The sequence below is a fragment of the Mus musculus genome, chromosome 14, assembly GCF_000001635.26.
Source record: "Mus musculus strain C57BL/6J chromosome 14, GRCm38.p6 C57BL/6J".
Classification (NCBI taxonomy): Eukaryota; Metazoa; Chordata; class Mammalia; order Rodentia; family Muridae; genus Mus; species Mus musculus.
Genome location: NC_000080.6, coordinates 8,285,361 through 8,356,758, shown reverse-complemented (window position 1 = coordinate 8,356,758; position 71,398 = coordinate 8,285,361). Strand labels below are relative to the sequence as shown.

The window sequence follows — 71,398 nt, the reverse complement described above, 5'->3', positions numbered from 1 at the left end:
GGGGGCTGAGATGTGATAGGCAGGACAGGAGGTTCCAGTGTGGTGATGGCTAGCTACAGCTAAAACCCAGCAGGGAAAAAAGATCAGGAAAAAGTTCTCCTTCCAGGCAGCAGGGAAGGAAAGAGGAAAGGAAGGTCCCAGAACGAGACTTCCTGTCTGATCTCTACAAAGCCAAAGTGATTAATAAAATTAATAACAACAACAATAATAATAGTAATCAGTGACAATAAAAGTTAACATGTTGAGCATACACTGTGTAGAGACTGGAACCCAGATCAGGCCGTCCCCAGGAGACAGACTTCTTATACTACCGTGTCTCCAGCATGTGTCTAGGGTGGCGCATCAGGCTCCTCATAGATAATAATTAGCCAGAGCAGTAAAGCTAAACATGGCTGGCTCCTAACCTTGTGCTGTGCAGAGAGCTTCCTTTGAGAAACAGTTCAGACCATGCTAGTCTCCTCTACCCTGGTTAGAAAATCCCACAAATGAGCAATGCCTCACAGAGACACACAACCCCTTCCAAAGTCCCTGGGTAAAGCTCCATATGGCTCTGAGATTCTGGGAGGGCTTCGCCAAGGTAAGCCTGTTCCATTTACTGGGAGAACTGCCACTGGCCATGATGGCTTCAAGAAGCCACAGCACAGCCATACCCTCTGCAATACTGCCATCTAGTGGTGAAGGCTGACACCTGCGGCTTTCCTCCAGAATGCCAAGGGGTTTTGCCCCAATGCCACAAACGCCATTCAGACCCTGAAAATCCAAGGACCCTGAAAATCACTGAAAATTCCATATCTCCCAAAAGTTAGAAGATTTGGCTTGCAGATTTCCCACTTATGTGGGAATAGTGATAACCATGCCCTTATAATAGTTTTTGCAGATAACATATCTACTATACTTACTGTTTCAGATGCATTTCATTTCAAACCAATAACCCGTTGAATTTGTGCAAAGATTGAGGATGAAATGCTGAGTTCTGTGTGAGCAGCTGTCATGACAGATCGCAGATCTTGAGTGGTTAGATTCTGTTGTATTCTGGATGTTCAGCCAGGATGTTCTGCCTCTCAAATAAGCCTCGGCCTAGGAATCCTTAGGCCCCTATTGTGGCCCTGTGTGATGCTCACAGGACCTAGTTTCACTCAGCTCTCAATCTGATTTGAAGCTTTACACTACACATGAGCCAGACTCAGCAAAATGACAAGCGGGGTGGCTCACATTATGGGAAGTAATAACTCTCTTTTCACTAGGATCAACTGGCCAGGTGATGAAAAAGGACAGCTTTGACATGTACTCTGGAGGTAGGCACTGCTGTTGGCACTGATGTCATGGGGGCTGAGCCCCTTAATAGGGCAGGGAAGTTGTTTACACAGGATGGGAACGTTGAGGGCCATCCTACTGCTTTAAACGCCATCCTGGGGTCTGAGGCATAGATCCTTAGATCACTGTTTGAATATTATGGTTTATTTAGAAGCTGATCTCAAGATATGTCCATGGTAGTCAAAGGGGCGGGACAGGAGGAAAAAAAGATAAAGAAAGCCACTCTGTGGAATTAGAGAACTGCCACACACCATGTCAGGCACGGCCAAGGGGGTATGCTCGAAGCTCTGGTGCCTCATCACTTCCTAGCAATTCTGGCTAGCCCTCAGGGGCAGGAGGGCTCTGAGAGGCCAGGCAAACCTCCAGGCCAAGAAACACCATGGTTGACATTGGTTCCAAACATGCGCGCACCAACTGTTGTGCTGAGGTTGAGGGTATAAGGCCCTGGTACCTACTCAAGCCCTGACAAGGAGAACGATCTATAAAAGTCGAGGCTGTAGTGATCCCTAATGGACCCAAGCATAGGACGTAATCTCCAAAGGTATGGACAGGACTCCAAGAGGCGCCTCCCTCCCCATCTCTCTGCAGATATTGCTTCTCCACATAGTGTGTTTTGTTCTTTTTAGCCCTGTGCACGTGGCTGACTCTTAGGATGTGACTGCTCTCTTCCTTCTTTACCACAATAGTCAGAAAAGGCCTCCTTGGGCTGGAATCCAGGCATCTGAGTCCCATGAACAGTTTGGCTGCCAGTTTGAGGCTCTATAGAGCATCTATAGTCCTGACATTCTTAATCTTTTTTGATCGGTGGTCCTACATCTTTATTTTGCACTAAACTCCACAAATTATGTAGCCAGTTCTGCTAACAATTTGTAATCCCATTTACAGGCATGTATTGCATGCCCCAAATTATCACATGTAAACTTCACAAAGATGCCATCCACAGGGCCATTGCTCGTCTTTGTATATATGTCACAAGATCCCAGAGAGCTGTTCTGTTTTGAGACAGAGACTCGTGAATCCTAGGCTTCAAACTTCGTGCGTTACCAAGGATTACCAACAGTCTAGGCAATCTGTGGTAATTTAGAAGATGCCATGTGGTCTTGGACAGTGGAGATCTACAAATTCTGACCCTCTTGCCTCTACCTCCCAAGTGCTGGGACTACAGGCATGTGCTATCACACTAGGTCTATATGGTACCAGGGATCCAACTCAGGCCTTTGTGCATGCTAGGCAAGAATGGTCTAGATACCCAGGGGACTTTAAAATGCCAGCATCTAGTCACCACTCCAAGTCACATGAATGAAATCCCCTCTTTATGTTCTCTCACTTTCCTACCCTAGGACAACGCAATGGGAGGGAACCCCCACCACCATCATACTGCCTCCACCTGGATTCTGGGCTCCCGTCAGCTTGGCCCAGGTCCTCCCTGGGTCACTAGAGTAGTAGAAAAGAATAAGGATGACCAGCAGTCATTTCTCCTAAAGTCCAGTGCCTCTTTTCTTCCTCCCCAGACCCCCAACTCCTGCTGAACTTCCTTACGGAAATTCCAGATAGCACCCTGGTGCTGGTAGCCTCCTATGATGACCCAGGGACCAAGTAAGTGGAACACTCCACCTGCTAGGCTACATGAGGATACAAACCTAATACTTCCACACCTACATCCACTTCCCCACTTTCCTGAAAGTCCACCTTCCTCAAAATATCCTGACAAAGGAGTCAGGGAAGCATGGAAAATGTTTTGATAGTATGACTTACCCTTCACTACAATGGTGGCAGACATTCCCCATCCAGTAGCAACTAGCTGGTTACAGAAATTATAGCACAGTGACATATATCATTATATGTGCACACAAAAAGACACATTGCAAATGATGGTGTGAAAAACATTGAGGACTTGCAAGGATGCTCACTGTCTTAGTCAGTGTTCTATTGCTGTAAAGAGACACCATAACCAAAGCTACTCTTATAATAGAAAGCATTTCATTGGGGTTCAGCTTGCCTGTTTCAGTAGCTTAGTCCATTATCATCAGGGCAGAAAGCATGGCAGCAGACAGGCAGGCATGACATTGGAGAAGTAGCTGAGAGCTACATCCTAATCTATGGGTAGAAAAAGAGAAAGAACAAGATGAGCCTAGCCTGGACTTTATCCCCAGTGACACACTTCCTCCAACCAGCTCATACCTTCTAATCCTTTCAAACAGTTCCACTACCTAATGACAAAGCATTCAAGTCTATGAGCCTACGGGGACGATCCTTAGTCAAACCGCCACACTCACCCCTCTAGGCCTGAGTAAGATGTGTGTGTGTGTGTGTGTGTGTGTGTGTGTATTCCTTAGGCTGGTGAGATGGCTTAATAGATAATGAGCTTGCTGAAAAAGGGTGGAGAGTGAGTTCGAATACACAGAACCGACATCCGTGATAGGTAGACACTGTAGCCAGCCTGTAATTCTAGCCTCTGAAGGCCAAACCAATGGATGATCAGAGCAAGAAGGTTAGCCAAACTAGCCATATCAGTGAGTTCTGTATTTGACTGAGAAACCCTGACTTAAAAGAATAACTTGAAAGAATGATTGAGAAATATTCTTGACATCAGCCTTGGGCTAACACACATACACATGCATACGCATATATATATATATATATATATATATATATATATATATATATATATATATATACACACACATACACACACATTCTGTGCACACAATTACAATTGTACATGTACATGTGTGTACATACATATTTAAGAAGAAGAAGAAATTCACTTGTGCTACATACTAACTGCACACTGTATAGCCCCATTAAAATCAGATCATTTAATGAACGTTGTAGCCAACTTGGCGTGTGTAAATACACTCTCAATGTTCATACCTAACTCACCTAACAACACGTCTCTTAGAATGGATCCCATCATTAAACAACTCATGACCATGTTAAAATGTTTATGACGGTTCTGCCAGGCAAGAAGGGTAAGCTCCACCTTTCAGTTAGATCTTTACGATGCCCCATGCTTTCTAGAAAAGCATGCAGTGCCTCTAACAGAGCAGTGCTGCTCACTCTCCCAGCCACCCAAAGCTCTGTGGGAAAGTCTCAGACCCCAAGCCCAATCCCAGGGAATTTTGAAGTCAGGTGCTACAGGTGCAGTGGAGAGTGGGGCCGGTCATTGGGAACCTCACCCTGGTCCCACCTCCCACCAATGTCTGCAGCCTCACCTGAACTGTTTTCTCTCGCAGAATGAACGACAAAATCAAGACGCTTTTCTCCAACCTGGGAAGTTCCTACGCCAAGCAGCTGGGCTTCCGGGACAGCTGGGTCTTTGTAGGTGCTAAAGACCTCAAGAGTAAAAGCCCATATGAGCAGGTGGGTTCCTGGCTGCCTCCCCGTCTGAGTGAGGGGGAGGTGGACCCTGCAGGAGCTTCAGGGGATGGAAAGACAGTAACTCACGTAGGCTGTATTGTTGGTCAGAGACTCTCTACAGAACCAGCGTGCAACACTGCCCAACTGCTCAAAATTCACCTCAGTTTTGGGTGGTCCAACTGACCAAATCCCAACAGGAAGCTACCTTGCAAGAGGTGGCTCATATATGAATTTATAAGTGCCCAAAAAAGAGAGGACAAGGGGTGGGGGAGAAGGAAGATGACATTAAATTGAAGTGGAAGAAAGAAAGAAATCTAGAGGAAAAAAAAGCCATGTTGGGGTAGGGAAAGGTGGGGAGCTAAATAGCTGGCTTCTGGTCCCAGCTGTGACCTTGACAAGCCCGTGTTCCCCGGGCCTTCCGTCTCACCAGTAAAGGGAAGAGTTTTGGAGCTGTGAGGCTTTGTTTTGAGTGCCCCTGGGAGCTCCCGATGGAGATTATGGCCCTGTACCAGGAAGGGAACAACAGCAGCCCAGCACATGGAAAGAAGTACTGAACTCTGTGGCCATGGCCTAGGGGGGCCCTGAGCACGGGGGTCTAGGAAACTCCAGTGCGGAGTTTGAGAATACTCGGAGAATGGAGGGGGGATAATCAGAGCTTGAAGGCTCCAGAGACAGTTAGCCCTTTTCCCCTGTTCTGTACACTGCAGCCTGGAGCAATCGGAGAAACCTAGAACTGACCTGTCCTTCCCAGCACCACCCAGATCCCAAGATGGGAGCTAAGAGTTAATGATGCTACACCAAAGACTTTGTAGACTCAAAAGGAAAGTGCTGGGGACCCATGAGGGGCACATGCAAGACAGTGGCAGGATCCAGCCCACAATAAGCACTCATTCTGCATATGCCAAGCAAGCTGCTGGCTGGGACCCATCTATCATGCAGTCAAGCACATACAGTTATCATCTTCGCACATGTGTGAGATACCACAGGCATGGAGAGCTCAGGCCTCAGAACAACTCTGAGAGGCAGCACACTTCTCACAGGGGTTTGCCCAGCTTCACAAAGATGTCCTTGTCTCTCAGGAAGCCTCGCCAGAAGCACAAAGAGCACCAGGGAAGAGCCGGGAGGCAGAGAGGGTGCCTATGTGATGATGAGACGGCACAGCAGCCCAGATGTGTAGAGACTGAAATGCAGGCAGCGCTGAGAAGACAGTGCAGAAGCAGGGCTCAACTCTAGGAGGAGGGCCCTGCTGTGTCCTTGACTGGACAGTGCTGGCTCATATATTTGTGATTCTATGAGGACATATTCACATTAGAAATTGAGATATGTTCTTACATCTGTGCTGTGATGCAGATTTGAGAGAACAATGTAAAGGGCAAATTTGCTTTGGTTCCCGCTCTCAGAGGCTTCAGCCCAACTTGGCAGGGCAAAGCAGCCCACCTTGTGGAGGCCGGGAAGCAGAGAGCAGATGCCTGGGCTAGCGGCTCTCGCTTTTCTTTCTTTCTTTTTTTTTTTAAGATTTATTTTTTATTTTATGTATGTGAGTACACTGTAGCTGTACAGATAGTTGTGAACCTTCATGTGGTTGTTGGGAATTGAATTTTTAGGACCTCTGCTCGCTCTTGTCCAAAGATCTATTTATTATTATACATAAGTACACTGTAGCTGTCTTCAGACACACCAGAAAAGGGCATCAGATCTCATTACAGATGGTTGTGAGCCACCCTGTGGTTGCTGGGAATTGAACTCAGGAGCTCTGGAAGAGCAGTCAGTGCTCTTACCCACTGGGCCATCTCTCCAGCTCACGGCTCTCACTCCCCCACCCTCCTTATCCAGGTTCCCAGTCTATGAATGGAGTGGCTTGAATTAATAACTTCCTCCTTCACTAATCCTTTCTTGAAACACTCGCACAGATATACCCAAAGGAGTATTTTACACTCCTAGACACTTGTCAGTCCAGCTAATGGGCAATCAAAATTAGCCATCACCCAAATTTAGAAATCAGGCCTAGTTCAAGATGACCTAAGCTTGGAGAAGATAGGGAAGAATGTTCACAGCCTCTGGGTGAGAATGCAGGGCCTGGACTGGGCTCCAGCGCACAGGACAGTGGGCGGAGCTCAGGCTGCACTGGCCAAGCAGGTCCTCTTTCTTCCTCCTTGTAGGGAAGGGTCCATATCCATCAAGAGCAGATGACCATGAAGCAAGCCCCCAGTGATGTCCTATGTCCCCATACTGGAAACATGTTAGAGAAATCACATGGAGAATTTCCCACACAAAGTGACACTACCTCTCCATGCCTCAGTTTCCCCCACAGAATGGAACAGTATGCACTTCCCAGGACTGTTGTGCAGATTAAGTACATAAAGCAGCTTGGGACCGTGCTAAGCATGCAGCAAATGCGCACTGTTACGATCCCCCTTCTCCATGCTGTTTCGGTCATGATTTGGGATTCTATGGGAGGTTAGTGGGGGCTTTGGAGGAGAACGGCAGCTCCCATGCTTTCCCAGTCCTTGATGAGCCTGTGGGGTGTAGTAGGCTCTGACCCCATTGCTGAGACCCAGAGCAAGTTGTGGTCCTGCCCTGAGCTTCTGGCCCCATCTGTAAAATGGGGCTATGGCAGAGTAAGTGAGCCCTCTGAGACTCAAAGTGCAAATGCTTTCTCCATGAGTCCTAGACAGCCTTGACCACTCAGTGTCTGAAACATCTCTCTTCTCTCCCTAGTTCTTAAAGAACAACCCAGAAACAAACAAATATGACGGATGGCCGGAGTTGCTAGAGCTCGAGGGCTGTGTGCCACGGAAAGTAATGTAGGGTGGCCTAGGGAGCCAAAGAAATGCCCAACGGACTTGAGAGCAGAACCCAGGAGTGCTGGGTCTATGCTGGCAGGAGCTGACTGGGAGGAAGAAAGAAGCCATATGGTACGCTCTGATCATCCCCTGCACACAGTGACTCACTTCCCGTCTAAGGAAGCAACAGCCTCCCACTGCCCCATAGTGGCCATCTTGAGGATGGGCGGCCATGGGGCCTGTGGAACCGGCTGTTGGTAGAGAGAACAAGACCTTCCAAGACTGCCATGGTTGTCTCCAGAAGGACTGGCTGCCTACACTTACTTGAGCAGAATTAAATTCTATTTTTGCTGATTTTGAACGTTTCCCATCTCTCCCATTGCTGTGATTCTCCCTGGGAACATACTGGTCTAGTCTCAGTTAACAAGGGGCCTGGTCTGGACAGGTAGGAGACAGCTCATTTGGCAGCTGGGATGGAGCCTGAAGCCTAGTTTCCTGGAATTTTGGGCAGGCAGGAATGAACTTGGTTCCCAAGATGGACAGGAGCAGGGGAGCCTAGAAAACAGGGCACACAGACCGTCATCTTGATGTGCCCTTTTAAGGCAAGCCAGAGCTGGAGCAAAAGAGGAAGGGAAAATGTCTGCAGTACTAAACAGGTCTCTAAACATCTGCCTGGCTTTGGGGTCCCGAGAGGCAGAATCTAAAGGAAGCATGCAAGGACAGGCATTGTGTTTGGGGTAGGGGGCGGCCAATCAGGGGTGTTATTAACCCTACTGCTGGAGACTAGAGTGAGCTTCCACCGTGAACTTTGGGACTCTGTAGAGCACACCGCACAGAGATGGCATCCTTCAGACTTGGTGGGGGGGTGCTGGTGGTGTGCATCCCTGGACACTTCTTATCCACCCCATGCAGGGACAAGAGGCCACCTGTGTCTGCACAAGGGGTCAGTGGCCAAAAGATGTCAGTGCCAGCTGACAAGTAGGTGCAATGAAGGAGAATAATCAAAAGACATGCATGGTGATAAGACTATGGATTAGGATCCCTAAGAGGGTCCAGTTCTCAGGTTCTAGACCAGTGGTTCTCAACCTGTGGGACATGACCTCTTTAGGGGGTCATATATTAGATATTCTGCATATAAGATGTTTATATTTTGATTCATAACAGTAGCCAGATTATACTTAGGAAGTCTCAATGAAATAATTTTATGGTTGGGGTCACCACAACATGGAGAACTCTATTAAAGGGTCACAGCATGAGGAAGGTTGAGAAGCACTGCTCTACATCAGATCCTAGAGGTGCTCATAGAATTGTGTGCTGAAGACTTCGAGCTTTACTGGGGGAGAGCCCCAGTCTTGAGTGGTATCTAAGCCCTGCCAGGGAAGACTTTACATGGGACAAGGCCTGGTGAAGAGAAGACGTTGGGAACCCTGGACCAGGGGCCATGGTGGTGTGAGACACAAGTGCCAGTGTGAGAGCCTTGAGTGAGCTGAGCTGAGGAAGGAGATAGCTGCCCAGCCATTCCAGTAAGCGCCTCTGTTCCAGACTACCCTAGAAGGTCTTCAGACCTCAGAAAACCCCTGTGCCCACACCAGTATAGTGCATCAGAAACCCACCATGGGAGGAACATGGCAGCCAGTTTTCATGAACACATTCCTGAAAAGGCATATTTACAACGAGCAAAGATAGCCTATAAGATTTAAAAGGAGCCAATAAAGTCTCCAAAAAGCAAGTTCATGGTTAGCGTATAGGACTTGGCAGACAGCCCTTAGCAGTGGTCACTATTTTCAAGGGACCTGGGTGGCCATCTGGGTGTATGTGGAGACACTGTGCACATTACACAGGGTACCAGAGGAGGTTGAGACCATGTAACCAGCTTAGAACTGAGTAAGGAGACTCCCTGGGATGAAGGAGCTTGGCGAAGCAGCAGAGGAGGGGGGAACAGCACTACCGCATCCAGGTCCTCTCACCTATGATGGCTTCAAATGGTAGCACCCACAGGAGCCCTCTGTAGAGAGCCTAGAAGTCAGCTAGCAGCAGTGGAACGGAGAGGTGTGTGTTCGGATGGGCAGACCTGTCTGCGAGCAAAGCCTGGGAGGACTACAGGGTAAGTGGATGAGCTGAGTGCCAGTTTTCTGTGCATGGCAGAGAGCTTGGACCTGGGACAGTGGTGTCATGGATGTTTAAACTAGACATGGAATGGTTAGGTCTACCATTTTTATAAAACTCCATGTTATGTCGCGGCCAGGAGGCCGAGAAGCTGCACAAGATATGAGCTAAGTCAGGAGAGGCCATGTGTGTGGTCTAATTCAAAAGGTAAAATGGACGAGACTTGGGGTTGACTTGCTCATCGCTGTAGACAAGCCTCCAAGAGTCTCTGCGTGCTGATGCTGGGCCTCAGGATTTGAGGCTTGTATGGGCTTCCTGGCTCCCTGCCAGGGCTAGGCCTGTTGTGTACCCTGAGAGTGACCTTAGGCCAAATGTGACTTGAGCTCTCTTGAAGCTGCAATTCTGATTCTCGCCAGCAGATGGCAGCATAGGAATGAAAGGGAGGAGGACAAGGTGCCTGGCTCTTAACTCTTGGAAAGCGGTTTGAACTGGCTCTCGGGGTCTCACCAAAATGAGAAAGACTCAACACTTTATTGGCATCATGATAATAGCAGCACCTTGCCACTGGAGAACTGCAGACTCCTAGAAGCTCTGCCCAGAGCCAAACATCAGTACTACCTCACTTTATCCTCAAGGTATCATGGAATAGGGACCACAATATTCCCTTTCACACAAGAAGGTTCAGAAAGGTCAAGTGTTCTGTCCAGACCCACACAGGTGAAGTGTCTCCCAATAAGACCAGGAATCCCACTGTCTGTCACCACCTGAACACACCCTTCGGATACCTTCACTCTGAGGGAAGTGTTCTCTTCCCCTCCTCTCTTCACTGCCTCTCCTCTTCTCTGTGTGCCCCTGAATGCCTCTGATGACATTTGAAAATTACACAGAACCTTGGGGACCACACCCCAGCCCTATGCCATTGTAGCTTTGGGAAGAATAGAAACCAGTTGGTCACAGTGTCTCTTTCCGAAGCTTGCCCCCTCTGTGGTCCTGGTCATCTCCCACTGGTTACTGGAAAGGAGTAGCTATTTATTTCCATTTTGCAGATGAAAAGCAAGAGGCTAGGGGGTGTGGAGCCACCCGGTGAGAAAGTACCAAGAGGGACCCAGAATCCTGGCCCTCCATTTCCCTGAGGACAGTCCCATACCTCCAGCTCTCGTAGTGTGGTCTGGACATTGCACTGGGTCCTTCTGCCCAGAGCTGGGCTTCAAAGGCCAAAAGAAGGCTCAGTCACTAGGCCCCCATGCAGCCAGTAAACCTGACTTCAGCAGGAGACCAGAGAGATGAGGGAAATGTAATGAACGTGTGGCCCTCCTTCCCTTCTACTTTACCAAGAGCAAGGCCAGTGGATAATTAGGAGATGGAGGGCGACTTCAGGTTGACTGCTCCAGCAGATGGCCATCTGGGCCCTTTGCAACCTCTCTCCCAGCAGGAAGGAAGCTGAGCCCATGCCAGACTGTACTGGAGAAGAAAGGAGTGCGGAGCAAAGGCACACAATGTGGGCTGGAGAGAATACAGCACAAGAGCTATGGAATTCAAATTTGTCATGCAGTGATGTATGTGTGAGTATGTGTGCATGAGTGTGCATATGGGTGTGAGTGTATGTGAGTGTGTGCGTGTGTGATTGCATGGGTGTATATGTATATGTGAGTGTATGTATGTGAGAGTGTTATGAGTGTGTGTGTGCGCACGTGTGTGAGCATGTGTGTGTGTGTGTGTGTGTGTGTGTGTGTGTGATGTGCATATGCATCCCACAGATGTATGCATATTGAGGCCAGATGTTGATAAGACGATTTCCAATGTCACCGTTCACTTTGTTTTTGAGACAGCGTCTCTCTGTGTTAGGGTTAGAGGAACAGACGTGATGGAATGAATCTCTGATAGAATGATATGTACCAAAGGGGTCATTATAGTGGCTTGCAGGCTGTCATAGTGGCAATACTTGGTTGTCAACTTGATTACATCTAGAACTATCCAAAACCCCCAAATGGAGAGGCATACCTGTGAAGGAGTTTTGCTTAACCCGAAGTGAATAGATCCACTTCTAATCCAGATCTTGAGGTGGGAAGGCAGACCTTTAATCCTTTGATCTGGGTAAACTCATGTCTAATCTGGGCCAGGCCCACTGCTAGAAACCTGCACAAGGACAGATAGAAGGAACTTTTGCTCTTTGCCTGATTGCTCTCACCCTCACTAGCAAATCCATTCCTTCACTGGCAGCAGAGCCTACCTTAGGAAACTGTTGTCTCCTGAAGACCAACTAAGACATCCAGCCTCGTGGACTGAATGGATTAGCTGGACCACAGCCTGTAAGTCATTCTAACAAATCCCCTTTCTGATTATAGAGAGATATTTATTTGTTCCATAAGTTCTGTTATTCTAGAGAACCCTAATATAGCTGAGTTCTGGCTCACCCAACAATGGCTGTCTCCCAATGGAAAGACCAAAAATTTAGTAGCTGTTCAGTCCATGAGGCTGGATATCTCAGCTGGAACTTGTCATCGAGAGTGAAGGCAAGCAGGCAAAAAGCAAAAGGCTTCTTTGTTCCACGTCCTTTTTGGTAGGCTGCCATCTGAAATGGCGGGGAGGCACATTTAGGGTGGCTCTTCTGGCCTCAGATGATCCAGATTATGGGTGTCTTCCCACCTCAAATGATCCAATCAAGAAAAACCCCTCACAGGTGTGTCTAACCGCTTAGGTTTTAGTCACTTCCAGATGTAATCCAGTGGAAAACCAAGATTAGCTATCACACTGAGCCAGGAGCTTACTACTCCAGCTCCCGGGCTCTCCCTGCCTCTGCATCCCAGCACTGGTTTATAGGTAGATGTTACATGCCCAGTGTTTTACACGGGTGCAGAGGATCCAGCTTGGGTTTTCATTCTTGTATAGAAAGCACTTTCCCTACTGAACCTGCCCCAGCCCCTGTCGGGACCTCTTTCACAGAGTGAGGCAGAACCCACTCCATACTTAGACTGTTTCAGTAACTCCACCACCATTGGGCACCTGAGCTACTGCAATGGGACCAACACTGTCCTAAAGCTAGGGAGAAACTAATACACAAGACATGACAACTTCATTCCAGACTGGAGAGGTGCGCAAAGCCCACAGAAATATTTCAGTTGCTAAGTGCTATGAGGAAATATTGACCAGGGAGCCCAGGAGGTGACTTTGCATGGAAGCCCAAAGAAGGCTTCTCTCAGGAGGTGATGCCTGACAGTCGGGGGTCCAAAGGAAAGAATCAGGCAAGAACCAAAAGATAAGTGGGGGTGGGTGGGCATAGAGGCAGAGTGAGAACAGCAAACGCAAGTTCCTGTGGTATAGGACGGGCACTGTAGACCAGAGTCTTGAGGGGTTGCAGGAGGGATGAGAGTAGCAAACAAGGTTCTCGAAGCAAACATGGCGTGGTCAATCTTCCCGGTAAACTTGGAGGTGGAGGTGTTTTATATAGTTGGCCCTCTACCACCAAATGCCAAATCTTCATAAAACCTGTTCCATGTAGGCTCTGTCTCTAGGAAATGGGTGGCAGCAGGATTTCCCCTGGTCCAATCTTGGAAAGCCACTGAGTTAAGGTGTTAGACACCCGGGACTCTCCAGTGGGCACAGAATTCAGCATCGTTATTATCAGCACGATGGCAGCAATGCCCTGCTATGAAGAAGCTTTATCCAAATCGATACCTCCTTCTTCCTCAGCCTTACAGGATGGGGCCATTGTAGCCCCTCCAGCCCATCATAACGTTTATGATCTTATTTTTCTTTGGTTTAGAGAAAGAGCCGCATGTAGCCCAGGCTGGCCTTGAACTCACTATGTAACTCAGCATGACCTGATTTTTCTGCCTCTACTTCCTGAGTGCTCAGGTGGCAAGCACACAGCAGCATACCACTTTCAGTCAGTGCTGGCGACTGAACCCAGGTCTCTGTGCACCCCAAACTGAGCTTCAGTCACAGCCCAAAGGATAAGCTGATAAGTGGCATGGAAGTGGCATGATTCAGCCGACATTTTAGTAAAACGGAGGCTTCGGTTTACATGGGGTCACCCGACTACTGAACTGGTGGATGAATGGGACGAGTGTTGAGTGTCAGGAAAAGTTAAATGGTGTCCCCAAGGCTACAGAGCTGTGAAGGGAAGAGCTAGCATTTAATCCCAATGTGACTCCTGCCTTAATCTCTACCCCAGGCTGGTGTTAGAGAGGAGCCTAGTGGTTAGAAAAGGAAAGTGGCTGCTAGGGACACTTTGAGAACTTGGCCTCTGGCCTGGAATCCAGCCTCCAGACATTTTCCTGGCCTGAGCCCAGCCGGTTGCCCTCCAGCCGTCTCATGGCACCATCCTAGTGAATGATAGTCTGCTTTCAAGAGTTTCCGCTCTAGAAGAGCCCAACCCAATTGTCTTCAGAGATGTCCTATTAATAAGGCTGTCTGGCTTGACACTGGCACCCCCCCATAGGCCCACCCTGCCCCCCCCCCCCCCCGGAAGCTCAACTGCTGGCTCTCTGCTAAGCAGTGTGTGGCCAAGCCAGCCAGAGTTCAACTGCCTCTCCCCAGCCGTGTGACCACCCCATCTCTGCCCTGCTCCATCTTCCAGGTTGCCTTGGTTTTCCTTCCAGAGAGAGGCAGGAAGCTGGGAGATTAGGACCCTTGGGGACACCCCAGAGGGCCTTAAGGTGCCCAGGAATGTGCAGCTCCACAGCCTGACTGAAGTGCTTCTGGCTTTGGAGCAACACTGAAAACCACCTTTGTGCATACAAGAATGAGCTGCAAAACAGATCAGCGTGAACAGGGAGAGCCTGGACATATCCCTGAAGCCCACCCAAGCCTGGTACATACTTCACGCCATGGAAACAATCCAGGCATTGGTGGGGACCCCCGTGTGTCATACTGGAGTTCTGCATGTGGCTAGGGGATTGGATTCTCCAGAGATAGAGCCTAACCACACCCAGGAACCTCAGCCACTCACGCCCTCAAAGCCGTCTCCAACTCACAGCCAGGATTGGCTCTGGAGAGTTGGTTGGTGTTCAAGGCAAAGCCTTTATCTGATTTCTCCATTTCTGCAGTGAGAGATAACCTAGGTTCTCTGGCTGCTAAGGGCGTGTCCAGCACAGGCGGATGGAAACAAAACAAAACAAAACAAACAAACAAGCATGATGACAGTTTCAGACTGACCAACCTGCTGCAGATACAGGGATGTGGACACATCAGTTCAGTTTTCCATTCATCTCCTTGTGTGTAGGAGTTACCATCTAAGAGACCATCTGTGGGAACTGGGCTGGGTGACGTGTTTAGAATAGTCCTTTGTGTGTAGGCTACGCACCTGCTTTGCTGTGTCATTAGAACTATGTTCAATTCATTAACTACCTCAGGCTTTGCCTTGAGCCCTGACCAGCTCTCCATACCAAATCCTGGCTGTGAGCTGGAGACGGCTTTGAGAGCGTGAGTGGCTGAGGCTCCTGGGTGTGGATGTTACTCCAAGGGTGGGGGCATATTGACCCCTTCCTCCCGATGCTCACCTGGAGAAGATGATGGCCTCTGCATCCAGCATAGCCAGGCAGAACAGAAAAGCAAGGACAAGGCACAGGGTGAGCGGAGACCCTGAGAAGCTGGAGATGAAATCAGGCAGTGTTGCTTCCCTCGGGCACACTGTGAGCTTCCCTGGGACTGTGAAAGCTTTAATCTGCAAAGTCAATACCCTGGCCATAACCAGGATTAGTACAAGGCACAAATAAAGGTGCTTTTAGTTATGGAAGCAAATATTTCAGACCACTGTTTGGAACATTCCAGAAGCTTTCCAAATTGACCTGGTAGGCATACCTTGATATTACAGAGATGACTGAATGGGAGCCATATTTTAAGTGTTCACATTACCAGAATCTTTCCTCAACTTAAGCCAACAGCTAACAAAAAGATGGGACTGATTTCTGCATTGGATGGATGTACTAAAATGAAGTGTTTCTTCCTCTCGGAGCCCAAGAGGCACAGCTGATCCATGCTGAATCCATAGTTATCGCCATCCATGATGAGAGGGTCTACCTGGAACTCGGGGCCACACAGCCCACTGGTGGCTCCTACTCTCCAGCACCCACATCAGTGGTTTTTGGGTCCTTAGTAGGATTCCTCCATATCCACACCTCATCCCGCTATGCCTAGCACCTCAGATAGGAACTCTGAGAGAAGACAAGCATCCCCTGAGCTCCCCAGGACCGGGGGAGGTCACAACTCCATGAGGACCCACCATGGAAGAGCAAATGTAGGTGAGGCATGGGTCTAGAGCCCACGTGACGTGAGGAGGCAGCATGTCCCCCAAATCCTTTGACACCTGACTTTGTACTTTCCCAACTCTTGAGACAACATGCCCACTTGGCTTAGACTGGGACAGACAGCACATCATAAAATGAAAGAGAAAACCAGGAAGAAGAAGGAGGAAGAGGAAGAGGAGGAGGAAGAGGAGGTGGAAGAGGAGGAGGAAGAGGAAGAGGAAGTGGAGGAAGAGAAAGAGGAGGAAAAAGAGGAGGAGGAGGAAGAAGTGGAAAAGGAGGAGAAAGAGGAGGAAGAGGAAGAGGAGGAGGAAGAAGTGGAGGAAGAAGAAGTGGAAAAGGAGGAGAAAGGAGGAAGAGGAAGAGGAGGAGGAGAGCTACAGAACAGAAACTGCCAGCTTCAGTTTTATGCTCTCCTCCCCAGAGCATCTGGATCCACTTGGCAGATAGAGCTACCACCTTCATGCCTGCTGAGGCTCACTTGTCTGGCCTTTGATTCTGAGGCGTTTGAGACTCTGCCTGCCTGGCACAGAGCCACATGATCTACCCACAGAGCTCATCGATGAGAAGTGGCAAGATCGGGCTGCACTGAGGTCTTCCCAGGCAGGAAGCACTGTGTGGGCCAGACACACTGTATCCTCACCCTACATCTTCCCCAGCACCTGCCCGGAGTGCAGAGGAGGAAACAGACCTAGCTTCAGGAGCTGACATGCTTGGAAATCAGGGGATATAGTAGGGCCACACGAAGGCTCCAGACCTCAGTTTCCTTGCATGTAAAGTAGAAATTAAAAATACACATTTGAGTTAATCCCAGCACTCAGGAGGCAGAGGCAGGCAGATTTCTGAGTTCCAGGCCAGCCTGGTCTACAGAGCAAGTTCCAGGACAGCCAGGGCTACACAGAGAAACCCTGTCTCAAAAAAACTAACAGAGGGCTGGAGAGATGGCTCAGTGGTTAAAAGTACTGGTTGCTCTTCCAGAGGTACTGAGTTCAGTTCCCAGCAACAATATGGTGGCTCACAACCATTTATAATAGAATCTGATGCCCTCTTCTGGTGTGTCTAAAGACAGCTATAATATACTCATATAAATAAAATAAATCTTTAAAAACAAAAAGCCCAGAACCACATTTGGTGTTGTCCCTGGAGAGAATCAGTATCATGGATGTACCCCTCCATTTGGGTCTCAGGTCTCTGTCTGGGAACTGAAGAGAGCAAATGAATTCACTCCAATACCCTCCAGCCCTGGTTTAAAAAAAAAAAAAAAAAAGCAAAGCAAAGAAACTCCTACTATCCTCCAGGACTAGATGGCTACCTTTCTGGGCCTTCCCCCTGGAGGTCACAGAGAATGGTCAGGCCATTGGCCTCGTTGCTGTTCCCAAATGGACTCCATGCGGAGGGCTTCTTGTCCAAAATTTACCAAGATCCTCAGTGGAGGATCAGTCAACTGGCCACCCACCCTTGCCATGGACGCAGCAGGGCCTGTGCAGCTCTGCAGGTGACATACCCAGAGAGAAAGCTAGCTGAGTGCCAGCCAGGAAGACATCACATTTGAGAACCAGGCCCTAGGCTAGGGAGTGAGCAGGACCCTTCAGACTCTGGACTTTGCCATCTATCCCAGGATGCTCTGCCACTACATCTGCTCAGTCTCTGGATCTGGCGGCCCCTAGATGTTTTTCTCCTTGGCCTGAGCACACTAGTCAACGTTTTATTGTCTCTTCACTGCAAGCGATCTTCCCATCATGTTAACTCCCACCTTCAGAATGGCCCTAAACTCTAACTCAGAAAACATAAATGTTCCTTAGGGAAGCCTGGGGTCAGAGGCAAGTGGCTCTTGCAGTCACTAAAAGGCTCATTTGAAAGCAGACGGGAGATAAGAAAACTGAACAGTTTGCTCTCAAGGCTTCTCAGTGGGGCTTTTCTTATCTTCTGTCCCTACCTTTCTCCAACCTGGAGTCACAAGTTGAATTCCCAAGCCTGCTTCAAACGAAGTAAAGGTTGGGCACTGTGTAAGACATCCAGTTGATGGCTCACATGCTGGTTTTGGAAATCCAGCTGCTCTCTGCTGTCAGAGGCCGAGGCCCCATGCCGGCTTTGGCTGTTGGAGGAAGAAATACTGCCTCATAATTGCTCAGTGCTATCACACACAACCTTGTGATGATCTATTGAGACCAAAATTTCTCCTGGATATCCTTATGGATGCCCCCAACCCCAGTAAAACTCTCTCTCACACACGCACATGCACACGTGCACACACGCACGCACACGCACACACACACACACACACACACACACACACACACACACACAAAACAACCACAGGTTGTGAGGGAGGAGAAAGTTGCTCCCGTAGCTGATGCTTCCACCAGGAAGGCTTCCCTAGGAGGCTCTAGAATGTCTGCGCAGGGCATAGCAAAAGCAGACATTTGTCTCAGAGAAGCACATGTAGAACCAGTCCTAGTGTGAGGGCAGCCTGGAACTCTCATGACCTCTCCACTAGGCCAAGGCCAATCACAGGACATTCCCAAAGCACTCTAGGATCCACAGGGCTGATGGCAGTTGTGACTTCACCTATGAATTTATCATAGAAGAAAGAGACTGTGTTTGAGTTATAGTGTACCATTGTGTCCCCAGCTCCTAGCACATAGAAAAAGCCAATAAATTGAGCAAGAGAAGAGAGGAAGAGGAGAGAGATCATTTCCTATCAAGGAACTCAAGGGTAGATTGAGAGTCAAGTTCTCCAGGGAGCCAGGCTGAAATTTGCAAGTTCCCTATTGTATCCGCTACTGTGAGGAAACACTGGACAAAAGCAACTTCAGGAAGAAAGGGTTTATCATGGTACATAAATGACCCCTCATGGTGAGGAAGTCATAGCAGCAGGTACACGAGGCAGCTGGTTTCATTGCACCTACAGTCAGGAAACACAGAGAGAGAGAGAGAGAGACAGAGAGAGACAGAGACAGAGACGAACACCTCTACTCAACCCGATTTCTCCTTTTGTCTTATTCCTGGAGCCCCATCCCAGGGCATGGTGCCAACTTCACTTTAGGTCAGGCTTTTAAACTGAGTTAACCCAACATAGAATCTCCATCACGGACATGCCCAGAGGTTTATCTCTTGGATGATCCTAAATGCTGTCAAGTTGAGAAATTGTACCCTACTGGACACAGAGTATCAGGTACTGGAGATATGCCACTGGGAATAACTGGGTATAGAGCCAGATAGGAGATGTATAGACTCCACAGAGGTCCTGATAAGTGCTGGGGACCCTGAGGAGAGCAACGTGAAGGATTAAGCACTGTAGGGCCCCAGGAGGAGGCCCTGGTACTCTGGTTCATCTGGATAAAGACTGACCAGGTAGGGCAAGGAATCAGACTTCAAGAGAATCTAGCCAGGCCTGTAGTGTGAGATCCTGCACCCTGTACCAGCAGCCAAACAAACAAGGTTGGGACAAATGCCCTTGTTGGAGGAAGTGTGTCACTGGGGGATGGGCTTTGAGGTTTCAAATGCTCAAGCCAGGCCCAGTGTCTCTCTTCCTGCTGCCTGCTGATCCTGATGTAGAACTCTCAGCATCTTCTCCAGCACTGTGTCTGTCTGCATACTGCAATGCTTCCCACCATGAGGAAAACAGACTAAGCCTCTGAACCGTAAGCCAGCCCCAATTAAATGTTTTCCTTTATAAGAGTTGACATGGTCATGGTGTCTCTTCACAGCAACAGAACCCTGTCTAACTCAGGAGTAAAGTGAGGCTAGGGAGAAGATAAGAAGATAAAAGGATAGAAACAAACCTTTCTTTAAGAGCTAACCCTGCCCAAGGTACACAGTCAGGACCTGTGGAGTACAGGCACCAAAGTCAAGGTCTCCCAGAAACGTGTACAGCCCAGCCAGCCCGTGCCTACACTCTGGCCCTGGGGTTCACTCTTCTCCATAGTTTGGTTATTTCGAGAAGACAAATTAAAATGCCTTCTCAGAGTTAGAGAGAACAGTTAGCTGGTGAAGTAAAGGCCTGAGCTTTTGCCCCAGAATCCACATAAAAAAGTTAGACCCCTAGCGTGGTGTGCTTGTAATCCAACATAGGGGACAGATTAGTCTCTGGGGCTTGCTGGACAGCCAGCCTAGTCAGCAAGAAACCTTATCTCAAAAAAAGAAAGAAAAAGATGAGAGGGAGGGGGAGGGGGAGGGGAGGGGAGGGGAGGAGAGGAGAAGGGGGAGAGGGAGAGGGAGGGGGAGATGGAGGGGGAGAGGGAGAGAGGGAGAGGGCGGGAGAGAGGAAAAAATAAAAATGAAGGATCCAAAGAACAGCACCTGAGATAGGTCTCTGGCCTCCACACACACCACACCTCTTGCACATGTGTACACACACATACACACATACATGATGCAAACACATGCACACCACACACATGTACCTGCTGTACACACACTGCATACACACAGCACACACACAGGGTTTGGGGAGATATGCAAAACTGCCTCCTAACTATTGGACTGCCACAAAATCGCTCCACATGACAAAGGACCTAAGCCCACATTTCGTCAAAGCCTTAGTGTGGGCTCTAAGGGGTCAAATTTGCTGTTCGGGATCACACTACCAGTTCAAGACTGAAGCCTGGCTACAGGGGACCCCAACCGCACATTTTCAGTTTCCCAAGCATCAGGATTGAAGCTGTGCTAGGGTCAAAATAAATCTTCACTGCCAGGGAGGTAACAACACTCCCCTCCCCGCGGGCGCCTCAGCAGACAGGGTCCTAAAGTTCAGAAGCATCATATTTCTTTCTGGGAGGTGGAACCGGAGCGGCCAAGTCAAAGGGAAGCTGTCTTGCAGGCTGCGACCCAAATCACAGCTCCCTGGCTGGGCCAGCGCCAGCTCTCGGATAACAGGGAGTCTACCACAGTGCCTGAAAAGGGGCTTTGTTCAGGGAGAAACCAGATCACGGAGCTTGGGGCCTGGGGAAGAACAAGGCCTGGGACTTTCTTTTGCCATCTAAGTAGACTGAAGACAGAGGCAGCCTGGGAAGCCGGATAAGTCTCGCTCTATCACAGTGATATCTTCCTAAGGAACCTTGGAATTGGGCCTGAGGTGTCCCCAGGGAATGGCACACCTGAACCCTTCAAGGACTGGGCCAGACCGGTTGCTGTGAGTGGTGTCCATCATTCTGAGGGACAAGAAATGGTTTTCTCTGTCTGCCTAGCCTCTTGGAAATACCTTGGGTCATTTTGAGGTGTGTGACGTGACAAATGTTTATGGAGGGTCCCCCCCGAGCCCTGAAGCAACCAACTTCTACACTGGCCTGGTGGTGATGCTATGACCCCAGCTAGGCACTGGTAGTGATGTGTTAGTTCTCTGAGGCTGCTGTCAAAACACAAGGGGCCACTGGCTGGCTGGAAACAATAGAAAGATTTTCTTCCAGTTCTAGAGTGGAAGTCAAATGTTGATAGGGCATTTCCCAAGAAGGCTCTAGGTATCTCTTCTATGCCTTTCCCTACCAATAATAGAGGTCCTTGGCTGACACATGCCCAGATCAATCCAGTCTTCATTCCAGCTTCCCCATTCTCAGGGTAAATTGTCATTTATGACTGTGTCTCTTCTTATAAAGATGGCGTCAGGGGCTTTGGAGATGCCCAGCCAACAAAGTGTCTGCCGTGCATGCAAGTCCTAAACTTGGATCCCGAATACCTACATAAAAGCCAGGGTCAGAGGCATGTATCTGAAACCCTAGGCCTGGAGCTCATCAACCCACCAGCCTAGCCAATCAGTGAGAGACCTTGTCTCAAAACATCAGCTAGAAAGGGATGGCAGAAGACACTTGATATAGACACTTGGTCTCCAAGCACTATTCTCCACAAACACCATATGCATATACATGTATATGGATATTATGTGTATATATATGTGTATATATATATATATATATATATATATATATATATATATATATGTTTGATACATATGTACATGTACATATCACACATATAATATGTCAGACCAGGGTGCACTCTAAAGATGAGGCAGTAGACATGAATGATTAAATAAGCCTGTGGCTACCATAGAAAGAGCTCATTCGTTTATTCTGAAAATAGTTCTGAGGCATAGCAAAGACCTCAGCCCAGCCTCAGGGCCAGCTTGGTGGTCCGAATCTGCTCAGCTAGTCTAAAGTATAAGCTGAGTACCAGCACTGGGAATGAGCATGCTTTTTCCTTAGCCTTCCTGACTTCGTAGAATACTCTAACTCTACTGGTTACCATGGCAATGGCTGAGTGCCAGTATGGACATGTCTCAAAGAACCAGCTGTCCCTTCTGAGTTTCTGAGCTCATTCTCCAGGACCTCCATCCTCCAGTAATCCTGGGGCAAGGGAGACATAGAAAGATCTTATAGTGAGTGATAGGGATGGAGTTTCTGCCACTCTTTGGGGACTTGAGATTTAGGGTCTATGAGAAAGGAGATGAGGTCATTTGAATATGCTTGTCCCATAGGGAGTGGTACTCTTAAGAGGTGTGGCCTTGTTGGAGGAGGTGTGTCACTGTAGGGGTGGGTCTCCTCCTATGCTCAGGCTCCACCTATTGTGAAAGAGAGCTTCCTCCTAGCTGCCTGAGGATGCCAGTCTTCTCCTGGTTGCCTTTGGAACAAAATGTAGAACTCTCAGCTCCTTCTCTAGCACCATGCTTGCCTGGGTACTACCATGCTTCCCACCTTGATGATAATGGACTGAACCTCTGAACCTGTAAGCCAGCTTGAATTAAATGCCCTTCATAAGAACTGCCCTGGTCATGGTGTCTCTTCACACCATTAGAAAACCTAAGACAGGAAATTAAGAAACTTCAGGCCAACTCAGGTAGTTTGTTTTGAAAAGGAACCATTAGATTCTATTTCTAATGAGCTCTGCTAACCTACAACTGGATGCTCATCTTCTAGAGAGAGGGCCATCAAGACTGAGGAGACGGCATAGCCAGTAATGTGCTCTCCCAACAAGCCTAAGAACTAAGTTCAAGCCCCAGGCCCTATGCTAAATACTGAGCACAGTGTTGTGGTACACACTTGTAATCTCAGCACTGAGAAGGTGGAGATAGGAGGCTTCAATGACCAGCATGTCTAGTCTAATTGACAAGTTCTAGGCCAGGGAGAGATCCTGTTTCAAAGGATGTAGGAATAATCATACAAGGAGCTGTCTAGGACGGATACACATCTTCTTGACTGGGCTAGTCTACCGAAGCTATCCTGGCAGCAACCCACCTGTTCAGTGACATACTCTCTGCACATACAATGACAATCTGCTGTCAGAATTTTACCGAGTCCACTCCCACCTCCTCACACATAGCCTGAGTGATAGCCTGGGTCTGGGCAGCACTAGTATTCCAAATACCAGAGAAAGCCAGAACTTCCTAGATCCTACCAGCCCCACCCCTGACGGATAGAAAGCAGGCGAGCCTTAGGAAACATACCAATTCTCCACCCATGAAAATAACTTTCAAGAGCTTGTGTCCTGTGCACTTTCTGCACACCAAAACTTTGAGAGAGTCTGGTCTGCGCCACTGCATTAGCCCATTTTACAAATGTGTTACTGAAGTCTGCCTGAAGAAATGAAGAGGGTGACAGCTAGGGGTGGTCCTATCATGATCTACACTAACGCAGTCACTGAGATCAGAGTCACAGACTTCTCCCTTGCCTTTGGAACCCAGAGAGTTTCAGAAAGTTGCAAATTGTATTCTCCCACAGGACAGGGCTCTGGAGATAGGGCTTCCGCTCTGTCATCCCAGCAGGCTGAGCTTCATGGACATCAGGCATCCAATGAGGATGGACCTAAGATCAAGTTCCCATATTCAGCTGTAGCTGGGTGGCCTTGGGAAGGTCACGTAAGTCTCGATTTTATCCCATATGGAAGGGGCTGAGAACAGGTGATCTACTGCTACGCCCACAAGCAGCAGAGCCAGCAAGCAACACTGTTGGTTTGTCTTGTCTGCCGGGGACTCAGCATCTGCCCCCTAGGGCTCAATACAAGTTGGGCTCCAAACCACAGTGGCCTCAGGCTGTGAACCCCAGTTGATGATAACCACAATGTCTGGGAGCCATGTATAATCCACATGCTGCCAGCACAGTAGCCGTTTACACATTAACTAGTCCCAGGGTAGCCTGAGAAGGTTCTGGGGAGCAGAGATGGGCTACAGCTGCCCAGGCCAGCTTGCCGTGAAGGGGAGGGGCACAGATACCCTGTCATCGGGCCATGGACCCTGGGCTGGCCCTTGCCAGGAGCTCACTAGATAGCTTTCTTTCACCCTGCCCTCTCTATGGCTCTGAGCAAAGCCAGAGGTTAGAGGACACCATGGGGGCTGGACTGGAAAAAGAGATTATAAGAGTGCTGGCGTGCACCTACCTCCAGGCTATCCTGAAGCCGAGAACTGGTTAACTGAGGAATACTGTGGGCTGCAAGCACTGGCCCACTACAAAGCATAGCAGCTGGCTGTGTCATTTCCCCATGAGTGTCTAGAGCTGCAGTTTTCCATCTGTGGGCCGTAATCCTCTTAGGGTTGCAGATCAGGTATCCTGCATATCAGATGTTTACCTTATGATTCATAACAGTAGCCAAATTGCAGTTATGAACTAGCAATGGGACAGTTTTATGGTAGGGGTTCAGCACTTTAGGAACTGTATTAAAGGACCACAGCATGAGGAAGGTTGAGACCCGCTGCTCTAGAGGAAACTTGGATGGTGCCCCTTAACCTTAATTCCTTGCCTCTTTCACTGAGAAAGAGCAGGGGGCCAGGATCAAATGCTCATTTGGTATTCTCTTCTCCTATTCCTTCTCTTCATTGTCTACAACGAGTAAGTGTTGATATCATAATCAAGAGAGGGGTTTTCTGTGAGTTTAGGGTTCCTTTTCTTTTATAGAAGGCATGAATGCCCACAGGAGTTAAACCATTTGCCCAAGGTTACACAGCTGGAAGAATAGCATTAACTCTAGCATTCAACCCTATTGGAACCAGAAGCCCTCATTTCCTTGTAGGGTGAGGCCATGTCTCCCCTTTCTCTAGGACCTGGCCCTGAAGGTATGCCCACTCTAGCCTTGCCAGTGACCCCAGCTCTTCAGAGAACTCAGAGGCATGGGTCCCTACCGACCTTAGGAAAGCAGCCAGTGGAAAGAGGTGCCAGCAACACCACCCCCATGCCAGCTCCACCAGCTCCCTGCTTATTCATTAATAAAAGAATGCCTGGGCTATTTGGGGCACCTGTAATTTTCTACTTGAATAACCAGGGAAGTGGCCGCCTGCCCGCTCCTCTGCCCTGCTCATGGTGCCAGAATGGAGGAAACGTGATCTTGCCTAATGTAACGGGAGCCGAGCCGAGCGTCACAGATGATTTCGCTGCCTTTTCCCCATTCTAGAGGTCCCAGTGTCCCCCCCACCCCCCGTACCTCTCCCAAAGGAGCCTTGAGGTAAAACCCAATCCAAGTTTGGACGCTGGAGAGGAGGTGGCTTCTAGGTGCAGCAAGCAAGTGCAGGTTGGCCATTTGCCAACTGTCAGCCTTTGGGCACTCGACACAACCTCTGAGCCGCAGGTCCTCCCTCTGGAAAATGGAAACACTCATTCCCTGTGGCAGGTTGGATCTAAAGAGACACTTGGTGTTTGGGGTGAGTGGCGTGTTATTGCTACTGCACATTTCAGGGATAAGAAGAGGGTCATTCTGGAATATTTATGGGCTCAGAGAGATCGTATGACCCAGGTAAGACCCTGTAGCTGGTAAATGGGGCAGAAGACAGAGAGCTGGAGCTGGGATGATAGTTCTGTTGCTAAGGACCAACTCTACAACCAGTTCAAGTTCCAGAATCCATTTTTCCCCTTTTTAAATCTTGGCATGGAGGTATACATTTGTAATCCCAAGAGACAAAGATGGAGCCCAGAGGTTCACTGGCTGGACAGCCTAGCCTCCTCACTGAGTTCCAGACCAATGAGAGACCAAAAATATAAAATAATAAAATAATAAAAATAAAAAGTAGATGGTGCCTGTGGAATGGCACCTGAAGTTGTCCTCTGGCCTCTACATACATGCTCTCCCCACCCCCATACATGGACATTAGTTAAAAATACAGGAAAGAAAGTAGCCCCAAGAACCTATAGGGTGCCCACAGACCCATAAAGTCTTGCCTAGGGCGTAGGTGAGACCAGCTGAGATTCACCAAAGGTGAGCTCTTAGGAGAGTGAAGGTGGCCTTAGTGAAGGTGAGCTCTTAGGAGAGTGAAGGTGGCCCGTGTTACTCGAGGGCAGGCAGGGGAGGCAGACGCAGGATGTTTCCTCCCATCCACCCACCTGAGTCACCAGAAACGCTCTCCTTAGGGACACGGGGATGAGGCAGTTAGAGACCCCCCTCCTGTCCTGCTAAGATCAAATCCCTCAGGATTTTCAGAGGAGAAAGTTTGCCAGGAGCCAGTCACATCTGAAGGACTTGGGAACTAGCCAGAGCTTTACACACAAATCCTTCCCTAATAACAAGCAAAACCAGCCCCTGTATTAGACACGTGGGGAAGCAGACCAGGGACCCACAGAGAATTGCTTAGAGCTTTTACTACCTGCTGAGACCATGTGTAACCCTTTTCTCAGGAAAAGAACAGAATTCAGAATCTAAACAATGTCCAGGATAAGATCAGCTTCTTGTAGACAAACAGAGAAGTAAGATCATGGGACCTTTCACTACAAAAACAAAAACAAAAACAACACTAATGTCAAAATGACCCTGGGCCAGAGTCAGCACACAGAGTCTGAAGATTAAAGGCTGTGCTCACAAGACATAGCCTGGTGTTTGACACATCATAATTCCCAGTAAATGTCAGCTGTTGTTCCTCTAACTGCCTCACCTACTGAGTTCCTACTGACTGTACAGCAGGGCCCATGGGAAGCCAGCATGTGCAGTGATGAGCGAGGACCATCCTCTCTGCACTGACTCGCAGTATGGGTTCTTCAGCTCCTGCCTTGCTTGCCTCGTCTATGAAGTGGGGGTGCAGGCAGATCACCTCAGAGGGCCCTTTCTCTTGGGGAGTCTGAGTGTGCCTAGCATAGTCCAAGATAAGCTCTGAGCTAGAGCCAGTAAGAGGCAGTTAGAGACGGAATCAGATCTGCTGCCAACATGGGGATGTTCTTCTCTGGGTATAACAATGCTGGGCTGTGGGCTGAGCCTGAGCTCATTTTCCGAAGGAAACTTTCTGAAGAAATGTCTCCTAGCAACTGGCAGCACAAGCCCTTACAGAAGCACAAAGGCTTCCCTTCCTCAAAGCCCTCTTGGCAACCACTCATCTGAGGTGCGGCTGTGAAGAGGGCTAGTGCAAGGGCATCTGGTAGCTTGTAACACTGGGAGGACCTCTACCCACACCCGCCATTTCTTTTCCTTTTCAATAAGCAATCTAGCCTTGGTACAATGGCATGGCTTCAAGCCTGAACTCTAAACCCAGTCCTTATTAGCTGGCTGGCTTTAGGCAAATTACTTCAACCTCTTTAGGCAACGTGGACCACATTCTACAGTCCCACTTGTAAAATGTGAGTGTTAATTGTAGATGTATGTTCCACTCAGACCCTCTCCGCAAAGCCAGAACACCCATCCATCCCACTGCTGGCTCGCTTCACAGAGAAATTAGATCATGGCTGGTAGGGAGCACTGCATCCAATGGTGTTTGGGCTGGGCACACATCAGGGAACCCTCTTTCCAGAGTGCAATAGCCAATGACTAATGGTGGGGAGTATCGAAGTGCATTCCCGCTGCTTCAAGGGCATCAGTGCTGTGGCACCATACCTCTCTAGATTCTCCATGACTGAGGCTGTACTCACAGGACCCCACATCAGTTTCTCAACCGCCTCCCCTGCCATACATAATTGGTTCCCTGATTCTTTACTGGCCCCCTATAAGAACTGTCCTGCAATAAATCTTCTGCCCCAAGCCATTCCCATCCCAGACCCCTTCTCCTATCTCCCATCTCCTCCAAGCTACAGGGAGGATTCAGCAAAAGAATGCCAATGCCTACACATGGCAGATGCTCAGTAAGTTGGCACCATTACCATCCTTCCCCCCATAATTATCATAGTTAAGGCTGGGCCTGAGGCTCAGGATAGCCTTGGTGTGCAAGAAGGGTTGCATTTGGACTGGCTAACACAGTGAAGAAAGATTACCAGCCTCCTTGTATGCCTTACTTAATAGTAGTAAATTACTTTTCCAATAAAAGCAACAAAAGTTCAATCTTTAAAAAACTCAAAGAATGCAAAGAACTACAAATGAATTAATAAAAGAATAAAATCCCCCTACCACTTAAGTATAATTCCTGAAGAAATTTTAAATTATATCCTTCCAAATGATTTCTACATAGATATTTATATAATGTCGATATGCAGACACATATGTACATATAAACATGTATAACTGATACATATAATTGCATATATATGTGTGTAAGTGTAAATATATAAGCAATACCAAAATATATAGTATAACACTACAAATGTCATATACACAATTTTAGCCCCAACTGTACATTGTATAGAGGCCCCTATCTCAGAATATTTACTTTATTGACTATCTTTTTTTTGGTGTATGGGTATGTATGTATACATGTTTGTGTATGTTAGTGTTTATGTTTGGGTACATGTGTACACACATGTACAAAGACCAGAGGTCAACATCAAGCGTCTTCACCAATCACTGTCATCTTTTGAAACAGGGTCATTCATTAAATTCAACAATTTGGGCTATTCTGTCTGGCCAATGAGCTGCAGAGATCAGCTCATTCCCGCCCCCAGGGCTGAGGTTACAAATGCATGCCTACCTTCTTGTTAATGTGCTAGAGAGCTGAACTCAAACCCTCATGCTTGCATAGGAAATACTTGACCAAAACTGAGCAAGTTTCCCAGCCCCAATCTTGTTCTTAGGAATAATCGTGGTTGGTGAACATCCTTGACTATATGTCTCTGAACGTGGCTCAAGCCTTTAAACCAAACTTTTAGAAATAGAACAGCACAGGTATTGGGAGGCTGGCTTGTGGCGCTTCCAACATTCTCTCCTGGAGTGGATCAGAGTGTCCACGTCCCCACACTCTCTCCAACAGTGGTGTCATTGTGTTTTCGTTTTTGCCAGTCTGACAGGAGAAAAATAATGGGCTATTGTTGTTACAGTGTGTGTTTTCCCTTGGTTTCTGGGGAGGCCAAGCATCTCTTCTTACACTTGTAGGCTGTTTTAGGTTTTGCCTGCTGAGAACTACCCTTGTCCTGCATTGGCAAGGCCTCTCTAGGTATCTCCTCTCTTCCCTCCTCCCTGACCAGAATCATGGGCTCAGTGGCTCCCTGGGGTGTTGTTTCATAATCTTGCAAAGCTCTGCTTGCTGCTGGATAGCTGCCCAGGCCAGCAGAGTTTTAGCCCTCTGCCCTGAAACCCCTGGGCTAGGATTAGTGGGGATCTAGTTGCTTGGACTTCAAGCACCTCTCACCAAGTACCCCACCCCCATCCACATTCCTACTCCAAAGGGACAGCAGAAGCCAGATCCAGTTTCTCCCAAGTCCCAAATCCACCTAACAAATACGTTCCAAGAGTGATTATTAGTGTGACTTGAGGAATCTTTTCAGAACTTACCAGAACATTACTTTGAAGTCCAGTGCTCCTAAGAGGTTAAAAATAAGCCTAGACTCAGGTCAAGGTCTATCACAGTTGAAATGCTTCCAAAGCCACTGGCCCAAGAATTCCACTGGGTAACAGTCCAACTCTAGGTGGGGACAGTTGCCCATATACAGAAAGACACATGTCAGGTTAATGCCTGAAAAATAAGTAAAAGGCCAGCCTCTTCCTCTCACAGAATGTGGGATGGGTAAGCCAGGCCTCATGTGAGGCACCAGCATTGACTTTGGACTCTGGGGCCTTGTCTGAGCAAGTGCAGCTTTGTTCTAAATACATATCTAACCCTGCCTGCCAGTGACATAAACTGACCCAGCTCCAGGCAAGACAGCTGGCCAGTCACTGGGAAGAAATTTAGTACAGGAGTCTGAATTTGGTGCTCTCTTAAACCAGAATCACACAGCCAAACATCTTCCAGTGAGTTTTCAAACTCATTAAAGGACTCATAGATCCACAAAGTACAGGCCAGAGAGGGAGAAAGAAGTAGAAACTCTTGAAAGAATGAAAGTGAGTAACTTTTCCTGCCTTTCCAAAGGTAACACTGGACGTTAAGAGACGAGCCCAGGATGGTAGCTCCATCCCAGCTCATGAGGAAGGGAATGGTGGAGGAGGAGACAGTGGATGAGGAAGAGGAGAAAGTGGAGGAGGAGGGTAAAGGAGGAGGGGGAGGGAAGTGCATGAGGAGGAGGGAGTGAACGTAGAAGTGGAGGAGATGAAGGAGGTGGAAGAGGAAGAAGTAGAGAAGAAAGAGGTTGGAGGGGGAAGGGGTGAAGCGCATGAGGAAGAGGAGGTTGAAATGCAAGAGGAGGTGGAAAGGAGGAGGTGGAGGAAGAAGAGGAAGTTGAGAAGAAAGAAGAAGTGGAAGGAGAAGAAGGAAGGCAACATCTCTGAAGGAAAAAGTGAGCATCACCAGGCATGAGGGTAAAGTGAGTCTCTCCACACCACCCAAAGAACAGATTACAACACTACTCTGTATTCTGTCTGGAAGGAGGGACGGAGGGACAGAGGGACAGAGGGACGGAGGGACGGAGGGACAGAGGGACGGGGGAAGGAGTCTAAACTCCCATCAGAAAGGATCCACAAAACAAATCATGAATGACTCTTCCCTCCAAATGTTACCCAAACATGAGCAGTACAGTGAAGGTGAATTGCCAGTATGGACTGACACCCTTGGCGAATTGCTTGGTGCCTGCTTGGAGCAGCATGAAAAGTGTGAATTCACTTGCACATTTGCAAAGAATGGATCACAATCTTTCCACTGTCTTATAGAAGCAGAGCCAATTCCTGGGCCAACGTGTAAGAAATTATGTACAACGGAGTCATCTGGGAACATGGGGTTGAGAAGTATGGAGATGTTAATTTTGGCTGGGCTATAAGCACATCCACACCAGGTTAATCATTAGCAGCATGCTTTGCCCATCTGTCAGAACAAAACCCCCTGGAAAGCAAAGTCAAGCTGGTGACCAATTGTAATGGAGGTGATAATGTGTGATTATTAAGTAGTCTCATGGGGACTTGTTACAGACCATCTGCTGTGTGTTTTGCTACGTAATCTTAAAGCCAGCCTGAACTGGTTGCCCATTTTATAGGTGAGAAAACTGAGTCAGAGGTTAGGAAGTTTGTTAAGGCTATATCTGATCATAAAACCCTGGATCTTTCTGCAGGACGTGTTTCAGGCTTGAAAGAGGTTTGTCCCATGGTGGGCTGGAATATGTCCTGTGTGGTGGCTGCTCTACCATCTGTACTCATGCCTACAGCTTTCCTCCTCTGGTCTCACAACTCCCCAGAGCTGCACAGTCCAGTGTGACTCACTTTAATTAAAATGTGTTCCAAGTAAGGTTTCAGGCTCTCCACAGCACTGGCCAGCCTGTGAGAGATGAATAGCCATCTGTGGCCAGCAGTGGCATCCTGACAGCACAGAAGCTTGTGCACGTAGAAGGGACACCTCATCTCTCACAAGCAGAGCACTTAATGAATCTGTGCTCTGAGAATCTGAGAACATGTCAGATCAGGAACTGAACATCACCAGCATCCTATATGCCCCCTTAGTCCCGCACCATGCACTACTGTGTCCCCCAACTGGCAAGCTTTATTGCAACTTCTAATGCCCCAATGCCATAGAAGATAAACTAAGCACCCAAGAGTTCATGAGAGAGCAATAGTCATTATGGGTGTGGTTTGTGTCTTTCTTTTCGTAGTATTAACCCTAGAGGGGCCAGCATGTGGGCAGGGAGGCAAGCATGGGGAGTGTGGAGCAAAATCACTTGTAATAGCCAAAAATTGAGACAAACTACATGTCCAACTAAAGGAAATTGTTTTAACAACACAAAACCATAAAAGTATAGGGCATCACTCCGCACTGCACACAGCCTCGTGTAAGGGAGTGAGTGGAACATGAGCTGACATAGAGACATCCCAGCTGAGTTTAAAGTGCTTGCCTGGCAAGCATGAGGACCTGAGTTCGATCCCCAACAGCTATTTCAGAAAGCCAGGTACGATGGTGCAAATGTATGATTCCCATTGCTGGGGAGGCAGAGGGCAGCGGATCCTTGGGGAACACTAGTCGGCCAGTCTGGCCTATTCAGCAATGGTGGCCAGTGAGAGAGATGCTGTGTCCAAATGCAAAGTGGGCAGCACCAGGCATTGTCTTACAACCTCACACAAGCATGAGTACACACAGAGAGAGAGACAGAGACAGAGAGACAGAGACAGAGACAGAGACGGAGAGATAGAGAGATGGAGACAGAGATAGAAAGACAAAGACAGGCAGAGACAAAGACAGATAATAAAAAAATTAAAACCCCATGACATAAAAGGTAAGCTGCAGAGCTGGGCACTGTAATCTGAGTGCTTGGTCCACTGTCAGGATTCTGAATTCTAGGGCAGCCTAGGCTATCCATTGAGATCCTATTTCAAACTCCCTAAACCCCTCAAAAAAGAAAATAGAAAACAAAGCAAAACAAAAACCTACCAAGACTCTCATGAAGCCTCAGAAAGTAATGGTGCTGGGACAGTAGTGAGCTCAGGGCTCGTGGAGATGGTGAGGAAAAATAGAATTCCACAGCCTGTGTGCACCAGAATGTCCCAATGTGCACCTCTGCAGCAGCAAGGGGTGCCTCGTTACCTGTGGTAACTGTTTTGCAAGCTTTTGAGAGGCTAAAACACCCTAATCACCAAGACCAGGTGTGGAAAGGAATGGAGGCTCTCAACCTCTGGCTTAGGCAGGTAAACTCAGCCTGGATCCTTGAGGGCAGTTTTCCGGGCTTCCAGGGAGAGCCTGAGATGAGTTCCAAGCCAGCCTGAGCTATATAATGAAATTCTATCTGAAAAAAGCAGTGAGAAGACTGTAGAAGCAGGAACTGTGGTTGTTTTCTTCTCTGCTATGCACCTAGGCTACGAACCCAAGCGCAGAGAACTGAAGCCCAGCATGGGGAGCTGCCCCAGAGTTAAGCAGCAGCTACCACGGTGCCAGCCCTTTAATGGGATCACCGAGTCTGATTTCCTTATCCCTGTGAATAGAGGAGCAAGAGACTGGCAGATGTCTCCTCACACAGTAGGACAGCTTTCTGAAAGCAAGAAGGCGGGCAGAAGGCACGGGTGGTCCTTGTAATACACAGTGACTGTGGCCTCACTGAGTGGGTAGTCCATTGGGGTGGAAAGATTTAAGATCATTCAAGCTTTAAGATTAGCTTAGTGGGAAGAGTGGTTCAAACTCACCCTACAGGGAAGGGTTCCTTAGCTTCCTCCTCTGTCAAGTCAAGTGAAAGCCAGGCATGGGGAGGCCCTCCTGTAATCTCAGCACACAGGAAGCTGAGGCAGGAGGATGTGAGTGCCAGGCCAACCTAAGAATCAAAGTGAAGCTGGTGAAATGGCTCAGAATAGAGGTGTTTGCCCCACAAGCCTGGTAACTTTAGTTCAATGTGCGGTGAACAACTGTAATCCCATCATTGATGTGGTGAGATGGAACAGAGACAGAAGAACTGCCTAGGAGCCTGAAGTACACAACATGGCAGAAACAGGAGAAGCACTGCGTCACAGCCAGGAGAGAAACCAGAACCAACAGCAGATCTCTACACGCGGATACTCACACATCTTACGTACAGAAGGGCTAGGGGACCCTAAATCAAATCTAAATCTACTCACCAAGTTCAACTTGCATCCTTCCTAGGGCATTAAACAGGAACCTCACTCCTCTCGGTCTCAAAGGGCTGTCAAAGGCTTGGCTGAGACCTTACTAATGCTGGCGTATCAGGAGTCCAGGGCCAGCCTGAGGTCACAGATATTGTTAGAGTTATTAAGTTATCAGTGTGTAGTATGTGACCCCTCCCTCAACACGCTCAGTCTCTACTCTCTTGACAATGACAGTCTAATGACGAATGGCAGTTGAAAAAAGAAATGCACCCAGAGGCAGACATCGTGTCAAGGAAAACAACACCCTGAAGAAGCCATACCCTCTTCCCCAAGTTCAGGACTGACACCCACTTGTGCTTATTTAAGGTGCAAGTCTGCTCATGTCCCTGTGATGAATTTCAGGGCTCAGTATGAACTAGTGTAGTATTACCCAAGAATAATCTCAGTAACAAATTGTCTGGATCAGACTGGCCTCTGGGCATGTCTGTGTCTTGATGATATTACTTGATGTGGGTGGCACTGCTCCTTGAGGTGTGAGCTGAGGTGTGAACTGAGATGTGAGCACCCACTTGTATCCTGTCCCTGATTTAGGGATCTGTGTGATGTGCCCGACTCTTTCAGGTTCTGCAGCTTCCCTGCCAATGGGGTACCACAACCTGGGACTGTGAGCTGAAATAAACCCTTCCTCCCCTGAGTTGCTCTTGTCGGGATATTTTATCACAGTAACAGAAAGGGAAACTAGGGCAGCCTCCCTCTGCCCAGCAATTCAAAGCATTATGCACAGACACTTGCTCAAATGTAAAAACATTTACCTGGTGAAGATGTCAAAGCATAGCCTATAAATGCTGCAAGCACCCTTGGCAGTGTCTCCCCTCCCTTACAGGCCAAGGCTCCCCAGCCAGGTATCTACATGACAATGTGTGCACTCGAATCAGCTACCATAGAATGGATGTCTTTTGTGCCGTCCAAAAGCCACAAAGTATTACTAAATAAACTAGAAAGCTACTTAGCAACAAAGAAGAATGGACCAGAAACGCAACTAAACACTCAAACTATCAAGAAAGAAGCCAACCCAAGCAGCAAATTGTCCAGTCCATATTTTTAGTAGTGACTCATGAAGCCATGGCTGACCTTGAGGATGACTTTAAACATCTGATCCTCCAGCCTCTACCTCCTGAGTACAGGGATCTCAAGAGTGCACCAGGCCCAGGCCCAGGCCCAGGCCCAGGCCCAGATGTGTTATGTGTACTGCTGGGGCCAAAGACTCGAAGCCACAGTACAGAGGGCAGAACTACACCTACTGGAGCAGACAGTGGGTGTTGCCTGGGAGGGAGCTGTTTTACATCCCAATCCAGAAGTGGTTATTAAGTGAGCACACACAAAAATTCACTGAGTTAGCACTCAAAATTCACTTCTCTGTGGGCATGTGTTGAACTTCAATTTTTAGATATTTAAAACCAAGCCAAATGCTGGGTGTAATGGTGCCCACCTTTAATCTCAGCACTCAGGAGCAGAGGCAGGTGGATCTCTGTGAGTTCTCCATAGAGTTTCAGGCCAGCCAGGGCTACATAGGCAGCCATGTTTCAAAAGAGAAAAGACAAGAAAAAAAACAAAAAACAAAAAACAAAAACAAAACAAAACAAAAAACCAACGTTTCCTAAGCGTCACTTACTGTGGGGCAAGTCTATGGGGATTCATTTTAGATGTCTGTCTGATAACTATGTCATTGTCATACTAGGACATAATGTGGCAGAGTGGAAAGGGGGGACTTTAAGGGACAGGACCATGGAGGTCACAAGCCACCAGCTCCTAGAGACTCTCAGCAATAGGGCATGGAAAGGAGGCAGATGGTGGCCTCGGGAGGTACAGGAGAGACACAAATGTCCTCAGCTGAAGCAGAGCTGTGTTCAGCATTGTTTGGGTATTTTACATACCAAGGTGTAGCTGGTCTTTGCTACTTTGTGAGTTCTTCTTTTTCCTGCCCTTTCTTCCCCAGGTTTCACGCCCTAACATTGGAAAGGAGAGAAACAAGAATGGATCCCTGAATGTAATTTTGTTCCTTTTGTTTCTTCTTTGACCATGGCTACTAACAAACCGCAACCAACCTCCCTAAATGACCAACAAACAACCACCCTGCCTCTCAGGGTCCCTAGCATTTATATACCCTCTGGAAAATTCCCAGAATTCCAAATGTCACATAATCACAGAAAAAAATCTGCAGCTGGCAAAACCACACTTCTACTAGAGCAGGAGGCAAATCATAGTCAGCTGCTGCAGACAGCCCAAAGCAGCCCCGCATCCCTGCACCCGGGATTAAGGTTAAAGCAAAACCTTACTCTTAGATTTCTGTAGTTTTTAAAGAAGCCAGTATTCCAAAATTCTCAAACAATGTCACTACAGCTGGCAAAAACAATGCCCTGAGGATCATGGGTGGAGCTGGCACCTGCCAGTCTGCTGGTGGTTAATGGCTGCATGAATTAATTGGCACAGTCTGGGCAGAAGGCTGTGAGTTACAGGACTGCATCAGCAAAGACCCAGGTGGCTTTTCTGAGCTACCTTGCTTTGCCAGTGCCTTGGGGTGAAGAGCCCACTCGTCTACCAAGCCCACTCAGCAAAGGGGCACCCCTCCCCCCCCCCCAGCCCTGGCCACCTTGCCCCACGGGGCACTGGCTAGCCTTATGCCTGATGGGCTCTCCATTTTAAAAGCCTGGCAGGTGTGCCAAGGGCATTTTTTTTTAACTCCAGTCTGGGAGCTGCACTATCTTTGTAATGCTAAGGCCGTGTGTGAGACCCATCTGCTTCCCAGCTCTGTGTGGGGAGACACAGAAGAGTTTGTAAGTCCTTCCAACTCTCTGGAGTAGGTCCTTTTTCTATGTCCCAGTATTTTCTTCCATGGATGACGTTACTTGTGCCCTCAATCCCTTTGTGAAGGCAAACAAAAAGAAGCCTGACCAATCCCCAAACACTGTCCCTCTTCTCTGTCTTCTTTGGTGGCAATGCTCAAAATGGTAAGCCTCTGGGGACTCCAGTCCCTCCTGTCTATTCCACAGTGCCACACAGGGAGCAGGCAGCCTCCCTTGATTTGTTTGTGGAACTACACAGTAGCTAAAAACTGTGAAGGTCACAGGCAAGAAGAGCCCAGGGGACACAACAACACACCAGACTATGTGGTATCCTAGAGATGATCCTGAGACAGAGAAGAGCATTCAGTAAGAATTACAGAAGTAAGAATAAATGATGAATCAGTTAGCAAAAGTATATCAAACTGGTCCATTCGTTTCAAGAAACCTACTCTGGCACATACACTCGTTGCATGCATTTGATTACACTTATTTATTTACTTCTTTGTAGGAGGGTATGCATGCCATAGCATGTTTGTAGAGATCATACGGCAGCTAGTAGGAGTCATGTCGGGGAGTCCTCAAGCTTGGCTTCAAGTGCCCTTGCCTGCTGAGTCATCTTGCCTGCCCTATGTACATTATGATGTTAAGGACAGGGACACTGGGTGTGGAATACAAGAAACTCTTTGTACTGTCTTCTTAACTTTTAAATGTGGAGGGCCCCCCTATACTCTGCAAAAGCTTATGTGTCCAAAGCTTGGTCCCAGTGGTCATAACAGTGAGTGTGAGGCTTTGGGGAGGTCACTTCCCCCACTTTAGGCCATGAGGACTCACTTCCTGGGTAGATTGGTCTATCGATGGAGTCATAATTGGTGGCATTCCTGGGATGGAAGGTGAAAAATATGGATCAAGTTGGCAAATCTCCCTACTTTCAATTGTTTGCCTTGAGTTAGCAAAAGAAAGCTACTACATACATTCCTCTTGTTGTTGTTGTTGTTGTTGTCCTAGTTGTTGTTGAAGAAACGTTGGGAAATGACTCATGTTAAGAACAGTTGTTATTCTTGCAGGGGACCTGTGTTCAGTTCCCATCACTCACATAGGATGGCTCACATTGACCTATAACTCCAAGGGATCTGACCTCCACAAGCACCCACACACATAAAAGAAAATACATCATGTAAATGCACACATATTCAAAATATTATAATGAGGGCTGGAGAGATGGCTCAGCGGTTAAGAGCACTGACTGCTCTTCCAGAGGTCCTGAGTTCAATTCCCAGCAACCACATGGTGGCTCACGACCATCTGTAATGGAATCTGATGCTGCTTCTGGTGTGTCCTTACCTATCAGTCCTCTCTGTGGCCAAAGACTCAGCGATTTGGAGGGGAAATGGGATTGAAGGGAGGAACACATGTGCCATGGCTGTGGCGGTCACATGTGGATGTCAAAGGACAATTAGCTCCTTCCACTGAGTGAGTCCCTGAGATCAAACTTAAGCGGTTTGACTTGGAGGCAAGCATTGTCACCAGCTGAGCTATCCTCAGGGATGTCTCCTTGAATCTGCAGCTCACTAAGTCAATTAGACTCACTGGCCAGCCTGACCCACAAATCTGTCTCCACCTCCTGGCACTGGAACTACAAATGTATGCCACTATACCCAGCCTTATATGGGTTCTGGACTCATAAACTCAGGACTGTGTCTGTGGCAAGCACTCCTCTGTAAAATCAGAATGCTAAGAGACTCAACTTCATAAAGAGTAAATGAACCAGATCTCATCTTGTTTTAGATGCAGAGCAGCCCAGTGCTGGCAGAGTGAGTAACCAAGGCTGTGGACATCTCCAATATTCCACAACTGCATGGTGGGATTTTGCCCCATCCACCTTCAGACTCTTCCATTGGTCTCCTCCTCTGGCTGTTTAAGAGACACCACAAAACCAGAGAAATCAGTTCGGCCTTGAGAAGTCCTACTGACTTTTTCCCTACCCCAGCATTGCCCCAGCCTCACATTACCACTCAAATCTTTGTGGTGTGTTTGTTTACTTGCTTGTGTTCTAAGACACCTCTTGTGGCCTCAAACTAGCTATGTAGCTGGGGAAGACCTTGAACTCTTGATCCTCCTGCCTCCACTTCTTAAGTTCTAGGGTAACAGATGTACATCACCATCCCCAGTTTTATGCGATGCTGGGTCTCAAACCCAGGGCTTCACGTAAGCACTCTACCAAGTGAGCAACATCCTCAGATCACACGTCATCTTTAGAAGTACCGGTGCATAGTGTCTGCTCCGAACCTGGCAGATTCCAAGCACTCCCTCTTATACCTGCCACGCCTCACCTTGTAACCGTGTGAGTGGGGAACTATGGATCCCTGCGCGTCTCAGATGAGGACCCTGGGCTTCTCTTTGCCAGCTCAGCTGGGAACAGATCCAAGGAATAACGCTTCCTAATCCCGTACCTGCTTGCAGCTTTCACAGAGGTCAGTGGCCAAGACCTGGGTGAGGTGAGCAGGAGGCCAGGCTGGTAGTGCTCTGTGTGATGCTGCAAAAATGTCTGGACACCCTCCCGCTTCCCGGGGCACAGAGACTGCCTGTGCCCCTTGGTCCACCGCACACCCCACGTAGATCTGGGAAGCAGGCTGGATCTCGCACACAGCCCACGGTAACCAGATCCCCTGCGGGTGGAGCAGCCGGACGCGTCACTATCAGTGAGAAGCTGCTCAAGCCCTCAGTCCAGGCTCCGCGGTGGGGATACACAGCGCAGGGCATGGCGCAGAAGCTGGGCGAGTGGGCCAGTGCGCCCGCCGAGGCCACCGGGCTGTACCGAGCCGTGCTGCTCAGGTCAGGTAAGTGGGAACTACACCACCACCCTCTGCAGACAGCAGCGCCCCTGGTCCTTCCTTCCTTATCGCCAAGTTTCTTCTTCCCATCATCTCAAAGCTTCGACGTTTCTTCATCACTTCTTACTTTGTCCTTCCGTTTCTTCTCTCTCTCCTCTTCCATCAGTGCCCTCTTCCTGAGTGTGGAAATACATGCGCGTGCACACTTCTGTTAACACTACGTGTTCTGCCTGCAGAGGTCCCGCGAGGTCCCTGTCAGGGCTGGTGCCAGGCAGGGTCCCCAATCCAAGATCTTTCAGCAGGCATCGAGGGTGATAGGTAGGTTTGAGGGCAAAGCGGGAAGTCCGGCGGGGGATGGGGGAAGGAAAAGCCATGAGCTTGCCTACCACCTACCAGGGAGCCCTGGTTGTCCCGTGGGTGCTCCAGGCAGTTCAGAAAGCGTTTGTTCACTGTGGACGTGCAATGATTGGAAAGGAAACACGCGGCGGGCTTTTGAATTTTGTTGATGACAGGTGCTCATCTCTAATTTTTTGTTTGCCTATGCGCAGATAAGCACTGTATTTTCTACTAGGAATACTTCAAAAGTCCTTTATTCAAATAATAATATGAACGAATATATGGTCAGCATAAAAAAATTTGGAAAAACATAGGGATATACAAGAATAGGACAAAATGCCTTCGATTAAGGCTTGGGATGTTTCTTTCCTTTAGGAACTAAAACTCCTACTGGTCGGGGTTTTAGGGAAGGTGAAAATTGCCCTCCCAGGATGTGATTCGAAAGAGTCAAGGAACTTGGCCCTTTTGCTTTTTGCCTTGGACAAGGAGCAGGTCTCAGCTAGTGGTCAGCTGCAGACTATGAAGCCAGAAGTGCTAGGGCGGTTTTGCTGTGGTGGCTGCTGCCTGGGACACCAGGGTGCCTAGAGCTCATTGTTTCAGAGCCTCGCCCCTGCCGCGAGAGTTAACGCCCACCAAATTAGTAAGTGGTTTGAACAAGGGTTGCCTTAAGCCCCCTTATGTAAGACAATACCTAGCCAAGGTTTCAGAACGGACTGCACCTTCGGGGTGGGGGGTGGGGGTGGCAAGGTTTAACCCATCCCAGCCCGCACGGAGCCAGTAACCTCCAATCAAGGAATCAGATTTCAAAAGTTCCCATAAAACTGGCAGCAAGATCGCTAATAGGAGGAAGGCCTTGAGCTTTTCTCTAGCTGGAACTGCTATTGTGGACTGTCTTTCTCAGCTTTCGGCAGACAAGTCAGATCTCCAAGGGTCGGTCACAGGTTGGTCCATCCCACCCCCGCCCCCACCCTCACCGCCCCACAAAGCGACAAAGGCCTCCTTGAGGACCGGGTGCTTACAGATGGAGCACTCATTAAAAACACCAAACATTGTCTAGTTCCATCTTCGCAATGCTAACAGAGCCCCTAAATACCCTCTCCATTAGTAAGTAGATAACCCCAGAGAGCTGCAACAGCAGCCCATGGTCTTTAGCAAAGAATCTTTCCACCCATCTCAGAGGTAGAAAACACTTTCAGACTCAGGGCTACTTCTCCAAAGTCAGCCTGTCTTCCTAGGACAGAAATAACGGCAATGATTCGGTCCATCTGTTGCTGTCATTGTCTTCATAAGGCTCTGCCCCTGTCATCTGGCCGTCCTGATTCACTCCTGTACTCATCCATCTGATCATTATTGGCCTCAACTACGCACTCTGTCTTATGGGAGGGACACAGGATGCGTAGATAGACAGAGCAGGCATGACCTTCTCCTGGGGATGTAAGCAATACCCACTCCTGCTGGAAAACGACGAAACTGGAACTCAGATGGTAGCATGATTTGTCTATGACAACACAGACAGTTAGGGATGACAGTGAGATTCAGATCTACAGCCATGAACTCAGGAATCATTCTCCCCACTGTTCAACACAAAGAAAAACAGAGGAACTGGAGTGAGGTGCCCTTTCAATGTCCCCAGGAGAGTATAGTATGCAATGGGAGAGAGCAATCGTATCCTTGGATAGCAGCCTTGAGCCTCACCCAAGTAAGAGTATACTACTAGAAAAACACAGAGGAGTATAGTGCCACTTGGAGGGTCATTGCAAGCCCAAGGCTAGTGTGGGTTACTTAGTGACTTCTAGGCCAGCCCGTGTGACCCTGTGTCCAACGAAAACAAGCATAACAGCCATGCAGGCATCCACAGCTATTTGGAGAACTTGAGAAGCCAAAGGGACAGAGCTTGCCCCCATAATCTTATGCTAGTCACACTAGCAGCTACGACCGGCTACTAGTCATACTCGAGGATGTTGCTTTCTTGTTTCCCCATGCATAGCTGACCTGTTCATTTGCTTCATACTGAATTTCCAAGTTTTCACTTGAATGGCACTTTGATGCTATTGCATGCGGTATTAAGATGGTAGCTGCCACTTAGGCAGGTAGCCCGACTCTGGTCCAAAGGATTCCATGCCCTATGGCCGCTGTTCATCAGAACAATTGCCCCATTTTAGAGATGAGGAGGGCAGGTTGAAAGTCACCTAGCTGTTCAGCCATGGATCCAGGGTTGGTGTCTGGGTTGACACCAGATACTCATAGCCCCCCTGACTGGAAGAACTCACTATGTGATATAACTCATGCTCACTCATAGCTAAAAAGGTGTTTATTGTCCCTTCATAAATGTCTCCCTGGCATGTGTTACTGCCACCCTAGGTAGGAAGGCTTCTTTCTTGCCGTGTAAATAGCAGGACACTTCCCCAGGGGGCTGTATTCTTTGTTAGCCACCAGGGGGCAGAAAACCGCCAATCCACTACTGCTACCAAGGAGCACTACATTAAAAAAACAACAAAACAAACAAACGAACAAAAATCTGGACCCTGGTGCAATTTGAACCTCCTGTATTGTAAATAGTTCCAAACATAAAATGGATGCTGTTGTACTAAACACCTCCATTGCTTCCCTGATGTTCTCTACCACCATGCAACCATGGGCATTCTGAAATTGTATGGGTTACTATGATCTTCCCATCATACCCATGAGGAGAGAGAGAGAGAGAGAGAGAGAGAGAGAGAGAGAGAGAGAGAGAGAGAGAGAAGCATGAGAATGTGTCCTGGTTTGTCTCGCAGCAAGACAACTAAAATAAGGGTAAGATCACTCTTAGAGACCAAATTCACTACGCCAATGGCAGCAGGTTCAGCTTTCAGAAAAAAAAGGACTCTTGGTTCTTGCTGCCCTGCCCCACTTCCTGTGTTCACGATTGAAATCCCTCCCCACCCCCACCCCCGGGGGGGGGGGGCGGTAACTGTTTCCCAGTTCAAACTTGGAAAGGCAACTCTTCACCAACTTCTAATCTCTCTGTGGGCCCCATGGCAAGCTCTACTGCCAGCAAGCTCCTTCCCCTGCCCCAAAGTCCTTTCAGCAGAATATGTTCAGAGTGGCCAGAGAGGTGGCCAGCTTGATCCGGGCACTGTTTTTGTGGGCTTTTTTGGAGACTGAGACTCCAAAACACAGGGTCAAGGAAGAAGTTTCGAGTTGCTGTGGAAACTTCTCTGATGTTTGCCGGCCCATCTGAATTGCTTTTGACGCTACTGGACTGAAGTGAACTAAGCTGAAAAGAAAGAAAAGCTGTTTGGAAGAGTTTCCTGCACTACAGGGGGAGATGCCCCACACTCAGCTATGCCTCCCCCGGTCTTCAGGACCCTCTCCTCTCATACTTCTCAGAGCCAGGAGTGAGGGTGGCAGGGAGGCTGTGGCAGTCTCCTTCAGTCCTCCAGCCCACTATGGGGCTGAGTGAGAATTCTGCCTATCAGCTTCTAAAGCTCTTCATTTCAGAGAAGGTGGAGGGCAGAGAGGCTCCACCTTGACCCCTGAAGAGTTCTGGAACACTCTCCAGACAGGTTCATTTGCTCAGGTCTCCCTCTTCTTCCATGTTACAAATGAACATAGGATTTCATACTGATTTTCTTTTTTGTTTGTTTGGTTGGTTTTATTTGGGGGAGGGGGTTGGTTTTTTCGAAGCAGGATTTCTCTGTGTAGCCCTGGCTGTCCTGGAAATGACCCTGTAGACCAGGCTGGCCTCGAACTCAGAAATCCACCTGCCTCTGCCTCCCAAGTGCTGGGATTACAGGCGTGCGCCACCACTGCCCGGCTCATACTGATTTTCAAGACAGGTGCTTGGAAGAGGTGAGTTCCCCTGCTCTGCCTCCTTCCTGCTCTCCTATGATAACAAAGATATAAAAGAAGTACAATGGGTTTGTTCATTATTAAACCACAAACGTTACAGAATAGTAACAAAAGAATAAGGGCTTATAATTTTATTTTATCAAAGAGTAGCTCTCAAATGTTAAGACCAAGAATTCCTGAGGGCAGTATGCAAAATTCCTATTCCTGGGCCAGGGGGCAGGCCTCAGTGGTAAATAACTTATGTAGGATGCCCAAGGTCCTGCTTTTGAGCCTCAGAAATGCAGACAGATAGACGGACAGACAGACAGACACACACACACACACACACACACACACACACACACACACTTCCCTGTCTAGGCCCCCATCAAAAGTCCTGATACAGTAATCTGTGAGCCTATGCCATACTCTGGCTTGCACACTCCAGTGATACCTAGCTATAGCAGATGAGATTTATTCTCCTAGAACTGACCAGTGCCGACAGATTTGTTTACATAGAAATAGGTTCTCTATGTATGCATTTAAGAAGAGAAAGGGAGGGGATCATACTGCATGTTTTCCCTACAATGTAGGGGACATCCTTTACAGGTGACATGCTGATCTGCTGCACCCCATGTAAGGTGCCACAATCTCTGCTGTGGACAGTTGTGGTTTGAACAGTGGTGTCTCTGATTGCCCATCTCCTGTGCAGTGTCATGAATGCTCACACACTGCAGCAAGCTCTTGGTATCCATCCTTTGGATGTCTTCAGGTCAGCTGATTTTGAGCACTGCTCCCGTTGCTTCTAAGACAGAAACATGGTGGAAGCCTTTACCATATGGAGTTCAAGGGTGAAAGACAGGGATAAAATGTACCCAAAGTCACCCCCTCCCAGAGACCTACTTCCTTCCTTCTGATAGCCCATTCAACTGTGAGCCCATCAGTACACTGATCCACTGATCTATTGCTGAAGGTAAGGCCATCATGACTAGTTGTCAATAGCACATCTGGAGACGAAGCCTTCAGCACCGAGCCTTTGTGGGGAACACCTCACATCTAATCCATAGCAAGCATCTCAGTACTGGGACAGAAGTCAGGATAACTTAAGCTAAGGCCCCTGATGTTGAGCTGCCAGCCTAGTGGGTGAGCCTGTGGGTCTGCACCCATGTTGGGCTATGACAAAAACCTTAGTTGGAGCAACACAGTTGTGGCTGCACAGAGAAAACGACACCTTGCCTTCAGGTTTCTTGCCTAAATGTCCTTGGCCATCTGTTGTCCTGGTCCTGCAACCAGGACTTTCTAGAACAGGGAGTGGACAAAAGGAATAGTACCATGACCAGTATGGGGACTCTCAGAACCACTCCCTCTCGAATGGACTGAGATGTGGGCTTCTGTCTTTTCTGTACATCAGTAGAAGCTGTCAGAGTCCCTACTTAAAAACCCCCTAAGACATGCCCAATTCCTTCTCTGTACAATAAGATGAAGGAAGCAGGCATTGCAATAGTGGTTTGACAAGTCTTTGGTTTTGATTTTTAAATGAGATTCCATGTGGCCCAGGCTGGCCTTGAACTGACTATGGCGCTGAGGATGGTCTTGAACTGCTGATCGTCTCAGATTACAGGTATGAACCACCATACCCAGTTTTATGCAATGCTGGAGATAGACCCCAAGGCTTCCTGTATGCCAGGCAAGCAAGCATTCTACAGCTGAGATACACCCCCGGCCCTTACCAGACTTTTGTCGTCCTGTTCAGTGGAGAGAGTTGAGTAAAATGGAGCAGCCAGGGTGGGAAGCTGGGGGAGGCCACCATTCTAGGAATTTCCAGAAAGGCAGACTGGAGAGCGATAGACACAGAATACTACACATTGTTCCTAGAACATTGTCTCATGCCCGAGAATGTGCAACTCTGAGTTTCTGTGGCTTCAGAGTGGTCCACTCCAAATCCCCTCCGGAGGTTCCGTTTTCCAGGCCCTTCCACAGTTTTCTTCCTTCCCTGAGGCAGCTCTGCTGGCTCCTCTACCATTCCCAGGTCATTCCCACACCAGAGCCTGGACACTAGCTGTGCTCACCCTAAAAACCTGTCCCACATAAGCAATGACCAACTCCTTGTGAGTCAGCCTTGGCTGTGCCCACCCTTCCCAAGCTACCAGTCACTGCCCAGTCCTCACTCAGCCTTTCTACAGCCATACATCACTGGGTGACATTTTCTTGTATGTATCTTTATCTACTGTCACACATACACACACACACACACACACACACACACACACACACACACACACACACACTGAATGTGGATTCCCTGCGGACTGGAGTAATATCTGTCTCTGTCTCCTTTCCATCATGTATATGCCCACTTAGATCATACCAGGAATATATATATATGATGTTGACTAAACGAACAGATCCTATGGCCAAAAAGAACCCAGAACTGTATGTGGAAATGTGTCTGCTTATCTGTGATGTGCATCCTGGGCCTCATTGCCCTTGGCCAACCAAAGTTCCATGAGAAAGTAAACTGGGGTACAGACCTAGACTCACTGGCAGGTGCTGGTTTCCTCAATGGGGGCGGAGCAGGGGATAATACCAAAAGCCAGACTAGACCCAATGCTCAAGTGGAAACAAGCTCAGGGGTGCAGAGAAGGTCTTTGATCTACGAGCACCTAGACCGTCTTTGGGGTCCTACCCATGTCCTCAGCTTTTATTTGCACGAATTCTCATTGTGGCCAGGCACAAGCATGCATATTAAGACCCTGCCTTTAGCACATGACAGTTCTCTGCAGGCTGTGTTAGTGAACGCCATCTCATTGAGGTCACACACAGCTACACTGTTACCCTCAGCTGACAGTCAGGAAAGCCAAAGTTCAGAAAGGACTGGGATCAGAGTAGGGTGGGCTAGGTGCAAACTCTATCTGCTGCCCTTCTCCTGGGCTACAGCCTGCTGGTTCTTCTGTGAAGTTCCAGGTATGAAGCTAATTATGTGAAGTTAGTTAGTTAGTTAGTTAGTTAGTTAGAGACTGTCTCTGTGTAGTCCTAGCTGTCCTGGAACTCGCTCTGTAGACCAGACTGGCCTTGAACACAGAGATCCACCTGCTTTTGCCTCCAAATGCTGGGATTAAAATGTGTGCCACCACTGCCCAACACATTTGTAGATGACACTTCATTTCACAATGTTTCTTACACCTATGCCTGGAGAATTGCCAAGAACTGACTCAAGCTATAGTTCTCTCCCTGCTAGTATCCAAGAGGCAAGTTCTAAAGATTCAGTCACTGCAGCAGGAAGCCTGGTCCCCCCACCCCCTTTGGGGAAGTGCTGGAATCCCCTCCCATACAAACAAGGGAAATTCCTCCCTAGAAGCCAGGAGCCGCCTTGTTCGCCTTGTTCCGAACAAAGCTTGGCAGGATTCTTATGCCTCATCAGTCTGACAGAACATGTATTTATTTGTGCCTCTCAATCAGGGTGGCTTGGACATGGTGTTCTGAGTCTCGGACATGGCCACTCACCAAGTGAAATAACGGTTTCTATAGCAACAGTTCTTTTTTATTGATATCAGAATAAATGGGAGTGCAAAAGTGCCTCCCATCTTGGGGGTTTAAGGCCCGCCCTTTGGGGGCGGCTGCCTCAGCCATCTAGGACCTGCTTAGCACTCCCTAAGTCTGAGACCTGCAGAGGAACTAGCAGCCCGGGCACTGCAGAGGAGCTCACAGCCCAGGACCTGTAGAGAAGTAAGACTCGAATCTGGTCTGCTTCGCATGCTGTTAGGCTGACTGTGTTCCAAGAGAAGGTGGAGGGAAGGAGAAGGACCTGAGAGCATCAGAGAAAGCTGTCTCGGCAACTGAAGCCTTCAAATTGTGGGTACTGGGACCCTGCCTCCCTGAGGTGAGGTGCTGCAGGGATAAAAAGTGGAGGTGGGGGGTATGGGGTTAAGTAGGCTCTCAGTGACAGCTCTGTAGTCTGGTTGACCGTTTGCTTGTAAATACTGAGAGGAATTTAACACCTGCTACAGCCTCTCTTAAATCCATTATCACACAGTAGGGGTGTGAAGGGTCAGCAGGAAGGGTTCACTTAATAGTGAACAGATAGACAAAATCAACAGATAGTCCAGGTTCAATTCTGCACGGAATTGGGTTTGGGCACCAGAGCTCAGCTCAGACTCTGGCTCCCTCATACATTGGCTTTGAGATCTGGAGAAATCAGATGACCTCTCTGAGGTTTGCTCCTAAGAAGGGGTTGCCCACCTTCTCAGTTTATTGCCAGTTTTTGAATCAGGGGTTAGACCGGTAGTGCAGGCTATGGGTAATTCCCACCTTGCCGATGGACTTAGCTTCATCATATAGTACACGGCCAGTCTGGGACTAGAGAAATCAGGGAATAGAGGATTGCCTGTCGCTAGGAAGCTGCTATAAGTGGGATGGCCTCTTGACAGTTCCCACACATAGGTTTCTGAGCAGCTTGGATCCTTCATGCTTCCTAGCATGAAGTGTGGTAACTCCTGCTGTGATTTTCCCTGAGCCAGCTGCCAGGTGGCAGCAGCTCACAAGGGCAGCACTATGGTAGTGTGCTCATGTGGCTTCCTACTCAACAGCATGGCACAATCCCCAACCTTGCTAAGGACCCTATATGCCTCACCCTTCAAACTCAACCCTTCTTGCTGGTTAAACGGTTCCAGGGGGCCAAGACAAAGAGTTGAGGAAGCTGGTCTGGAGTAGTCTTGGGCCCTCTTGCCCAAATGGACAGGTAGCTCCAAGACGAAGAAGAAGGCTGGCCTGAGTCTTCAGGGAGACCTAGAGATGTGGCCATGTATGTTCTTAGGTTACTGGCCAGTGAGCTACAAATGCATACCACCCACAGGGAGGAAAGGGCAAGCAGGACATGTGGCTGCCAGCTTGTCGCTTCTCTGAATGTTTCTCCTTCTCTTGCCAGTGCTTCTCAAAGCCTCCCCTCTGGGCCTGCTGATGCTGGACCGGAAAGGTTTGGAGGGACAGGGGGTTGAAGTCTGGCCACAGGCCTGACAGGGAAGGCTGCTTCAAGCAGCAGGGCAGTATTTGCATTGCTCACTGGCTGATTCTCTGGCCTTAATGGTCTCAGTCATCAAAGGGAACCAACTGCCTCTTCCTTAGGGTTTCTTGAATATACAGAGAGAGCAAAGGGCTGTAAATTGGTTCTATTGAGTCAAAAACATGCCGTTCCTGGGAGACAATATTGTGGTAGAAAGAGTCCAAGGTTTGGAGTCCAATGATTCCGGCTTTGCTACATACTCAACATTGACCTTAGCTTAATAAGCTCTGATTTTTCTCAACTGTAAAATTAGTTGCCATCAAGATAATCATGAGATTCAGACCAAGTTCCATGCTCACTGCAAAACATGCAAGACAGGAGGCTAATAGTTTGCCTAGATGGGGCTTACTCGGCAAGGTAGTATACAAAGTACAGTGTGCACACCATCATCTCACCTTCTAATGACCTTAGGGTGGTGGAGGTTGCCATGACCTCCACAGGTCAGAGGCTGAGAGAGTGTGAGCTGTTTGCCCGAGGTCACACAAGCTACAATTATGTGTTACATTTGTTTCTTTTGCTTTATCCATTGGACACTTTACTGGACCCAGTGTTGTTTGCCGTGACTGATGCATCAGAAACACAATAAGAACACTGAAGATAGAGGGAATGCAGTCAGAAGGGACATGAAGACCATAGGCAAAGCTAGGGATTCAGCCCAGTTGGTCAAGAACCTACCTAGCATGCACAAAGCCCTGAAATTAACCACTGATATCTCATAAATGGGACATGTGGCTATCCCTATAATGTTAGCCCTTGGGAGGTGGAAGCAGGGCAATCAAAAGTTCAAGGTCATCATTGGCTATGTAGCAAGTTTGAAGCCAACCTGGGATATGTGAAACACTGCCAAAAAGAGGCAGAGGAGGTGAAGGGACCTTGGGTCCCACAGCTGTTCTCAGTGTAAACTTGACACTGCAGGGAGAGTGTCATTCTCCTCTGACTCTCTCCTCACTTCCCAGGAAGGGACCAGGGATTGGGTCAACTGTTCCAACCAGGTTGTGCACACACAGAATCAGACTCTCTTCTCATTCCCAAACTCCTCCCACCCCCTTAGAGACATTCAGGCCACTCATTTAGCCAACACCTTCTGGCCCCAGAGCTCCATGCCCAATAGGAGCGCCTCAGTCTTCAAACACCATGATTCTCCAGAGAAGGATGTCTGGGTTAAAGACCTAAAAAGTAAGCCATCCACTAGACCTGCTTGTGGTGACTCGCCAGCCTCAGCGAGCTCGAGTTACTCAGCCAGAGCAAAGAGGCTTGAATACTTCCCGTCCCACCCTTCTTCCTGCTTTACGAAGACAGCTGAGTACTGAATCACCCAGGAGTTCTCAAATCTCTCAAAGACTGCACCCCTAAGCCAATTGAATTGGGATTTTTTTTTTAAAAGATGTATTTATTTATTTTATGTAAGTACACTGGAGCTGTCTTTAAACACTCCAGAAGAGGGCATCAGTTCTCATCACGAATGGTGGTGAGCCACCATGTGGTTGCTGGGATTTGAACTCAGGATCTTCAGAAGAGCAGTCAGTGCTCTTAACCGCTGAGCCATCTCTCCAACCCCCAAACTGGCATTCTTAAGGTAGAATTCGATGCCTCTGAGCACCCAACATGTAGCCAAGGTTAGTATCTAATGACTTAACTAATTTCTCCTGTTTTAAGGAAAATAAAAGACTAGGATCAGGATACACTTAACAGCAACAGCAGCTAATGAGGTGGTCACATTGCAATTCTAGGCCACTATTCATAGTTTAATCTCCGGGAGTGGAGGCCTGAGAGTGCAACTCACAAGTTACACTGCTGTCTGTGGCAGCCTTGGGAACCAGCACAAACCTTCCACTTAGAGCTAGTCATTTGCCAAGAGCCTTGCAAGCATCATCAGACTCCTGTACAGAAAGCTCCAGTGGTATGAGGACAGAGTTAAAATCCAAATCCAGATGTGAATATCAAATACTTCCCAGTCTCCCTTAAAGCTATAAGCCAGATAGCTCCTCTTTACCAGGCTTTCCTCTCCCTACCCGCTTGCTTGCTTTCAGGGCTGCTCTTCCCGATGCCCAATTTGTTACCGTCATCATGACCATACCCTCAATGGTGTTAGGTTGCTTAGAACCCCAGCAGCTCTGGGAGTAACCCCAGATTTCTACCTCAGGAGCCCCACCTGATCTCCAGTATAAAATCCAGCTTTTTTTTCTGCTTTGAAGTTATGCAGTGCCTGGTCAAATGCCAAGATTAGAGGGTTCCTAGGCAGCCAGGGCTGCCACCTGCAGTGAGGCAGGTTGTGACCCCACATCTCCTAATCCTCCCTTGAACAGTATCTTCATGACAGGACCTACTCAAGGGTCTTCCCACAGAAGCCTCATCTACTATAGTAAAAGGCTAGAAGGCTCACTTTGCAGTTCTTAAACCGTGAGGACTCCCATGAGCCCTACACACACACACACACACACACACACACACACACACACACACACACTGGAGTTCAGCACTCAGAGAGGCAGCATCTTCCCCAGCTTCAGCTGCCCTTTCAGAGACTCCTGCCTCGTCAGACATCATAGATTTAATTCAAAAAGAGCAAAGGCTCCAGAGAGATCCTTAAGCCAGAGCTGGCCACTGATGGACCTGGTGTGAGGTGACCCCATGTGCAGGGCCCAGGACAAAATGGGGAACTCCTCTTCAACATGTATGAGATATTTCAATACAGTAGTGACACAGAAGGTGTAAACCAGACAAGACTTGTATTCCCAGAGTCACCCTGGAAATTGCAACTTCCTGAGGGGGTAACCTGGGGGTGAAGGAGGTCAGCCAGGCCAATCTGAGGTTTCTCTGGAATGTAACAGAAGACTACCAGGCAAGCAGAAGCAGCATACTGTAAGTGAAGGAAATAAAAATTCCTAAGGCCAGCTGACCATTTCCCCTACATGGCAGTCAGCATGACCTTTTAGAAATCCAATCTGCCTCGCCTTTTCCTGGACCTGAAGCCAACTGACCACCCTCCCTTTGAACACCCCTCCACCAGAGCTTGCCACTCTGGGCACAGTGTGCCTTTGTGTTCCCAGAACAGACCCAGCTTGTTTAAGGTGTGGGAGCCAGACAGCTGCTCCCTAGGCCTAGAGCAGCTTCCCGTCCATCTCAATGCCCAGATACTGAGCCCCACTCCACAGAGAGGCTCTCCCCAGCACCTGGCTGAACTTGCTCCTTTATACAGGTCTGTCTGAGCCACTTGTAATCTTTAGGGCAGGGCTCCCCACTTGCTCGGCTCTCCTCTGTGTACCTAGTGCTACCACAGGCCTGTCAGCTGACAGGACTATAAGCATCATACACTTTCTCAGTGGTCATTCCTATTATGTAGTAGCTCTTAATTCTGTGCATTTATCCTGGCCATACAAGTGAATCTCTCTTCTACTGTTTTGCTGGATATATAGGTATGTCTTTTTAAAGTATTATTATTAAAGAATTATAATACTATATTTTAATATTATTCTTATATTACTCCCCAAAAGTTATGTAACTTGTTTCTGTTTGCCGTCTTAGCATGTTGGCAATACACAGTGAGCTCTTGTAACGATGGTGTGTCTGATGAGAAGTACTCTGCCCTGGGAGGCTTGGGGCCCAGAAGAGGTGAGGGCACAGTCACTAGCCAGACAGCCAAGGAGATACTGAAGTGTGGTGTGTTAGCAGCTTGGACAAGATGGGAGCTGAGGACATGGAAAGTCTGCAGAGAATTTGTTTAAAGATCAGAGAATTCAATAACAGAGTAGAAACCAAACAGGGATCTTAAGGATACAATTTGCATCAAGGCTTTCTGATATATTGGCTCCCGGAAGACACAACCCTATCAACTAAAAAACTATGTTCTCCTTCCATGGGCAGGAAGGGAGATGGTAATTTTCTAACATTCCCATGTACTAGAGGTCTGGGGATGTAGCTCAGTTGGTAGAGTGCTTGTCCAGGATGCATGAAGCCCTGGGTTTGATTCCAAGCACCAATTAAAACCAGGCACAGTGGCCTAGGCCTGGACCAAATTCAAGGTCATTCTCAGCTACAGAGCAATGTTGAGGTCAGCCTAGATTACACAAGATCCTATCTCAAAAGCAAATAAATAACCAGGGTGTCCCACAATCATTTTCTTAGAACCAAAACATTTAGATATAACCTGAAAAGAAACCACCTCATGAGAAAGATAGAGAGAAAGGAAATGATTAAAATCCTCATTTCCAAAGTGCTTCTGAGAATGCTATTTCAATAAAAAGCAAATGTCAGCTTATACACACACAGGTCCAAGCTAGACTGGGTGCTGATGTGAGAGGGTGGATATAGACTCAAGCTCTCAGTCCTAATCAAAAAGCCAGCTTCAATTGGCAGCTGCTTGCAAAAGAAAAATTATTCCCCAGTGGGATCTCCCGGGTATATGAAACACACTTAAGGGAGGCCCCAGACCAGCAAGCAGTACATGGCCAACTGAAGGCTGGGCAAAGCCAAATGAGTGCTCTCTCTCTCTCTCTCTCTCTCTCTCTCTCTCTCTCTCTCTCTCTCTGTGTGTGTGTGTGTGTGTGTGTGTGTGTGTGTGTGTCTCACTGGTCTTTAGCTCCTATAGTGTGGTTTCCAATTCTGTGTTTTTATGGGTTTTAATTTGTGTGTATGCAGTATGCATGTCTGTGAACATATGTGCTTTTTTCTTTGTTTTTATTCTGATTTGGTTGGGTTCTTTGCTTATTAATTTATCCATTTGTGTTTTAAAGAGATAGAGAAAGAAGGTATGGAGGTGGGTGGATGGGAAGGTGGGGAGAAGACGGGGAGGGAAACTGATCAGAGTATATTATAAGAAAAAAATGGTTTCAATTTTTACAGAAAAAGCAGGTATTCTTATACTTCACCTGGCTACCACCAAAATACCACTAAATGATTAATAGTTCTCCATTGCTGGGACTGGAGGTTGAGGCACCAGTGTGAAAGAAGTTTAAGGCCCACCTCGGCTGAGAGACAGAGAATGTGGAATCTCGGTGTGTGAGGTGGGGACATGCTACCTCCATTGCCACATGGAATCCAACTTAGACCTCTGGTTCCCCAAGATCAAAACCTCAAGTTTTATCACCAATTACCTATCACAAATTACCAACCAACATTACTGAGTGTTCACTGAATATTACATCAAATACTATCTATGTTCACCACACAGAAAAGGCTCAAACCTACCAGCCAGGCCAGCTGACATGCACTGGTTAGTCCTGCTAGCACTACGGAGGTGGACAGTGTCAGAAAGGGGGTTAGGGTGCTTCCGAAAGCCCAGCCTAGAAAGGAGGCAGAATCTGCCCTAACATTTTCTGTAATTACTCTAAACTGCTAATCACTAATCGCTAATGGCTAACAGCCAGGCAGCGACTGTCGTTGTTGTCGTCGTCGCCCCACCCCCCCACCCCGTGACTTGTTTTTATAGAACTCTCCTCCCTCTGCTCCCCTCCCCCATTTCATTTCCTCTCCTCTCCTCCCCTCCTCTCCTGTCCCCTTCCCTCCGTCTAAGCATTTCAAGTATCAGGAGCTGTCTGGGGCAGAGAAGCCTTTCTGCCTAAATCTAAAGTACATTGACAAATATCCAGGTACTTGGTAGAAGTGGGACACATGAGTGTGGCAGGCAAGACAGTAGCCGTGTGTTTGTTACAGGGGCACAGCAGCATTTCACATACTATTCTCTGGTGTGGAGAATAGGGAACCGCACCTCTGCCATGACATCAGAACTATGGCTAAGGAGGTAGACAATAAGAGATGATGCTTTCTTTTATCATAGCATTTATCCAAATTGTCTTTAACTGCTACAGATTGTACACGCGCATGCACACACACACACACACACACACACACACACACAATTTACACCTTTTCCTTTCCTTACACAAGTTTGTTGAAAAGCAGAAACTTAAACGTAGTCCTTTTTGCTGTTTGGTATTTTTTCTCTTCTGTCAGTGTCTTGTCTTAGTAAGAGTTCCCAGCACACAGCAACATGCCAGGCTTTTCCCTGGGTGCTGGGAATCTAACTCAGGTCATTATGTTCACATTACTATTTCTGTGATGAGACACCATGATCGAAAGCAACTTGGGGAGGATAAGGTTTATTTGCCTGGCACTTCCACATCACTATGTATCATCAAATGAAATCAGAACAAAAACTCAAACCAAGCTGGAACCTGGAGGCAGGAGCCAATGCAGAGGCCATGGACAGGTGTGGCATGCTAGCTTACTCTTCATGGCTTGCTCACAGGATGCTTTCTTATAGCACCCAAGACCACCAGACCAGGGACAGCACCACCAATAATGGGCACCCTCCACATTGGCACTTATTACGAAAATGCCCTACAGGCCTGCCTCCAGCCTGTTCTCATGGAGGCATTTTCTTCAATTGAGGTCCCCCCTTAGATGACTCTAGCTGCTTATGTCATGTTGATGCGAAACTATCAAGCACAGCCAGTGACTATGTAGTTATATGTACTCGTGTGTGTGTGTGTGTGTGTGTGTGTGTGTGTGTGTGTGTGTGTGTGTGTGTGCATAGCCACATGGAGGCCAGAGGTCATCCTTGGATGCTATTCCCCAAGCACTGTCTACCTTGCATCTTGGAACAGGATCTCCCACTAGGACATGAGGTTCACTGATTAGGATAACAGAGTGGCTGGTGAGCTCCCCATGTCTCTACCTCATGGTGCTAGAGTTCCCAGCACACAGCAACATGCCAGGCTTTTCCCTGGGTGCTGGGAATCTAACTCAGGTCATTATGTTCACATTGCAGACTCTTTGCTGATTGAAACATCTCCCCAGTCCCGTGACAGCTACTGTGAGCCTTGGTCTCTATTCACTTCTGAACCCCACCTCCCAGAGAACATCATCTCCAATAATCACAACAAGCTTTTTCCCCTTGGTGGAGTGACCGTTTCCCACAATAGAGAGGCAGAAAGCAAGACTTGCATTATCAGGTAGCTAACCCAAATTGCTCAGAAGCCACTGTCTGTGTGAGAAAGCCCCCACTAAGCTGCACCTCAAAGGGTGGGCTGGAATGTGGGACGTGAAGTAACGTTACTTCCCATTACTACAGCCTCCATGTACTCAGAGATCCAGAGGGAGCGGGCTGACATCGAGGGACTCATGGCCAGACCAGAGTACAGAGAGTGGAACTCAGAGCTCATCAAACCCAAGAAGCTGCTGAACCCTGTGAAGGCTTCTCGGAGCCATCAGGAGCTGCACCGTGAGCTGCTTATGAACCACAAAAGGTAGGGTGGCATCCAGCTGGCTGGCTTAGAAAAATGCTTCTTAGAGGGGCTGACCTAGCCATTGCCTGGAACCCCAACAGGGTCACCAGAAGAAACTGTGTGAACCTGAAAGCCCTACCCATTTGCTGTGTGCTTAGATGCCCTACTGTGTGCAGGGCACCATGCCCACACCTAAGATACAAAAGACGGAGACCCAGTTTCTGCCCTCCCCAGGGGAAAAGAAAGTTGCTGGAAGCTTTAAGTGAATGTGGGACCCCAGAGGGGCTACTGGGATAGGGGGACTATCTATATGACATCATGGAAGAGAGGATATCTAGAAGGCCTAAAGCAGGGGCAAGAGCCAACCCTGCTGAGAGATGGGTCGTGTTGGCAGAGAAAACTGGAGAGAGAGCACATAAATATTGTAGAGGGTTCAGGTAGTGATGGCTCTTTCTCAGCCACACCCTCTGTTGGGGGAGAGCATGGCAGTGAAACACAAGAGTCGGGGGTGGGGGGAATGGGCTATGACACATCTGTGATCAGCAATCACAGGATGTCAAGTGTAGGAGAGGGTGGCTGAGGGGCCCTTGAGAGGCTAGAGGCTAGAGGCCGAAGCTTATGGTACCTTCATGGCGCCCTCTGCCGGCTGGTTGTTGTATTGGAGCTGGACGTGATTTCCATTCTAAGTCATGCGACAGATACCGCTGGCACATGGAGCTGATTTTGGGTTTGTTTTCTACTAATATTATAATATTGTCATGTTCTCAGTTGTTTTTGCGATAATCATTCATTTCAGTATCAAAAGTACCACCACGATGGAAAACAGCTTCAGGCAAACTGAAATATTTGCAATATAAATAAATTCTATTGAAAATTACATATACAGTATGAAATATTCATATATTCGTGTACCTTAGTCTACCAGGAAAGGGTAAGCAAAATGAGTGGGATTCATATGCAAATGGGAAAATGTGAATGCTAGAAACACTTTAAAGTTCATTACATGTGACTGGTAATTAAGGAAACATGAAAACCAGGCATTGTTTTTTGTCTCCTAGACTTAAAAGAGTTGGCTTGTAAAATGGGGGTAAATATATATTTTTGTAAGGAAATTAAATCCCATGAGATTTTAAGAGAGCGAAGGCCAGCATTTCCGCCATCAGAAGCTCTAGTAAAATATCCAGCAACCATGTGATACCTGGTCTCTGTCTGCAGCCGGGTCTGAAATTCTCACTCACCTGTTGTACTGCACCTGCCCTGCTGTGTTGTGGGAGGGGGGCCTCTTTGCCTTTCTATATAGCACGGGGCAGTGAGATCGCCCCCTTCCGGTGTTTCCCAAACGCTCTAAGAGATAATACAGGGACTGTGTCCCAGGCTAGGAAAGAGTCTCCTCACTGTTCTCCTTACCCGCAGGGGCTTGGGTATGGACAGCAAGCCTGAGCTGCAGCGAGTTCTAGAGCACCGTCGCAGGAATCAGCTGATCAAAAAGAAGGAGGAGGAGCTAGAGGCCAAGCGGATGCAGTGCCCCTTCAAGCAGGAGCTGCTGAGGCGGCAGCAGAGACTGAACCAGGTGGGTGGGAAGCGTCCAGCTTCCGTCTGAGCCTCCTCCAAGAGGAAGGTCAGCATGGGACCTAGAATCTACCTCTGCCCTGCTGTGTTACTCTAGTCCAGTGGCATCACTTCTCTGACCCTCAGCTTTCCTGTAAGGTCTATATCCTGGAAGATAGATCTGCTCCCCGAAATGCCCTGAGAGCAGGTGGCATTTCTATTTCATAGGTGGGAGGGTCTGGGGCCAGAGGAAGATGTGATTTGAACCAGTAAACAGAGACATCTGGGTTCTTGTGTTTTGGGAAGGCTGGCTGGGGACATGGATAGTGACAGAGATGAGGTACATTAAGGGAGAGGAAAGCACTCTCCAGAATGGATATGGGCTACAAGATCAAAACCTGGGGCTGCCAGCAGCCTGACCCTTGAGAGGTCATTTGCACATCACCTCTCCCCATATTCGGAGATGGTGGGATTTCCTCTTGGGTACTGTTTTGATAATGTTTCCTGAAGTGAGGGTAGGGGGTTTTTTGTTCATGTTAATCTTTATGACCCTCTTTCAAGTGTATACTTGCCTGATACATACCCCAGCTTTGGGGTGGTTTGTAAAACCCAACCCAGGCTTTCCCCATTGACAGGACCCTTGGTCCAATACCATGGCTTTTGAGAATAGAAACTCTACCCCCACCTCCAGAACCAACCCTGCCAAATTCACTCCTTGTGTTTCTCCGCTTCAGCTGGAAAACCCACCACAGAGAGACGAGGACCACGCCCCTGAGTTCATCAAAGTCCGGGAAAACCTACGCAGAATCACCACACTGACCAGCGAGGAAAGAGCACTGTAGAGCTCCCTCCATCCAGCTCCTGCCACTTACTCTGGCCCAGCCCTCCTCCAGCCAGTCTGAACCTGAGGACCCTAGCCCACAATGCTGCCAGCAAGGCACACCTGAAAGGCCAGCTATTCCTGGGAAGCTGGAGACACACACACACACACACACACACACACACACACACACACACACACACAGAGGAAGGTCTCTGGACTTTTCTTTCTGAGCACCTAGCCTTCTTGCACCAGAGAGGAAGCCACTGCCAGGAAAGACCTCCAGAGGTGCCATCCCCGATCAGACTCACTGATATTTCCCTAGCAGAAGTGAGGAAGAGGGCCAAGTGTCCCTCCATTCTGCCTCAGTTGCCCAATAAGGCCTATTTCTTGGAGCAGCTCAGCTCCTAGTGTTGGGAACAGCTCAACTCTGGCTTAGCCTGAGGCCAAGGACACCTGTTTTAGAAATCACAGGGCAAGCAAAGAAGGCACCAGATGTTTGTAGCAAGGAAGGGCATGGGAGGCGACAGCAGGCTGTGGTCAGGTGGGAAGGGTCCCAAGCAAAGCAGCTTTCGGTCTTGCCAGCTTGCCTCAGAGTTTGGCTTTTATTGCTCCTCCCCACTGCCCTCCCTAAATTACTAACCACACCTCACCTCAGAGCTCTGGCTTCCAGCCTAGATCAGCACATTGCCAAGTTTACTGTATACACAAATCAGAGAATCTTGTGAACAGTCCCTGGAAGCTACATGTCTAACACACTCCCGGAGGTGGTCCTGGACGTGGGTTGGAACATATAGTTAGGCTGACGCACCCAAGAGTGGTATATTAAAAATAGCCAACTCTCTTGGCTCCCTGGCCTGAAGGTTCCCAGTGCCTCCTCTGAAGCCCCCAAATTCTTCATTCACTATCCATAGTGTTCCCACCACACACACACACACACAGAATTCCTTGGCCTGGTCAGGGGATTGTAACTGCCAATCTTTATTTCTTACTGGTATAAAAACACTATCATACAATTCTAGCCAAAAAGAAGGGGGAAAGAACCTTAGCTTTCTACAGCTTTTTGGAAAGCAACTATACAATGATTTCCTATGGAACAATATATATGCTATTTTGAAGACCCCACTGCCATGGTGATGGAATAAACTCTTAGGTCAATATTGCCAGCACTGTTACCTGAGACCCTGCCCCTCCTTCCCCCCAGTCTGGGTCTTCCCCACCCATTCTTCTTCCTCAGAAGCCCCTTCCTCCCTCTGTTACACCCGAATTACTTGAATCTTTTGCTCCTATGCCATTTTTGAAGATCTACAGAGTACGCCAGGCCGAAATTCTTTCACCTGAAGAATGAAATCCATAATTCACCTTCGCAGGTGGGAAGAGCACTTCCAGACAAGCAGAAGTTCTCACTCCCCAGAGCACAGATTTCCCTGCTGGGGCACCAGGGGCTCTGCCTCCTGGAAATGATGGTGGGATGGCCAGCAGGGTCTGACAGTGAATGGAGATTCTATCTCTTCCTTATGGATGTTACCTGCATAGATGTGTAACACACACACACATCGTGTGTGTGTGTGTATGTGTGTGTGTGTGTGTGTGTGTGTGTGTGTGTTCTAACTCTAAAGTTCTAAGGCAGTGCTTCTCAACTTTCCTAATGCAACCCTTTAACATAGTTTCTCATGTTGTGGTGACCCCCTCAACCATAAATTATTTTCATTGCTTTTTCATGACTAATTTTACTACTATTAAACACCATAATGTAAATATCTGATATGCAGGATATCTGATGTGTGGCCTCCCACCCCCATGAAGGGGTCACAACCCACAGGTTGAGAAACACTGGTAAATACAGTGAACCTGTCTTAAGTATCTGCTGGTGAGGTTTTATGCTGAAGATGTGTTTCCTAAATAAAGAAAGGGTTGGGGGTTGTCACCTTACAGGTACATGTGTTGTTCTGACATGTAATGAGGAGTAGGACAGGACGTCTGGGATAGAGTAGGACCACCCAAGGGACTTAGCAGTCCCCAGGGAAATGGCAAATCATGGAGAGACCTCAAGGCAGGTCATCCAGAGGAACCATAGTAGCTACCTTGATACTCTGTGACTCTGTTAGTCCCAATTCCGTCTCTCTCGCTGCTTCCCACCAGAGATTGTAGGCCTAGCCTCCTCTGCACATTTGGGTGAGCATGTGACCAGGTATGGCCAATGAAATTGAAGTGGAAGTCTATAGGAGCTACTAGAAAAGCCCATGCCTTTTCTGAGAGCCTTGCTTTGTTTCTTCCTTCTTGATTGAGGATGCAATGCCTGGACCATTAGCAACCATGTTTTACCTAAAGAAAAGGCCAAAAGATCCATAAACCCTATGATCATCTGACCAAGCAAGTGCCAACAGCTCTCCATCTCCAGAACCCTTGTAAATAAAAATAAATTCCTGTTTGGTAAAGCCATTGTAAGTCTGTTTCTTATCTTTCCCAACTGACACAAAGGGCCAGCCTTGCCTGCCTGTCCAGAAATCCCTGTAAGTGATGCTAAAATGTTGGATCCCTATTTTCCAACAGAAACCTGCTGGAACAGGTTCCTCACTTCGGGGCTTTAACCCTCTTCTGAACACCCTCTAATGTCATCTACCTGACTCCAGCCAGTGAACTGGCACTCATCACTGACTCAGGTACCAGGAAGCATGTCATGTGTTGCCGGGAAAGATGCTGCCTTTCCCTGGACCACTGCTGAGGTTTCATCCCCACTGCTGCCTTTGCCCACGTGCTTCCTTAACAGAGCTCCCAGACTGTTCGCTTACAGTTTTAAGTAGATCTTGCCATCCTTCAAAGAGCCTTCTGTTGGCTCACGGGGGAGTCCTCCAAGCAGTCCGGAAGGCTCTATGTGTCCAGTTCCCTCTTTACCCTGACTTCCACTCTTACAGTCTGACCAAGCCCTCTCAGTCAGTCAACAGGTTCTCCACAGCAGGAGCGGGGACTGAAAAGAAAGAGACAATTAGACAACACTGCAGCATGACCTCAGTCAATTCTGAGACCGAAGGCAGGTTTATTTTTTCCCAATCCGCATGTAGTTTTAATTACATGTTAGTAATTACAATAAACAGGAATCATCAAGGAACAAGCAAGGCAGTAAGCAAAGTCCCATGATCACTCCCATGATCACTGTTTCTAAGAGTTTATCAGGATGACCAAAATATCTGAGTCTACTTCCCCATCCAAGACCAAATTCAGATTCTTGCCTGAAGCCTAATTCTTTGTTCTACCCTAAAATTAGATTCCTGCCTGAGCTTCTTCCTGATCATGGCCCAAGGTCAGATTCCTGCCTGAAGCCCATTTCCTTGTCCTTAGCCAAGGTCAGATTCCTGTCAAGTGGCCCCAAAAGCTCCCCTCAGCAGCCAGCCTTGATGCACATATGTTGCTGACCAGGAACAGGCTTTCCTCAGAAGCCACCCAGCACACACCTCCATTCTCTTCAAGGTCTCACCACACACACACACACACACACACACACACACACACACACTCGTTCAATAAAAGGCCCCAGATAAGTTGTTGACATCTACATCCTACTAAAGGAGGTGAGCATGAGCCATCCCAACATGCACCAAAATGGCTCCTGCTGGTCGTTAGGAATCCCTGCAGGAATGAGTCCCAGGTGTACGCCCAAGCACACAGCCTCAGGACCACTATGAAAGCAGCCCAGCACAGAATCATAAACTTACTTAAAACATGAGATTTTTTTTTCTTGAGGGAGATTTATTTTCTTGTAATCTATGATTTCTCCATCGTAAACTGCAGATGATAACAACATCATGGCACAATGTCCAAAAGGTTGGACCTCTCAGACAACTTCAGAAAGGGCCATCCAGCGGTGTTTTCCTACATGCAGCAAGTCATAAAGCTTCCATAGGAAGGAGTGTTTTCTCCACACAACACCAAATGGCCTTGTCACAAGACACCAGCACCGAGGCTGTCCTGAGCCTGAATGAATAACTTCTTTTCTACCTGCTTTTATGGGCTTCTAGATATCCTCTATTGGCATCTCTAGAATTTACTGCCCCAGTACAGAGATCTGGGTTGCCCCAGGATTTACAGGTTACTGTATTTGTAAAACATCTAAAAACATCATGTTTGGTCATGCCTTCACACTTTGTGCATACTCACATTCATGTAAAGGCATTTTCTCTTTTTAGTCAGCCTTGTATTAACTCCAACCTCTCCTCCGCTCTCACTGAAATTCCAATCAGCTGGCCATGTGTTTGCTGTAGCCACAGGAATCCAGGGACTTTCAAATATGTGTGACTAAGGCCAGAAGCACAGATTCAGGTTACCCCCAAACCCTGTGTACCCCAGAGGAACTGATTCTTTTAAGCAGAAGGAAGTAGATTTACCTTAATGGGCCTAAGCAAAGCCCAGATAGTTCCACTTTCACACAGTGACTTAGATCCCAGGGACTGAGTGGCAAAGTTGATGTTTGTCTTTCTGCTGTTGTTGGGTTTATAGGAGATGAGACTTTTTCTCAATGGCTCTCAAGGCTGATAATCCCTGTTTCTCAACTTAAAGAATCAAAACCCTAAAATTATTTAAGAATCAAGCCTAAAGCTTTGGAACAAGGGCCTCCAAATATTTTTGGCACTTCTTGCCTTCAGTCAAGATAGAACAAAGGACATTTTTGGTCTTTGGCCAAGGATACAAGTCAAGAAAGACCCCATCTCTAGACATTCTACCCCCCCACCCTTTTTTTTTTTTTTTTTTTTTTTGGTTTTTTGAGACAGGGTTTCTCTGTATAGCCCTGGATGTCCTGGAACTCACTTTGTAGACCAGGCTGGCCTCGAACTCAGAAATCCGCCTGCCTCTACCTCCCGAGTGCTGGGATTAAAGGCATGCGCCACCATGCCTGACTTCTACCCCATTTTTATCTTTCATTTTTATCATCCCCCACTGTCTTATTCAGGGTTTCTATTTCTATGACAAAACACCAAGACTGCCCCAAACCTAGGATACCCAAGATATAAGATATAATTTGCTAAACACATGAAACTCAAGGAGAATGAAGACTGAAGTGTGGACACTATGCCCCTCCTTAGATTTGGGAACAAAACACCCATGGAAGGAGTTACAGAGACGGAGTTTGGAGCTGAGATGAAAGGATGGACCATGTAGAGACTGCCATAGCCAGGGATCCACCCCATAATCAGCATCCAAACGCTGACACCATTGCATACACTAGCAAGATTTTATTGAAAGGACGCAGATGTAGCTGTCTCTTGTGAGACTATGCCGGGGCCCAGCAAACACAGAAGTGGATGCTCACAGTCAGCTAATGGATGGATCATAGGGCTCCCAATGGAGGAGCTAGAGAAAGTAGCCAAGGAGCTAAAGGGATCTGCAACCCTATAGGTGGAACAACATTATGAGCTAACCAGTACCCCGGAGCTCTTGACTCTAGCTGCATATATATCAAAAGATGGCCTAGTCGGCCATCACTGGAAAGAGAGGCCCATTGGACTTGCAAACTTTATACGCCCCAGTACAGGGGAATACCAGGGCCAAAAAGGGGGAGTGGGTGGGCAGGGGAGTGGGGGTGGGTGGATATGGGGGACTTTTGGTATAGCATTGGAAATGTAAATGAGTTAAATACCTAATAAAAAATGAAAAAAAAAAAACAAACACCAAGACCTAAAAGCAAGCTGGGGTGGAAAGGTTTATTTGGCTTACACTTCTATATTGCTGTTCAGCCTCAAAGGAAGTTAGGACAGAACTCAAACAGAGCAAGGACCTGAAGGCAGGAGCTGATGCAGGGGCCATGGAGGAGTGCTGCTCACTGGCTTACTTCACATGGCTGGCTCAGCCTGCTTTCTTATAGAATCCAAAACCACCAGTCCAGGGATGGCCCCACCCACCATGAACAGGGGCCCTCTCCCATCAATCACCAATTTAAAAAATGTCCTACAGGCAGATCTTAAGGAAGCCTTTTTTCAGTCATGACCCCTTCCTCTAATGATGCTAGGTTGTATAAAGTTGACACAAAACCATCCAACACACTCCCATTCACATGACTTTGTTCTTTTCAGAAAACAGTGGAACCTTCCTGTGCTGTGTTAGACCTTGCTAACATTTTTCTTTAGTTCCCTTAGCTACTGACACCTGCTTTTGATGCATGCTTATGGGCCTCCAGAGACCCAACCCACTCCCTGTAAAAAAGTCTCATAGCATGTGTGGTATAACTCTGGCCTTAGTGTCTTACAAACAGTAATCTGCCATATGGACAATCTTGCTACTTGAGACTTTGGTATTAATCTGTGAGCCCAACAAAATAAGTGTTTTTCTATTGTATGTGAGAAACATTTGGACATAATGTTTGTAATAACTAGCACTGTTCCCTAGAGAGCACTTGTAACACTTGTAAAAGATCTAAAATTTAGGGGGTTGCGAATGATATGGTCTTTTTACCCTACTGACACCCTGTAGCCCCAGGGTTATGGGAGAGAAGGCTGAGGGAGAGAGGTTCCCACCCAGGTGAGAGTAAGCGCAGCGGGCCTTGATGAACAGAGACAGCGATCTGCCTGTAGGTTTTAAAGCTTTATTGTAGAAGAGAAAAGGTGGAAAGAGAGAGAGAGACCGGCCATGAGAGAGAAGGGGGAAAGGAGAGAGAGAAGAAAGGCTAGAGAGTAAGAGGGAGAGAGAGGAAGAGAGGGAGAGGAGAGAGTAAGGGAAGTAAGACCAAGAGAGCAAGAGAGTGAGGTGGGGCCAAGCAGCCCTTCTTATAGTGTGCCGTTTTATTTTCTGTTGCTAGGTAACTGGGGAGGAGTTTAGCCTGAAGGTCAGAAGCTTGGGACTTTGCCTACAAGACTACTAACCATGCTTCTCCTGTGGGGGTTAGGGGGTGGTAACTTTGACAGGAGCCAGAGTTCCAAGAGCATGAGAGAACTCCTTCCATCCTCTATGTGAATCATCACCACTGGGTCCCGAAATATAGTCTCCCCTCCCCTAGCCTGAAACCTGCTTGCTCAGGGGTGGAGCTTGCCGGCTCAATCGTTCTGCCATGCCCACTGTCCAGTCTGTATGAATGAATGTTCTATGTTTTATGTTGAATAATAAAGATGGTATAAAAAACTTTATCTGCAAAGCCGAGAGCTGCCAAGTACTTCAGCCAGGAATCAGACACATGGCAGGAGGGCCCCTGCTGGAAAAACTGTTCATTTTAGGAAAAAAGGGCGAGTGCACAGCCTCTTAGTTTCAGAGTAAAAAAGCTGATAAATGGTTTGTGACTAATGTGTTTGACAAATGGTAAAGTGCCTTTTATTCTATGATTATAGCTACAAAAATTAATATTCTCTGATTAGTCTAAATGTAACTGCTTCATTTGGTTCTTTTTTATTGATAATGTGCTCTGCATGTTTTCACATTCAGCTCATAAGTTGTTGGTTAAGATTAATAATTGTTATATTGCTACAGATGGTTAGTGTTAAATTTGATAACTCAAGTTTAGAGTCCTTCCGACATGTGGCATAAGGCAGGCCAAGAGGCTGGGTCTCTAAAGATATTTCTAGTTTAGAAAATAATTAATGTGGTTCCTATCCTAAATAGTAAAATTTAAGATAAGATTTAAAGCAATGCCTCTTTATTAAAGCATTAAAGCTTGCTTTAATAGGTATTCATAGGTATTAATTGGCAGCCAAACTTCGTAATATGATGGTAATGCTTCTAATATTGATTTTAAAGATGATAAATTGTTTTAAACTTGGGTTTTGCTTTCCAAAAGTTATAGATATATTCTAATATTGCAACGAAAACTTAAAAATTATGGTTAAAATTGCCAGTGTTCCATTGACTGCAGCTTGCAGTTTGATTTCAAATTTAAGATCTTTAATTCACCTATATATTGTTAATTAAGATAATTATAAGAGTAATCATCTTTTGAAAGCGCTAATACAGCTCATTTCATACAAAACTGTGACAAAGTTATCTAGTTATGTTTGTCTTTGTGCATAGATTAGACCCTCAAACAATCAGTTTGGCTATAGTTGCAGCCTGACAGGAAACTGCAGTATGGGCAATTTTTTCACACTAAAGTTGTGAAGAATGTTTTAACTGTAAGTCATCTTAAGAAAGAGTATCAAAAATTAGAGGCGTAGACAGTTATATTGTTTCTCTAGAATCCGGTCCTTATTACAGGAGGGCCAGGATGCTCAGATTAAAAGGTATTTTACCTTTGAGTCAATGCAGGGATCTGGGCCGCCCCAGAGCGGCTTGTGGCCTTTCTTTTGTTTTGCAAACAGTGCCTGAGAAAGTTTTTCCCTGTGTTCAAGAGAATTTCTTTTTAACAGTGTTGCAGATCTATTCAGATGTTTAGAATAATGCTTAAATTCAAAGAGTTTTGCTTCTAGTGAACTGGTAATTACTAGAAAATTTTGCCTCTAGGTATGACTAATGTAACTTTACATTATGTAAGAAAAGTTTTTATTGTTTCTGCTTCTATACAAAAAGCCAAGAGTTTTAATCTTTCAGTGTATATTGTTTCCTAAGTGGAAAGTGTTTTATTAACTAATGCTTCTCAAAGGAAGTTTACCTTAAATCCTTGCTCTCACCCAAAGGATTCAGAGACAATATACTTTTATTACTTAGGGTTTTAGTTTACTACAAAAGCTTTCACAAAAAATAAAGAAAGCTTTTATATATATTCATTGGTAATTAAATATTAGTTGTGCCCAAGACAATTCTTTGGCCAGAAAAAACATTATTATAAAGTCATTTTTCTCATCCTCCCAGCCGATCGTTGGCCCACGTGGGCCCAACTAGCTGCTGTGGGGCGGAGTCTTAAGACACAAAGTTTCCCCTGTTCCAGCACAAATAATCTAGTTGTGTGCTGTAGATGGTGTTTTAAAATGCTGAACAAACAAACCTTAATTTGTATATTAATAGTCAATGCCTTATCTCTGAACTCACAATTGCTTAAAATTGTTCATCCCTCAGATAATATTAATTCTCAAATTTACAATTGCTTATGCATATTTCTAGTTAATAAATAAATAAAGTATGCACATGTGACTCTTAATAACTTTTCAAGCTTTCTAGTTACAACCACTCCTTAAGAAAAATGATTGAAAGTGCAATTAGTCACTGCCCCTTTACAGCCAAGTATTTAAAATATTTTGTCAACAAGTTATTAATTCAAAAGGTTAGATATTGTGAAATTTTAAAACTTTAACTTCTCTTAAAAGACAAAAAAGAGAGAAATTGTATCCCGGTACATACTATTTAGTGCATTCCCATGCACACTATTTAAATCATACCTTTATTTTCGAAATTTGAAATTTAAATGTCAAAGAATTTAATAAATGCTTTATAGTATCTTAAAGGGATCTACTTATTGGCTTATAGATTGATCCTAAAACAGCTACTTTATTAGGAAAGGAAAAAACAGGTTCTCTCCACAGAACGCTGCAGAAGCATATTAATTCGTGTGACGAGCTGGCAGGTAAGTTGACTCAGTGTCCTGATTGTAATGACTAAAAAACTAAATTAAATTCATGTTTTAGATCCATCCTTGCTTGTCATTTTTCCAGTTTAGACTAGCATCTAGCCTTTTAACTTTATGGCAATAGTTCATCAGAGACTGTATATACTGACTTGGTAAAATTAGTCATTTAATAGTGTCATAATGATTTTTCTCTTTTCTTCAGTGTGACCAGTCATTCTAACTCAATCTTAGACTGGTCTAATATTCAGTACAATGTTAAAGATTCCTATATTCTTAACTACCTAGCAAAGTTAATTCAGAGCACATCCCCCATTTCCAGAGAGTCTCTGGCCTTTTTACTATTCTAAAACCAGCCCAGAGACTGAGCTTGTGCCTTGCTAATTTGCAACTGAATAAAGTACCTAGACTTCCCCAAAAGAAGATCTGCTTTCCTACTTTCTCATTGTCTAGATCTTTTGTTTTTCAAGCAGGTTAATAAACATTCTCCAGCCGGATGTGCATCCCCTGCCCCCAAGAGCACACAGGTGGCAACTGCTATCTTCATTCCCAGGACATTCCAGCACGTGGCCTTCGGTCTAAATTGAAATTTAGGTTTACCAAGAGGGCTAGAAAAGTAGATATTTCAAATATTAAAAGAGATTGGTTTTTATTTTGATAGATGGGCTTAGTCCCTTAGCTGGCCTCTGGCTTTTCACCCTTGCTGTTACTTTGAGGTCCCCTTAGTTCCTCAGGCTGTGGGAATAACAGGGATGAGGAGGATGACTTCCAGCTCCTATTTTAGCCACAAATCATGGTGTTACTAATGACATAATTCTTATCTAGGCCTTGCTAAATCTGAGGTTGACAATTCTCCTTTAGGAGCTGCACAATACTCAGAATTGTGCATACTGGTTCGTGATCATACGAATACCGTATGGGTATCGCTTGGTGCAGAAAATTACTGCAGGGGGAGGTCCAGCTTGACCAGTTCTGAGTCCCCTGTGTGATATACCCAGTTTGATGGAGGTTGGTATCTATTTACAGCTAAAAACCAAAAAAATCTAAGGCTCTGCCTCCCCTCCCCAAAAGATACCAAGAGCCACAGGTGTGGGTCGTGACAGCACCCACGGGAGGAATCGGGTCAATGTCCACCCAAGCCAAGGTTAATAGCCCACTCATCTACGGATGAGAAAAATCATTTGATCACCTCAGTTAAGTGTTGCCTTATTAAACTTAATTAATAGGGGGGAGAGAGGTTGGAGACTGTACTGTTGGAAGAGCAAGCCTTTCACAGCCTCCCACCCTAAAAAAGCCAACTGGCCTTGTACTACGGAGCCGGTCATACCCCTTCTCCCTGTTTCCCGCCTGTCACCCAAAAATGTGGAGGAATATTAACTCAGTGTTATTCTTAATAAAGTGCATTTCAAATTTGTACAGTCAAACTTCGCCAGGGTTCCAATGCCCTACTTAAAATTCAACTAGGAAGTTACCTATTCAGCACTAATTAGCATTATAAAGTCAGAGCCTACTGCTTAGGGCTTTTCTGTTAGTTGTTTACTAAGATAGAAAGGACAGTCTTATCCAGATATGGTTTACCATAAGACAAGTTAGGGAATCCCACGGGGACAGGTTTTTTCTTTAGCCCTAAAAATTCAGGCAGAACTATTGAGCATAGATAAATTTTTTGCCTCAGGCCAGCCTTTTTTTTTTTTTTTTTTAATTAACAACAGGGAGGAGATGCAGTCTCCCCTCCCCCAGCCTGAAACCTGCTTGCTCAGGGGTGGAGCTTGCCGGCTCAATCGTTCTGCCATGCCCACTGCTGGAACCTGCCGCTTTGTTGTTCGGAGCCATGCACGTGGTCACCCTGCTATTGGACCCCAAGATTAATTGGCGGGAATCGGGCCCCCTTCCCCTGCTTTATAATTGCGTGCGGAACAGTAAAATTGAGCTTTGATCAGAATGTCTGTCTTAGCTGCATTTTTTCCTCTTGCCGCCTAGCCCCTCTTCTCTTCCAGGTTTCCAAAATGCCTTTCCAGGCTAGAACCCTGGTTGTGATCTACTGGCCAGACACAACACCGAGGTTCAGACCTCAACTCAGCTGGAAACCAAACTGTCTTTGCATAGCCCAGTGCCCCACAGTATTACATAAGTCATCTAAGATATAAAGCCTTTTTGGAACCATTTCACTGAAATGATGCCCTCCAAACCATCAATGTTCACTAAACTTTTCCTGGCTTTGTGTTTAGATGACTACTCATCTTAGCAAATACAATAGAGAATGATCCACAAGATGGTAAATCAGCAGCTTCTTTAGAAAATATTGTTCACCATCTTGTCTGCTAACTGACCTCCGGCACAACAAGATGGAGGTGGCTGGCCTTCATGAGACCTATTGTTTCAGGTCACTTTGGTTTCTCCCTTCACCGGGTTCTAGTGGCCCGGTTTGCAAGTGCAGAATGGTGAGGAGGCTCCCTAAAGCAGCCTCGACTATCCACAGACAGCCTCACGTTTTCTCCTACTTTTTCCTTATGCTTTTAAATGGCAGACTCTGAATTGGTCAGTCTAAATTCTTTTGGTGTAATTAAATTTTAATTAAAATGCATAATAAATGAAAAATATAACCAAAAAAAAAAAAAGAAAGTATTGTTCAAAGGAGAGATGGGGCAGGATGGGAGGAGTCAGGATTGAGATGAGGTCACAGTGAGCACGGTGGAATTTGCCTGTAATTCCTACACTTGAGAAGCCAAAGATGGAGAGTTTCAATTTGAGGCCTACCTAGACTTGGTGGCAAGACCATGTCTTAAACCAACAAAATGGAATCCCTTGTGTCAGACTTTCACAGGTCACTAACGTTAAGTGGTTACTGAAAACTCATACCAATAGTTGACACTGAGTGTATTCTGCTTATATTTGTCACAGGCATAAACATTTTCCATCCACCTCAAGATTTAGATGCTAAAACAGCAATGTAACTAATCTGGAAGGAATCAAGATATCCCAAAGAGACTCTTGTGTCCATCAGACTATTCAAACAATGGACTTCCAAGAAATTTGAATTTCCCTTGGGAATCTCATACTGAAGAGACAGAAATCCTAAACTCTGAACTAGCCAGAATGGAAACTTTTCTCACTGAAGATATACAGCTTCTCAGACCATCTCAGACAAAATGATGATGAGCTAGTGGTGGGCAGGACCACACTTGACCAGAACCACTAAGATATGCATAGCTCTGGCCTTTCACTCAAACTGAAACCTCACATTGGGACTCTGGGTCAGTGAGGGAAAACTAGCTCTTTCTCTGTCTTCCCAGGGAAGCCACATTGAGTAGACCTTTTTATGCTTTTCAATATTGATCTGGATCTTTTAATTGGCTAAAAAATAAGTGACCTAGCTTGGCTTGTTGGGCACTAGCTGTGATCACAAAGGTAGTAACATCACCAATCCCCACCATCCTCACTCCCTCATATTTCTTGCTGATCCAACCTGCCGCAGACCCCCTGGGTCCCTTGTCTGCGCGGAACGAGTCTCTGGGTGCAGATGGGCAAGGAGTTGACAGGAATGACAGACAGACCAACACGTGAGATTGTGTAGAATCTGGATGTATTGTCACAAAGTGAACTCCAGTCTTATATAGTACAGAAAATAGAAGGGGTAGGAAGTCACAGCAGGCAAAGTACATTGAAGTTACCTGATACAAAACAAAGGAATGACTACAAAGGGACTTACAGGAACCAGGTAAATGTTTACAGTAAAGATAAAGCAGTCCTGCCTAGGGTCAGCTTAATGACAGGCATGGATTTCACACCCTAATGCTACTCCTTTGAGCCTTGTGAAGGCTAGCACCAGGGGGTTCTGCTCTTAGCAGAATGCCCCCCTATTTCCTAGGCCTTGCTAAA

At 47.2% G+C, this 71,398-nt stretch overlaps 2 protein-coding genes across 17 annotated transcripts in view; both read left to right on the top strand.

The window, feature by feature from the left end:
• Oit1 (oncoprotein induced transcript 1) overlaps window positions 1-7,822 on the top strand; it is a 29,827-nt gene extending 22,005 nt beyond the window's left edge. For 8 of the 10 annotated variants that reach the window (XM_011244736.1, XM_006517950.4, XM_006517954.3 and 5 more), the window contains 4 exons: window positions 1,245-1,295; window positions 2,826-2,910; window positions 4,551-4,677; window positions 7,393-7,822. In XM_011244736.1, coding sequence (XP_011243038.1) covers window positions 1,245-1,295; window positions 2,826-2,910; window positions 4,551-4,677; window positions 7,393-7,482 — 353 coding nt within the window. In that variant the 3' untranslated portion in view covers window positions 7,483-7,822. Of the gene's footprint in view, window positions 1-1,244; window positions 1,296-2,825; window positions 2,911-4,550; window positions 4,678-5,381; window positions 5,644-7,392 lie in introns of those variants that run through there. The other 2 variants (NM_146050.2, XM_006517949.4) reach the window with 2 other exon arrangements.
• A 31,329-nt stretch (window positions 7,823-39,151) lies between these two features.
• Fam107a (family with sequence similarity 107, member A) lies at window positions 39,152-60,489 on the top strand. Of its 7 annotated transcripts, none has more exons than XM_030247825.1 (5): window positions 46,970-47,120; window positions 55,223-55,406; window positions 55,526-55,700; window positions 57,093-57,249; window positions 57,962-60,489. In XM_030247825.1, the coding sequence occupies exons 3-5, from the start codon at window positions 55,531-55,533 to the stop codon at window positions 58,067-58,069; spliced, it is 435 nt and encodes a 144-aa protein (XP_030103685.1). In that variant the 5' UTR covers window positions 46,970-47,120; window positions 55,223-55,406; window positions 55,526-55,530; the 3' UTR covers window positions 58,070-60,489. The 7 variants fall into 7 exon arrangements, with proteins under 7 accessions (NP_001347268.1, XP_030103685.1, XP_006518084.1 ...); XM_006518021.3 differs by having other exon boundaries at window positions 46,970-47,246; NM_001360337.1 differs by having other exon boundaries at window positions 46,982-47,274.
• The last annotated feature ends 10,909 nt before the right edge of the window (window positions 60,490-71,398 follow it).

Bases quoted from the DNA above. Each gene is read 5' to 3' on its own strand.
- Fam107a (NM_001360339.1), top strand. From the start codon at position 39,176: ATGGCGCAGAAGCTGGGCGAGTGGGCCAGTGCGCCCGCCGAGGCCACC. The intron at 39,255-55,525 runs GTAAGTGGGAAC...CCATTACTACAG, and splicing joins AGCCGTGCTGCTCAGGTCAG to CCTCCATGTACTCAGAGATC. The intron at 57,250-57,961 runs GTGGGTGGGAAG...TCTCCGCTTCAG, and splicing joins GGCAGCAGAGACTGAACCAG to CTGGAAAACCCACCACAGAG.